We start from the raw sequence: 65,163 nt of genomic DNA on the forward strand, positions 1-65,163 counted from the left end.
GTTACCCCCTGTGCCCCCCACCAGAAAATTATCTGGACCCGCCCCTGACACTTGCACCCACACCTGGCTCACCATTGCTGGATAGGTTGGTGGAAAAAGAGAGACAAATAATTACACTTAGGAAATAAAAGGTTTTGTAAAAAAGGTTTTTGCAAACATATCCAAACACACAATTCCAACGCATGATAATGATTTGCTAGCAACTACAGCTACTAGCTACTGAAAGTAGCTAGCTGGTTGATCATTTCTCATTTGATTGGATTTAATTTAGAATTACACCCCATGTGTATTATAATAAATAAAAAATACTGTAACATTTCATGAAAAAGTTCATTTGGCCCTCTGCTTCAAAATATGACACTATATATAATATATATAATATTGCGGTATCTTTCTCTTAGTTCTTATGCCTATTTTAACAGAACTATGTGCAACCGTTTCACAACATTAACCACACAAGCTTTATTTTGGTCTAACCCAACATTAACTTGACTGCGATGGCCTGCATGTCCTTTTTTTTAAGCAAATTAGAATGCCAAGTGTCTTCACAATCTCTGCATGGACATTTTCATCTTCTTGGGAGATAAAGGGCTTCCTCCTGATTGTGTGGTTATGGTACCTTGTGCCTTTGACTCTTCACTGAAGGGGCAACTTCAGAACAGTCCAGGCTCTGGCTACGCTACCTGCATCCACTAGCTCCCTCTATTCAGTTATAGCTCTCTTTATTCTAGTCTCACTCCATTGGTTTAGTTTCTTCCTTCTTCTTTCTTTTCCCCCTCTCTTTCTTCCTCACTGTTTCTGACATTAAAAAGATATCATGTTTCTGGCCACTCGGTGGATTTAAGTCCAGTGTTTTCTCTATCTTATTTTCTTCCAAGGAAACTATCTGGGTTTTTAACAGCTACATCTTTGACTCTTTGTTAGCTAAAACCTGGAAATGAGGTTGCTCAAAGCAGAGTTTGCTAAAAAACCAAGACAAAGCGGTAATTGAGGCTTAAAAGCTCCATAGAGCTGGCAGCTTTTTGTGGGACAAAACTGCAAGCAACACCTTTCACATCAGTGCAGCCTTTGAGGCAATTAACAGGACAAGATAGGCAGCATAGCTGTAACTACACTTCCACAGTTAGATTGAGGGGTTCAAATCTTTCTACTCCATTATCTCAAATATTTTATTCAGGGCTGGCCTGAAATCTGATGATTTGAGGAAAAAAAGCTTGCCTCTTATCCAGTTTGCACGTCACGCCTGAATAGAACTTGGCAGAGTTGATTGAGGGACACATTTGCATTTGGCCGACCAAATCACTATTTTTATAGACCCCTTTCGCAATTACATATTCTCTGTGTTAATGTTACTTTCAGATGGAATTAGTTCTTTATGTGCTCCGATGCTTGTAGTCCATTAATTTAGTTTTATTGCCGCTAAATTAGATTCACTTACCCCCTCTGGCAAGGAAGCATAATGTGCATAAAAATAACTTATACCCCTAAACATTTGTTCTCAAAATATTCAGCTCAAGAACACTGTAGGTAGGCCACATGAATGTCAATAACCTTCAAAGCTCCTTCATGTTTCAGACGTTTATTGTGATACGAACTGAATTACTCTGGCTTCTTCTTTTCTTCTTTTTATTCCAGTTCTTCCAAAAGTCACAGGCAGCCTCTGCCAGACTAGGACATGTCTCACCGCCTACTTTAAGTTTCTGAGGGAATGTTTTCTCTAAGGATCTGGCATTGAGATGATGATAATATTGTCACCTTCACCCACCACATTCTGTGCAGACACCGCTCTTTCACTTTCATCCTTTAACATTATGTTTTAGTGCCACTATTAAGGCATTATGAGCTTGCATGAGTGTTTTCTTTCTGCTGGAGAAAGGGTTGTGACTCTCTGGGTCACTTTGGGAATTGTGTCTGATTGCAGCTTGTGTGGTGAACTATGAAGTACATTTTCAAAGAGCCGTACGGATTGCTCTGTGGGGAACTGCAACTAGGACTGAGCTGAGGAGAAACAGCACAATGCTGAACATTAAAAACAAAGCAGCTCATGCTGATTGTGGAAATATTTTGACTCTCAAATCATAGAATATCTATCTCCTGAGGAGGGAAGTGTTACTTGAGAGCCGTAAGCCCATCGTTTATAGAAAAAGAAAATTAAACAAAAGATGGTTAGTTTCTCTAAGTTGTTGATAGGAGTAACTAATAATGTCAGTTATATTCAGTGTAAATTCTACTTTAAGGCCAAAATAGATTTGCTTTGATCAATGTACAACTTTCAAATCCTAGATATCGCACATTGGAATTCAATTTGTTGTTAGATTTTCATTGTTTGAATTTAACTTCCCTCACATGTCTATTTGTTTTATACTAAACTTTGAGCATGTATTTGTTTGCTCAATGTTACTTGCATTGGTTACTGTATGTGCTGGGGTTAATGTTTCCCTTTCATGTGATATCAAATGTTATATGCAGAGGGCCACATTAGATTGTGAAATTGAATGTTCGGTAGTTGTCTGGCCCTGAATTTCTGAATATGAAAAGTAATATTGATTTATTTTGTGGAATACACTTTATCTTCTGTAACAATGTAACACATTGACAAGAAGTGTCTTTACCGCTATTAATTCAATAAAATAAAAAATAAAAACAAGAACACTGTGCACCATCTGATTTATGATTCTAAAAGAGGGTTAAAGCAGTTCTAACCAGTTTTTTGATATTACCGTTCATGGCTCACACTATATGACAAAGGTGTTGCTCGTAGATCAAAAGGGAATTTTCACACCACTCTGCTGCTCCCCTCAGCTCTATGGGCAATTTTAGTATATCTGGCTCATTTTTAAGCTGTCCAGCCTTCATCTTTACTGCTTTGGTTCAATGTCATTGCACTCATCAGCACTGATGCGATCAGGTTAAGCTGTTTTAATCAAAAGAGATTAAAAAAATATCTACAAAAATGTGTTCTATCCACAATTGTTTATACCATGGTTGCAGTCTTCCTCTTCTTCCCTGTCTTTGCTGGTGTGTTGGTGAATTACTTGGTACATTACAGGCACCTGCAGATCAGTAAAATAGTGTCAAACCAATGGCAATAAGCTGTAATAGATAAACAAAACAGACTCACTTATAGATAAACTGCTCAATAGTGCTACTTGAGGTATCAAACCATACAGGGATATACTTTAAGTTGCCAATAAGGGCCTGTTTTGTTGGTTTTTACCTACTGGGAAGAGATGCATGTAAACAGCCATTTTTTTTCTATGTAACTTGTTTTGGCCAAAAGAGTCTTGTATTCATCTTATTTTGTTCTACTCTTCCATACAAGATATTAAATGAATTGCAATTATTTTCTCTGAGGAATTCTACAAAGTAGCTTTTATTGCTCTTAAACTAGTGATTTGAATGAAACGGACAAATATGAAAACCTTGGAACATAATATGTGCTTTCACCATTCACCACAGCCTAAAACACATTTCCTAATTGAATGCCACCATAGCTTTGTAAGCCTCTCAAAGTTGAGCTGTGGTAAGGCATCAGATTTGATTGCTTTGTGGCCTGCACATGGCACATGGGAATTTCATGTGATTGAGGGATTATTTTTACTAAAGGTTATATTTGGAATGGCATAATTTTTTATGGCAGATATTATGTGTTTTTTGATTTAGTTTGACTGAGTTAATGTGAGGGCATATGTAATAATAGTGTAATTTCTTTATGAGTATGCCTTAAGTGTATGCTGTGTATATTTCTTTATAAGAAAATACTGACTGAATTACAACAAAAAAAAAAACAAATTACAGCTCTTTCAACCCGGGACCATATGTAAAAAACTATAACTCAATTAAAAATCTATTCACATTTTAAAGCTGATGAGTGTATATTGGCTGTAAAGCTAATGGTTCTGAATTCTGTTTTCATCCCAAGGCCAAGATCTAACTCCCCTCAGTGTATACTGAAACACCACATCATTTAGTCATGTCTCAAATATCATAGAGCTTCTATCAATGAGCTCCTGTGTGAGCGTCTAATGATTGGTATGAGAGGTTGGAGATAGTCCTTATCACGAAAGCAGAAGAAAACGTCAAGGAAAATCTTATCTTTTTAAATTCTTTGTGGCACAAAACACATTTGCCTTTAAAATAATTGACTCCACAGACACCGTTATGGTAGTTCCTTTGCTTTATTTACCACCGGCGTTGAACTTAATGCTCCATTAACGACCTATGTCCCATTTTTACAGTCTGTTGTCTTCAATGGTCTTGATTTCTTTATTTTTCTTCTCTGTTTTTAGGGGTGGGTTATGATGGCTGTCTAAGCATGAAGAAATTCGATTCAGGCCTGCCTCTTTGCTCCCACTTGGACCTGTTGTTTAATGAAAAATATAAAATTTTTGGTGTGAATCCACATAAAAATGTTGGCTTTCTCTGATTTACATGGAGTCATAGATCAAAACATTCCATGCAAACGTCACTTCTTATTGTTGTAATGCATGGATAATTTCAAACTAAATCACTATGCAGAAAAATAATGACAAAAGCAAAACACCAGACACTCTGGTGCATGATGGGGCTTATACTCTGTTCCATTAAATGTTGGAAGGGGAAAAATTCCCTGCTGGTATGGTGCAATTACAGTATTAGTATGCTACAGTGGTTCAGCTCAGATATGAGAAAAGTAATGAACAAAACATTGATGCTTATGAGATCTGATTTAACCTGCAAAAATGTATGTTGTCCACGTCACCATTAATGTGATAGTATGCCAGTGCTAGCTAAATAGCACAGTGTTATTCCAAAATGCAACTTCCATTCGTCCGTCCATCAATCGAACTTTATATTCCCGACTTATATATTCAGCAATTTATCATGCAGGTTTTAGTTTGATTTTACAGGAAATACAATAAAAATGAAAGTGCATTCCTGAGATGTCAAACATGTTAAAAGAAGTACAGAGTTTTTTATGTTGATTTACCACAGTATTGGAAAACGTGGTTGAGAAATCTTTCAAATTCTACTTGGAATTTCCACTTGATCTGTCCTTTCATTCCACATGAGCAAGAGGGAGCGATTTGCATTTTCCCGACATTTCTGGCAGAAAGCGTCATTACTGTCTAAATGTGTGATGGGGAATACTCTGGGCAATTTTAGTCTCTGAACCTGCATTTCTACTCTGACTGCTTTCATCATATGAAATGGTTAAACATCAGAGAGTAGGAAAAGAATGGCTGCGTGTCGGGGGTGCATACTTTACGCATATAGCACAAAGCACTTGGGGGATTTGGACTGTGATGCTTTTTTTTCACAGCTTGGAGTAAGACATAAACCCCCGCAAATTACAACAGATGACAAACCAGTGGAAGAATCACCTGAGACAACGGGCTTTGATGCTGTGTCTTCCCCACTGCCTCCAGCAGCAATCCTTCAACAAAAACCCAAAAGAGATCTAAAACCCGGAAATTATTTTCCTGTTACCGAGCATTGTATGCATTGCTGCATATCTTAAAAATCAGCCAAATGTGATCAGTTGTAGTCTAAATCAGAAACAAACACAAAAATGCTGGACATACTGTGTATCCAATGTCCTGTAAACTTAAACAGCAACTCTTAAACACATTTTGAGATCTCATGTCTTAGATTAACATCCAAAGGAATAGATTAGATGTAATAATCCAATAGCATATACAGTATTATATGTAAAACAGTCGCTTCTGAATCCTTTTTCGGTGAATCTTGTTTCACTTCAGAAATCTTTTTTGTTTTCCAGCGGTATGTGCTTTCAGAAAAGTATGCCAAAAAGTGTCATTCAACGGTGCTATTTTGTGGAATAGCTCCTAATGATATTCACCAGCCACAGATTTTAGCATTTTTTTCAGGATGAAATGAGTTTAAATGCAGCCATTTAATTTTATTTATTTTTTTCCCAATGGCACTTATCTGTGTCTGATTTGACACTTTTCTTTCTGCTTTGAACAAGTTTTCTTAGAATAGTCTTTTAATGACTTGGTTTATGTATTTAAATATCTAAGTACATGTTAAGTATGTATCAGCATCAACAGCAGGTCTTGTGGTGATGGAAAATCAACTCCAACTCATTAGTGAAACAGCCATCTGATGTATCAAACTTCCATCTAGAAATGACATTCTATTAATTTGTAAAGATGTCCTGACACTGAAGATTTCAAAATGTACAATTCGCTAAGTTTTGTTGCTAATTATCAATAGCAAAGAGCCAAATAAATAAAAAATTCAGGTACTAGCCAGTTAAAATGATAAATGTCTCCGGCAGCTGGTCATTACAGCTGTGGCTAATCAATATGTCAATAAGTTTGTTTGTTCTCTGAAAGCCAGTGTCTGCACTTGGCCAAGGATGTTTTGTGAGGGAAGAAAGTCCACACTGTTCAATTGCAAGTTCTGCATTCTTCCACTTTTAGGCTAATTTAAACTTAATGTTTTTGAACCAGAATGGTTAAAATGATTTAATCGTCAGATTAAGTAGGCTACAGCTGTTATTTCAGTGTGTGAGATGCATATTTAACCAGCTTTTATGTAAATATAAGAATCACACCTGACAATATTAAGGGACTAATTTGTTTTGCCAATTACATTTTTGCAGTCAAGGAAGTGCTACATTCCTGTTCCACACAAATGTAGCCATGAGGAGGATGGGGTAAATTCTGAACAGTGGGTGGACAAGACCATGATTCACCTTGGAGACCAAAGACCGGGATTCATCTTGGTAACCAGGGCTCATATCTAACTGAAAAAGCAATTTGCTTAGGGTTTTTCCTTATGGCACATATGGTCAATTTTCATAAAGTCAGTAGTTAATTACAGTTAACCTAAAAAACAAACTCACATCAAATCAAATCAAATTGAAGTATTGTTTTTTTTTTTTACAATCTGTAGTCTACTAAGTTTATGATTCAAAATTCATGACACAAGCATGACAAATAGGCCTTTATCACATCAGACATTATGACGTGTAGAAAAAGCACACCTGTTTCTAATAACATTAACGATGGCTCTGTTCTATCCAAGTGTCCCACAAAGCCATGAGTGACAGTGAGCCTGCATGCACAATACCAGAACCCTGAGGAGGAGGAACTAAATGGAATTCAGCCATCATTAATCTTATTATTTACACCTGTGCTTTTCCTACTAAAACATGTCAAGATGTCTTATTAAAAAGATATTTCAGTAATTATGTAATAGTTAAATGTGTTTAAGTATTTTTCAATATAATCCCCAAATCAATTTGGATTCATTTATTTTTCTTTAGTGCACCTATTTTCTTGATTTTCTATCATTCATGTGATAAGAATAACAGCATATAACAATGGATTCTCAATAGCCTATACGTTCTCATCTAAAATCATTATTACATTAACATTTACCATCCTACCTCTAAGAAAAGCATTACTTTTGCAGGTCAGGCCTTGAGAAAACGGTAATTGGACAAGTGCTCCAGACACATTTTTAGCTAGATCAACAGAAAAATCCAGGCTTGTGTGGAAGAAGACACAGAAGAGCTTTTTCACAGCAGACATGTGACGTTTCACAGCAGAAAAATCCCAGGTGTTATTAATATCCTTAATAAAGGCTGCAATCAAGGTCCAGGGCCTCAGTATTCTGCATGCTGACTCACTGTAGCACCTAAATGTAATGGAGTCTTCATTTCAAAGCTCTATTCAGTAATTGCATCACATGAATAAAAAGTACACCATCTATAGACCACACATAAAAATGTATTTTATTTAGTGTATTAACAAATTGTATTATACATTTTATAGACAGTGTTTTTGTAACTTTTGTTTCACAAACAACAGCATTATAAAAATAAAAGCACATGTAACATATATTGTGATGGTGGTGTCATTTTTTTTTTCAGCGAGTAATACGGCATCTATTTATTTATTTTGTTTATTCATTTATTTTTTTTCCTTTTCTTACAAAAATGTGTAGTAGAGTTTAAAAACAGGAGTGAGTTTATTGTTGTATGGAAAGCTAAAAACAATGAGGTGCCCATCATGTATGTCCCAGTTTAAAAGGATAGTAAAACAAGTATTTTATGTTTATTTTTGCACCCGGAAAATAAATGTGATGAGAAAAGTACAAACAAAAAGACATGCTGGTGTTGAAATGTTTATATTTGTGAGATGATTACATTGCTTGGGTAATACTTCATCAGCAAAAGCTTTCGTTTACGTATGTGAGAGACGCAAATTTGTGCAACCTACAAACGTCAGCACATTGGCAACATATCAGTGGTGGTAGAGTTTTAAATTTATCTTATTAACCGTCAAAGTTATTATTTTCATCAGGAGAGAAAAAAAGCTATGAGGCAAGTTTGGTGAAATCCTCCTTAATTCTACAATGTTGTACAAATTTATACGAAAAGCTGACATGAGAATCTCAAATGCACTCTTGAGATCATGACGACAATGAAAATGTCCCCCAAATGTCCCTTGCACGGCTCCAGAATTGCTCTTAACCATCATCAGGCCTGTGTGATAACTGCTTTGCCATCTGTGCACCTGGCTGCCTGCCCACTTATTAGCTACATAATTTGGTTGTTTCGTATTCCATCGAGTTGGGCTGCTTGGCACTGAAAGTCTGCAGGGCTGCCTGGATCCTGGCAACGTCTGTGGTGGACAGTTTGAGCCGGTGCCGCAGCAGACAGGAGAAGAGGTCCAGAGGCTGAGCTCCGGGCGGGGAAAGCCTGTTGACCCGATCCCGGATCTCCAGCAGCTGCAGCAGGGCCGAGTCCTGCGATCCCTGAGTATATGGGTAGTCTAGCTGTAAAATCAAGTCCTGGATCGCTTCCGGGTCAAAGTGCATACTGTAGCCATACACCTGGATACTGTTGATCTTCATGTAGCCTAGATTTCGTCCCGGTTCCAGGTACTCCAAGGGTTCATAATATACAGTTCCATTCCCGTTACTTGAGGGCCCTCTGATCCGGCTCCTTAGGTAAAAGTGGACCGTCTCAAAAAATGTTTTCCACTTGTTGCCCAAAGTCAAAGTCCAGTTATAACAGTCATAGGGAAGGTCTAATTTAGTCCTCTCCCAGTCTGGGTAGTTATTCTGGTCTATGGGCATGATCCAACTCTCTGAGTGGCTCCCCCCAAAAGGATTGATATACACAGACAGCATGGGGTCCAGAGTGCTGTTCTTGGTAAGGCAGATCTGTAGAGACATCCCTAGGAGCATGTGAACATGGTTTGACTTGTACTTATTACTTTTCAGTGTCAGCAGCATCCTCTTCCTCCACGACGGGTCAAACCAGTTATTCAGCCTGACGTCGTTGCTGACAAAGATCCCGTGGATGCTGATGCGGTTGTCACGTTTCTGCAGAAGGTAGCGTAGCTCCAGGTCCTGCAGGTCCGTCTCAAAGCCAATGTAGTGGTCAGTGGAGTCGGGAACTTCGTTGCGGCACACCCCCTGGCTCAGCATGTATCCCTGGTTGCAGGTGGCACAGCGGGAGCGGTTCTCATAGGAGCAGGAGGCACAGGACGTACCCTCGCCCACTGTGCAGGGGATCACACCCTGGCAGGGGGGATGTTCGTAGGGGCAGGAGCAGCTCCTGGTTTCCTCCAGGTACGAGCCGATGTGGTTGTTTTCACTGCAGTACATGATTGAGAGGATGTAGTTCAGCCAGTAGCTGATGGGCCTGCAACAGAGACAGAGCAGTATGTAAGATTTACTGTAGATATCAAAACAAAATTACAAATATTTACTTAAAATGTTCCACCTTTCTTAGTACACAGAAGTAATTTCTTTACATTTTCCAACTTTTTATGCTGTGTCCCAGTGTTAATTGTTCATTTTTCTACATCTGTCAAGTATAATCAGTACAATCCCTTTTTTCTTTCCCTGTGAAAAATATTTTTGATGACACATCACAGCGTATACATAAATATATCCAATGCTATTCAGGGCGACCAACTAAACCCTTGCATTATATAAAACAGCGGGTTGTAGTGGTGAGCAAAAGGGATATCATGAGGTTGCTGTTTTAATGTCAATGGCAAAAATAACCCAAAAAACATGACTAAGGTCTAATATCTACCTCGTTCACTTCCTGATCCAGCAACAACTGCTTCATATTCTCCAACATTGCATTCAAATCCCTGAACCATTTGATCAGACAGAGATCTACATATTTGATTTCAGTCCATAATACGTCAGTTTACAGAAGATAGAGAGTTAGTACATTTAGGTTTTTTCTCTCTAAGTTTAAGCTTAGCACTGAAAAGCTTGAGGTGATTTATCTCCCCTGGCATGATGAGTTAACAGTAGAGCAACTGTAAGAAGATTCTGATTGTTATGTTGTTTAATTATGATCAGTGCTGGAAATGTGTGCTAACATCACCTTTTTTCCAACAGCACATTGTCCACTTTAAACCAATAAGAAGAGCACAGACAAAAACACAAACACACAGATTTCTCATAATGACTATTATTGCTCTGACTTTGGCAAAACTTATATGAAAAGGGTATTTGAGAGTACATGATTCAGTCCAGAATAATCATTTTGAGTCAGTACAAGTAACAATTGTAAAATGGTAAATGGTAAATGGACCTGTACTTGTATAGCGCCTTTCCAGTCTTCCGACCACTCAAAGCGCTTTTACGCTATCGTGCCACATTCAACCCTTTCACACACATTCACTCAGTGATTGGCAAAGTCCATCGATAAGAGAAACTAATCATTCATTCACATTCACACACCAATGCTGTGGCATCGGGAGCAATTTGGCGGTTCACGTATCCTTGTTCAAGGATACTTCGACGATGTGGCACGGGGGGATCGAACCAACAACCTTCCGATTGGGGGACGACCCGCTCTGCCTCTAAGCCACAGACCCGCTCTGCCTCTGAGCCAAGCAGTTGTTTGAATAAATGTTTCATTTATTCTAAGACACAATCTCTAATGGTAAATCACAATTCCTGAGATTGTTGGTGAAAAAAGGAGCAGCTGGACTGCATGGCAAGAATATAATGTCATAAATCAGTCTTTCACTTTCTTTGTTCCACATCTGTCCCACTTCTGAATCCACTTTTGTTCTCTAGCAGAGTTAGCAGTTTTGTTTTTGTGTTCGTGTGCAGCTGCTAAATTAATTTAGGGGAAACAATGGTGCATGTATGTAATTTCATATTCAAAAGCATATTTTTGAAGCAAAAAATAACATTTGTCCAAGCAGTTGTTCGACTAAATAATAGCTGGGCTGCACAGTGTGTGTGGGGCACTGGGAATTTTACCTTTAATGATGAATATTAGATCAAAGCCATTAAAAGTCTGCCAAGTTTCTTTCCACAACTTCACAAACCAGGTTTAGAGCAAATATATGAGGCATATTTCAGCATTTCAAAATAAGTGTCTACCTCAGTACATTTTCCTGAAGGCCATTTCCCATTTCTACACAGAAACAAATACTATGGAGGTGTTTGATGAGACACTATGATAAATGTTGAATGCGTGTGATTGTACATGGCACTGGCGCCAGAGGAGAACAGATGAAAGTAATTTGCAATAAATTTTAAACAAAACCCTTTTTCTCTCACTCAGCTAAAGAAGACTTTCTTACTTTAGATATGAAACTTAAAAACTGCATATCCGGTGCAGGAAAGATAAAGCAAGCTGAGTGTATTTTTGATCAGTCATCTAATAGATATATGTTCATCCTTGTAAAATCTGGTGACATTTTGTCAAAAGACAGCTGATATAATGTGTTAACAGACTTAACAGTACACAGCTTCTCAGAAACTCATCAGAGTCAGTTGTGCATATCTCACCTCCAGAGTGGAGGCTGTGCACAGCAAGAGAGAGGAAGCTGTCCCGCCTTCACAAAGCTCATTGTGTCAGCAGGACATGTAAACTGTCATAGCGACGCGGTGTGCAGTACGGGCCAAAGAGAAGCTGGGTGTTCACTCTGCAATCTGTTCATTGTCTGTCAGCTCATTTCACACAGATCAATGCCACACAAACTTTCTCCAATTTTTACTAGTGAGCAAAACTTTTTTCTCTGCGGAAGATGCACTACATTTCTTTTCCATTAAAAGGCATATATATTTACTTGCTGAGCCACAAAAAAACATATTCTCAGACAGCTCATAACTGAGAAACCATACAATCCTTATCTTCAAAGACTGTAATAGAAAGTTAGAATAGAAACTCCAAAATTGATTTGCAGTGTTAACCTCCAAAGCATATGACATTTTTCAGTTTGCTTTTTCTTCATCTAACAAAGACCATGATGCTTCAGTACATGAATAATGGCTGTAGAGGTGAATTAATATTTCTTTTATAAAAAAAACCCAAAACAAATCTTCCATGAACTAGGTCATTACATACAAGGCAATATGGAAAGATGCTGTGGACATTATTGTATTTTTCAGTGTTAAACAAGACAACTGTGCATTTTTACGCAGCTATTCAAATTCTTTTTGGGCAGATTTTTGAAATACAAAATGTTTAAATTATATCCCACATTTAAAAGATTTTGAAAGGAACTGTAATATATCAACTGATGTGGGGATTGGGCCTTTTAATCTAACTGCTTGGCTTTCAACTCCATCAATATAAAGTGACAGACTCTTGCCTAGATCTTTTGAGAGCACCAGGTTATATCACAGCAGGATCCAAAATATCCAGTTTAAGTATTTACTTTCATCATTTCCACATATCTCATTACCGTATTTACAACCCTCCGTGAATTTGCCCTAGATACTGTCCAACTGAAGTGTTAATATTGAATATTAGAGTGCATATAGTGCTGCACAAGTGGATGTGCCTTGTTTATGGACTCATCTCCACATATCCTAGAAGTCACCTATTATTCCATCATCTAATTTTATTGTCAGTTTTTGATAGTTTGGTTTTTATACTTTCTGAGCTCTTAGACACAAAGGGGGATATTTACTAAGCCTGTTGCAAATTGCCGTCAGGGCTGCAAATGTTGCATGACCGCAATTTCTAAAATTTAGACTACACACACTTCACCGGATTAAAGTGCGGCACAGAAGGATCTAATGCTGGACTGTTTTAATGAGCATTGTGCATGTTTGAATAGCTGCTGCTGAACAAATGATTGTTCACAGAACCTTGATTGATGCCATGAGCCCACTGTGATCACACTATAAACATACTAGAAAGAAAAACAAACCCAACATATCACCTTCTTCTTTTAACACTCTAATAGAATATAGATCTTGTATTATCCTTAGAAAATGCATTAGTTGTTATTTCTACATGGCCAAAAACAACCACACTTTTAACTTTACAATCTCTCAAAGCATATTTAACTTACAAATGAAAATCACATATATATGAAACAAGAGTAAAACACATATGAAATGCAGCTTTAATTTACCTCAGTCAAGCATGCCTCAATATTATAAACTGCAATAAAACACACTTTAATAACACTGTATTTCTTCAGACTAGTAAGCATAATGTGACAAAGGAATGTATTACCATTCCCTCCTCCAAAATGTTTCACCTCTAAACAGGAACACCTTAAAATACATATTGCATGAGACCAAACTTTCAATTTCCAGCAGTGCAGCTTTTCTGCCTTTTTACTGGTAAGATCTCTGTGCAGTCTATTAGCAGTTAGTTAGTAAGTGTTGGCAAATGTAATTTGGGCTGTTAAGCACCTAAAAGAGGCTGCAGAACCTTACACAATATCCCAACAGTGTCCAACAACTCTGTAGTTCACTGGCTATTGTGCAGTAAGTTAAACTTTATCATCTGTTAGGTTAAGCAGACACAAAATTACAACTTGTAGCAGCTCTGTTAAGAATACGTCTTATGCATGTGGCTGTCTGTTAAGATTTTGCAGGCAATTGGTAAAATGCCGGTATAAAGAATAATGTACAGTTTATATGAACAGGGATTATATTCCCTTATTAAATAGGAAATGATGGTGGTGGGCGATGGGAGACTGTAGCTGCAGCTAAAAATCACACTGCAGAGGATGAATATTTGGTTTCTCACCTGAAATAGCTCCTAAAATAAACCTGGCTGTGTCAGCTGTACTGACTTAATCACATTTCTTTTTCATAAGCTCAGAGTCTGCAGACTATATGACTGACTTTTTTGAGAAAAACACAAAAATAGATGGCAATGACGATGATGATCTACTGAGGAGACGAGGAGAACTTTTTTGTCTATGACTTCATCACAGACAAGTTAACCAACAGAGAAATCTCCCAAACTTAGCATATTCTTTTAAAACACTGCACCGTTTAATTTCACAGGAGGATAGCTTTGATTCCCTGGATGTAAAGGAGACCTAAGCTGGGAGTGCAGCCAAGTCATCAGGTGTGACACTATTGCTCACTTGAGTAGGACCTCAGTTGAATATCAAAGCCCTAATATATTGTGTGTATTATTAGCATAATGTCTAGTTGGGGGGGATAACAAAGCGCTGCGCACAGAGTGGGCTGAAGAAAATAAATGAGCACTGCTGTTCACAGCTTGCTTGAAAGGACTTGTGATGTAGCTGCAGGCTTTGGAATTTTTGCTTATTTTTACACATGCGCTACCACACACAGACATGAACACACACACACACACACTTCCACATCCGTATCAACAGAAAGGTCAGCAGGAATAGTTATCAGCTTCTCACCTCTCCCTCAGCATAATAATTGTGGGCTGGGTTCGACACCTCTTGCTGAGGGTGAAGAGCTTGTTGACGATGCGTCGCGCTTTGCTCAGGAGCTGCTGGGTGCTGAGCTCCAGCTGTTTGTAGCGTTGATGAACGGTCGGCTCCATCTTCCAGAAGTACTGAATTGCGGACGTGTTCAGGGCGTAGAATGTGGGAAGTCTTCGAACAAAGTTCTGAAACTCATCTGGAAGGCAGGGAGAGATGAAGGATGAGAGCTAATCACTTCTTTTCTTCTCCAACACATGCAGGCCAAACTAACTCCTCTCATTCCTTCCAACTATATTTGGCTAATTTAGTCAGAACAAATGAGAGAATCACTTCACAGAAGCCACATGGGCTCAGGAGCCGCAGGGCAAACTGGAAGTGATATTGTTTGACACATATGCTAAGGGAGAAAGGCAGAGCTAAATACGGGGTTGGGGTACGATTTTGTTCTTCCATTAATGAACAGCCAACAGCTTTTCCAGGGCTAATACTTTGGGTCTGTCTGTAAGAAATAGTATAGACAACGAACACAGAGGATAATATCTTCAGAGCTGCTGTCCACAATGCACAGCAAAAAAGAATACATTTCCAAGGCATTCAGTAACAATATCATCATCACTGTAATCCCAGTTGGTTGTATGGAAAATCGATGCGAAGTGCAACCCTGATGAGAAAATGACTGCACTATTATTTATTTATTTATTTATTAGTTAACGTTATCTTGATAATACAGCATCTGATTAGAAAACCAATTAAGTGTCAATGGCTTCCCTGGTGATTATGGAAGGTGTATTACATGTTCCTATGAAATTAATAAGTTGATTAAACAGCTTGTAATAAAGTATATTAAAAGAGTATTTGGGGGTGCTTTCCATGACCTACATTTTTAAATGAGAGATGTTCTCTTGAGGAGAAGAGAAACCACATGGTGCAGCTTCTGTGTTTGTTCATTTGAATCCACATGTTCAATAAAGATGTTGCCTTTTGACATATTCATTTGTATTACATTTTATAGGGAGTATAAAGGATGCATCTGTTGTTATATTTTTCCTTTCATCAACAAATTCCATGAAAAATTCAAAACCAAAAACACATTATGGTGCATTGTGTGTCTCCCCATTACATACCTGTCAACCTCCCAAAACTCAATTTTAAGTAAACTTACCTCATTACCTAATACAAACTGGGATATTAATGGCTATCTTTCTTTATGAATCTTTATAGGTTTGCACAATTGAAACATCATCCACCCTACAAAAACAAAGTTAATCAAAACTATCTAACACAAAGAAAACAAAAGCAAAAACTGCTTCAAAGAAACTTATAAAAAGGAAATTACTATTGAAAACAAATGATAGGATAAAGAAAATATCACTAGACATTTATAAAAATGTTGTTTGCCGTGTTAAAAGTATTATGTAAGATTTTTTGTAAATTGACTGTATTTCCATGCCCGCTATTTCATGCTCAGGAAAAGATACTGATTAAATACAGTACATGAAACAGTAACTAAACATGTTCATGCTGTCAAGTTTCCTAGGGAAGATGGAAACTGCAAGTTGCTGCTGAACTAGACCATTATTTTATCACCAAGACAACGATACCTCATCCCTGGAAACCCACTCTCTACCCACCATTATTATCTTGTCATCCACTGAACCCAGGACGGTAACAGCGCTTTAAAAATAGAAGACACTGTCACATTTGGAGGAAAATAACAAGGGGGGAGGGGGGATTTGATGTCTAAGTTGAGAGGCTTATTTGGCAGATTCTTCTTAAATTGCTAAATTATGAGGTCACAATTACTAAATTATGTGTCTTAGTAGCTGGGTTAATTCTGAGCAAATATCTTATTATTTGTTTACAATAAATGCAAAATATTGAAATACATTTTGACCAAGAGCTCTTGGACCAGTACCTACTGTCCCCCCTGACATGGTACATATTTTACCCTCTTGTCAATGGGTCTTAGTTCTATGTCTATTTCAATACAGTATTATGAATGTGACTTTTATTTGTCTCACTGAAAACTTAAGATCACCCGGCAACTAAAGCAGTGAGGAACTACACAATTTAAGAATTACTGATCCAGCTATATAATATATATTCTCCTAATTAAAGCATATCACACTCAGTGGAAGGTCTTAGCAAATCATGTCTGCCATCAGCTGACTGTGGAAACCTCATTTAACAATCAGAGTTGTGATTATTAATCTCTCTGCTCTGCTACTGATGTTAGTTGTTCTCTATTAGATGAAATATCCAAGTGGAACCCCAAGGGTTTCAAGGGAACTTACTTATTTTTCTTTAATACAGCGCTGCAACTGCGTTTCTCCGGGCACCTTGCTGTTTAAGTTATTGCCAGCTGTGTGCTAATCAAGTTGCCCTTAGTACAGAAGTATGTAACCAGTAATACACTCAGCCAGCAAGGTGCACAAGGTACAGCTTAAGGCAGGGCTGCAAAAGACTGAAAGAGCTAGATGCCCTCTGTGCCTGTAGATGCAGCTCACATTTTCAATAATGATGGGGACACCGAAACAGAGCTTTGTTAGAACTCAGTAGAATAGGTGATACACTGTGAGGGCGCAACGTTTCAGTGTGCACCAGACAGTGTGCCTATTATTCATAAACCCACCTTGCAAAAAGCTTCTTTGAAAGCTTGTGTGAATTCTTTTCTCACACTCATCCCAAGTGAACACCGATGGTTACCCAATGGTTAGTTGTTAGCTGATGTGCCTGTGTTTGCTATGCTACCTAGCTCACATTAAATAAGGTTAACTGTTAAAATGGCTACAACTGTGATTACATTACAGGTCATAGGCTGCTAACAGATTAGATCAACTATACTTTGTTTCTGGGGTGTGACAGCTCCTCCTACGGTACTGAAAAACCTTCATTTGACTGAATCTCTGTTGACCTCGTCACATTAGTGTAAAAGCTGCCCTTTCATTTCCTGGACATTGAGATTTGCACCATGCAATTTCTGTACACAGACAGGATCAAATGTCAGCAAAAAGTAGTGGTTTGAATGCAGAAGAAGAGGGTTTTGACAACATACACTGTGTGATGACAGATTTGTCAACTGCTAGAGATTTTTCAGTGCTGTTTCTACTGAGTCAGCTATGTCTTTAATATCTCTTGCTGTATTAGGCCACTGAGGGACATGTTGGCAATCAATAAGCAGGGTTTCTTTATGGCAGTATTCGATTTACAGGGTTTTTTCATCAATGTGAGGCACAATAATTTGTCAAACATTTAATTTAGCAGATTGTCCAACAAACATTTTATGTATAAACTGTTTCTCAAATTAATTTGTGGAAATGTTACAATATCACAATATATACTGATATTGTAAAGTAACATAATAGATTTAATCCATATTGTTCACCCTTCCTGAGGTGTTGTGTACCATAACAGCTACAGCATAGTTAATTTTACCATATTGTTTTGTGATGATAGGCTATGACCACACCCAACACTGGGAATTTGGGAAAATCTATCACATTGAAGCCATTTCAGTTAATAGGCATGGGAGGCTCTTCTCTGTTGTTTTCGTATAATTGCAAGATGCTGCTTTAAAAATTGCTCCTCTGTGTACTGATGAATTCCCATTACATGGATTGGATTGCAATTGTCCCTTGTTTTCTTTGCCCATCAGCTCCTCTAACAATAGGGTCTAATTTGTTGTCAGTGGGAGGGTCACAGCCATTGAATGAGCGTAGAAAGGAAAACACTAACCTGACTCCTCAAAGTCTTGGTTGGCCATGTTCCAGGAATCTCGGATTTTCAGCAAACTGGCTTCCATAGCCCTAAGATCCACCTCAGGGCAATTACACTGTGGGTAGTCCACGGCGCACTGGCACCAGCAGTCATTGTCTCGGCAAACAAACTGGCCCTCCTCATTACAACCAATGTAGCTGAGAGCCGCCTCCACAAACCTGACCCTCAGGTACTCTGGCAGTATGGCCTGCAGACCTGTGGCAAGGACAAAAACAGGACAAAACCATGCAAAAGTCACATGGATGAATGAACAGGAAGCTGTAAATACTTTAGTTATTGCCGAAAATGTGTTTGAATGGATGTTATATGCTAGGTCTGTAACTCACTGAAGGCCAGCGCTCATTTCCTCTGTTTTTTTTTGCCATGCTTGACATATGCTTGGCGTCACATACAATATGCTGAGATTCACTTTAAGTTGTATTTTTTACCGCACATTTCTGCTACTTTTGTTCTGAATCATTACTGTCTGGGATTCACTTCAGAACTCTGTAAGCATGCATGGGAAAAAAAGCCAAAGAGTGATTGAAGCTAAATTCGTTCTGACACTCTCACGCTGCAGTTATAAGCTTGCCAGAGAACAGACACTGTGACAATTCCATCAGAAATTGGGGGAGTTCAATTATGGATGGCCAACCTTGCAAATGAATCTTGTTTTCAGGGCTCTGAACCAAAACGGAGCTGACAGAGTCGAGGTTGTCATAGTTACTGCATCCGAGAGGGCCTGTCCTTGTTTCGGTCACCTAAAGGGAAGAAAACAGAGGCACATGACAATAATCCATACTGAGAAAGAAGCCCACTAATGGCATTAAATATACAAAGAGAGAGAGAGAGAGATAGAGAGAGAGAGAGAGAGAGAGAGATAAAAAAAAGAAGACAGAAAGGCCGAGCACATGACTGAATGTCATGCAGAATAAGATTAACAACACCCGATCCCTTCTTCTGAGAAACACAAAATATATTATGCGTTATTTAGACCTCTCCATTGTGCAAATCAGATTAAGGGGAATGTCTTTGTGAGCTAGTGGGCTGGTAATTGAGTTGTGATAAGGATCCCTGGAGTAAAGCGTAATGAGTAAGTTCTGGTGTCATCTGTCAAATTTATCTCTGCACTGTGTTTACTCATTATAGTGCCCACTGACACCCATAACATGCTAAAATCCATTGTGATGTTAGTGTAAGCATGTCCTATTCAATTATCCATGCACCTGAGGAGTCATGTAATTGCTTGGTGCAAACTTTTACATGAAGTATGCAATATTATTACAGTACTACACAGGCTACAAAACAAAATCACTGCTGCCAAGTGCGGGCCCGTTCTTTAAATGTGGCTTAAAAGAGTAATCCACTGATTTAGCATTGCACTCATATAACATTGTCAGACTCAAAATGGACAGTTATAAAATTGATTAAGCCACCAGTTATATTGTCATTTTTATTTATTTCATGCTTTCTTTCCCCTTGTTAAATCCCAGTGCCTATATTACCCACAATGCAACTCAAACTGCTAAGACTTTGGTCAGAGTTTTTAGTGCGTTAGTAACGGTAAAGTACACTAGATAAGCTAAGCTAAAATCACCTCTTTCTAACTACACCCCCCCAGATTTGTTTAATTTTCAAACTTGTATTTGGCATGTTTAGCCAACCTGTGAGGTGTACCCCACCTCTCACCCAATTTCACCTGAGACACCTCCAAAGAACAGCTAATGGATGGATGGATGTAAACTCGTAGACTTTAGCTGCAAACAATCTAATTTACCAGATTTCACCCTGAACCCTCTGGAGCAACAAAAAACTTCATACAACTTTTTTCACAATATAGTAGTACTCCTCAATCAAATCTTTGATGTGTGAAATCAGCAAAGTTGTGTTGCATGTAACATGGTGATAGCCATGTATTGCCCTGCAGCCACTCATTGTAAAACAGTGAGGCATGTTAACCATGATTAAGAATAAGTGTGAATAACTTTGAATATACTAGTACTTTGAGCTCTAAGATCTATTGATCTGACATTGCACATTTAAGTCAGCTTCATTAAGAACTACATCAACAACAACCTAATCAAACTTCAAAATCAATACAGAATTATTGCTTATGATATATCTACAGCCATTTTCAGAAGCTCAATAATCCATCTTTATTCCTTTTTGGTACACAAATTAGAATGTCTTTTCATGCCAAACATCCCTTGTTGTTGTCTATTGTAGGTTATTTGAGTGTTAATATGGTTGTAACTTCCTCATGTAAAATTTAACTAAATGGTGGCTAAAAGGCTGCTCGAGCATTGTTATGGAACATCATAATTTCTAAAACTATTTTTTTACTTTTTTATGGCTTTTTTAAAAATCAGTGGCACTCAACAAAAAGCTACACAAAGGTGATGTGAGCATATATGGTGTGAGAATAGATTTTATGTCATTTTGGTACACTTGTGGTGGAGTCGAAAACAGAACTACAATGGGATTATATTGTGAGACGGTGTGATTACCTCAATCATGACCAATCAAGTCAACCCTTTTCATTTCCTTTATAAAAGTGCAGTTTTCACAATGGTAGTCTGAAAATTTGGTGACGGAGAGAACAGTGTTGAGTGGGTTTTGACAAATTTTTTTCCCAGAGGAAAAGCGTGGGAGATGTATAGTCTCCATGAGAGGATACATGACGCCTCAAGTAAAGCTATTGAGGGTTGGAGGATATTAAATTACTGCAGCTTGAGAGGAGAAAACACATTTGGTTAGCATGAGTTTCACTTGTCCCAGGAGAACTCTTGTACAAATCTAGGAAATGGTTCAGTGACATGAAGTGAGGCGCCAAACAAGTTGGCAGAAGTTGTTGGCTTAGCGCTGAGAGAGGGTCATCTACCAGCCAGTCTATAGAAGATATGGTCACCTTATTTATCCACACTCCATGTGTCATTACATCATTTTTGTATATCTCACAATCTGTCACACAAAAGCTGTGTGTGTGTGCTGTGACTATATAATTAGCAATGAAACATTTTCCTGGTTTGAGGATTTATTTCCATGATTAGACAGCTTTATTCCACAGAAAAAACTAGAAGGAAGAAGCTTTTCATAAGTGCTAGGTCATGAGTGGGCGTGTTGGAAGCAGCGGCTGGAGGTGGTGAGGGAACTTGGTTTTACATACCTATTCGAAGTCAGGTTAATTGACTCAGAACAGGTTAAACCATGTAGGAGTAGGAAAAGAAAAAAATCACAGCAATAGACACATATACAGACAGCCTTTTCCCAGCTCATATTTGGGAAGTGAAGAAATGTGTGTATATGCAGAGGCCTGTGGACAGTTAAGCAGTCAGTTGTGTGTGCAAGGATTGTCCTGATTGTCAAAAAGCCATTGTTTGTCTGAATAAACAGTCTGTGCAGTAAACATCACTGTGTCCTTGCATCTGTGTAGCCCTGTGAAATAACTTTGCAATTCACTTGCTAAATTTATGAAAACAGCACCTGTGATTTGTACTAAATGTGTTTTTCACCTTGCCTGTGACAAAAGCCAAGGTCACTATAACTTTTAAAACGTAATAGCAAAAGGTAATAGCAAAGCTGTTTTTGAAACAGTTTTTTAGGATCTAAGCATTTAGTGTCCACTCCTAATATAATATACCATTACTAAATGACAACAAACCTAACAGAGTGTAGAGGACTAGATAATGATTTATCTATAGCATTTGTTCCTTGCTTGTATTTCCTTATGAACAAGTGGAATGAACCTGTCTTTTTCCTCTTTTTTAATGAAAGTATCTCCTGTGTGCCAGGAGGAAATGACTGTCTGGGACAAATGAAGCTTTTGAAGCTGTTCAGGCAGATAACTGATCCACAGCTCCACTCAAGCTGAATGTGTTTATTTCTATTACCAGTTGGGTGATCTGTTAAAACTCACTGCTTATTCTCTGCTGGCTTAACTCCAAAACAAATTCCATATTTAGGCTACATTAACTCAGAATTTAAATGTTATGATCCAATATGTGGGTTGACTGAAAAGAATAACACAAAGAAAGCAACAATTTCTATGGAGACTGCTTCAATTTCCTGCAGCCATTAGGCTATACTCTGCTGTCTAAATTAATCAGCGATTGATGCATTAAGGTACATTGTAGACAAAGGGCTTTTAACACACAGTAACTTTGTGCAAGCACGTGTAGGAGACGTATTATGCCTATCATATTTCTCTTGAACATTGAATAAGGTGAGCAGGGAGCCAAACTCCGTCTGTGTAGTCTTTTGAAACACAGTCACTTAGTTATTTTCGATAAAATGGCAGGCTATTTTCACGTCATGTTCATTTGAAAGGGCCCTGTGGTTTTAAAATGTGCTTTGCATTGGAAAAGTGCTCTGGGTTGGGCTTAAAAATTATTGTCTGGGCTCCTTGTCATGCAAATTTAGGTGATTGCTCTCACAGCACCATTCCACTCCAAAGTTGGTTATTGGCTTATTTTTTTTTTGCAGTACTCAGTATGTGTGTGTGTGGCGGTTTTCATGCATGCTTACCCACTCCCAATATAGTATACACCTGAAATCATACGACTTAAAAACATTTTTAGGTTAAAACTTCTGTGTGTATCATTTCAGAGGATCTATTTACATAAATTGAATATAATATTTATAGGTTTTCATTTAAGTATAATAATCTGAAAACAAGAGTCGTTGTTCCCTTTACCTTAGAATTAACCATTTTTATTGTGAGTTGTGTTAAAAATGGATGAAAACAAAACTGCCAAAAAAAAAAATAGCATGTATAGTTAGCTAAATTAAGCATAAAATAGACTTAATAGACCTTAAGTAAATGTAAAAGTCATAGAGACTTTTATCTTTGTTTATCTCTGTTTTCACAGATTACACTCTCATTGCATGAATACAATGAAAAAAAAAGAGTGCAACTCTCGAAGTTGGGAAAAAACTTGGAAGCGAGAAACAAAATAAATAATAATAATAAGTCAGCACAGAATACCTTCTGAGACAGGAATAAAAAGATCTCCCAACTTCTGCCGCAAGTCTTGAAAGACTCTACGATATCCAAGACTCAGAGACATAACACCAGATTTGTGCTGACAATACACACACAAAACAACACTGTAGAATCTCTCTTCTCCTTTGAGCTCATGGTTAGATTGTTCACAATCTCAGCTCAATCATCCTTGACAAAAGCCTGATTTAGAGCACGCGTATATCCAGGCTCCATGGGCAGCAAAGATAAACTGCCAACCTGAAGGGAAATCCATCTCCTTCGCTGTCACTTGCGAATTATTGCCAAACACCATGACGGTGTCTTCTTTTAATATTTTCCCAAAGGTCCAATAAAAGTAACAACATCTCCTTGCTAGATTAATGACAGCAACCGTTGTATCCAGCCAGGAGGAAAAGGAAGACTTTTGCCGCTGTGGGCAGAAAAGTTATTTTTCTTTGACATCTACTTTTGACAACTACAAGGTCAATGAGGAAACTAAATACAGAAAGACATGAGGATGAATAAAAGCTGGAGGCTCTGTGTGTACGATATAAATTTAGTCTCTCTTTCAGTCTCCTACTTAAAAAATACTTAACTGAGCTGTTTTTCAAATTACATTGGCTTAAATACAGTTTTATGAATAAGATATCATCATTTTAGTCAGGACAGTCAGCCGGAGCCAGAGAGAGCCTGGGACAGGGAGAGCAAGCGACTTCCATTCTTCTCTTTTATTATTGACGCGTTAACACAATTAATTAAAATCCAAGCAGGCTCCGTAGGGATCCGCAGATTAATTTCTAACATAGACAGATGTCCAACTTAAAGGGTAAAATTGACCAAATGCAAATCTAAAGATGGCTTTTCTATGCATAGCAATGAGACCATCTGCAAAGAGAACCCAGCGGAGCAGAGCATGTGTGCACAGTCAGCCTTCTCTATTAGAAATCGACCCCAAAAAGAAAAATCCCTTTTTGTATATCTTACTACTTTCAAGACTTCATGGGGCAATCTTTGTCAAAAGTGATAAAAAAAAAGTGATATGTAAATGACATGGATCGGTCGGTAGGGGAATTATTAATGTGCCATAATTGAGTACAAGATAATTGTGCTGACTGTGATGGAATAACTAACAGCTGCATTTAATGGAACATTTAATTGCACTTAAAGGCTTTCCTAGAATAAGCAGTTTGTGATGCACATGCTGTGGACGTGACTTGTATATCTTATCATGAATTTCACTTTGCCCTCCAGGCTTGCCTTTTGATGTATTCTTACTGTCTGAATACTTTTCTCGAATTAATTACACCTGAACATATTCCTTGTGTAGAGTCCCACAATCTTTATTTTGAAAAAAAGGTTTGTACAATGTCTTTAGGGCTGACTGCAGAAAATTAATATCCCCATAGTAATGACAGTATGTTTCTTGACGAATCAAAATCACATGGCTGAGTCCTTACTGCAGAGGCACAGGTTCAACTGTGACCTTTGAAACATGTCATTCCCCGCCTCTCTCCCCCAGTTCCTGTCTATCTAAAAAAGGCCCTCAAAAAATTATAAAAATCAAAATCATAAGTGATCATATTGATGTATAGTGCAATGCACTGTATTCTACTGTTATGCAAAAACTTTTTTGGCTAAACTGCAGGAGTTTCTAAAAAAAAAAAGAAAATTATGCATTTTTCTAAACTGATGCTAAAAAGTTCAATCATAAAAAAGATAATGCCTTTTTCAGTTTTCCATTAAGCTGTAATTTTTGTCCCTTTTTATGTATTTTTTTCCTGTGCTGTATCTGTCTGTCTTCAGCCAATCACCATTATGCAGAATCCTTAAACCGGCAAGCTTTTAAGCTGGCAAGCGTTACCATCAGATCAGTGCTAAGCTTCACAAGTATGAATCTACATATACTTCTATAAAATATTGCACAACAGCAAAGAAAAAAAGGAGACAAAATGACCAGCAACGACAGATGGCTGCCAAATTACTGGAAAAATTAACAGTGTCTTACCGTATTTGTTTTCCACCCAAAATTAGTATCTATATGCAGTTTTCTAAACGTAGCACTAAATCCACTTAAAATACATGATTGACTCCTTTCCCACTGTCAATGGATGGGTTTGCCTTTCTGTTTCTATTCTGATGTTTCAAATTTGATGCCACGGACATGAACAGGGTTAATAAACAGTAGAAAGTAGCACGGAGGCCAGTATCCTTCGCCACTGACCTGACAAAAGCCAGATGTTAGTGCGTTTTAATAGCTTCGGTGCTCATATAGATTCTCCAGATCTCTGGAATGCTCTTATTGTGTGTTTTGATAAAGGAAAGCACTGTTTAACACATGCATCTAAAGCCTTCCAACACCTGAGTTGAGATCATGCCATAACATACTACATGCTTCACATAATTTTCATCAAGCCATTCACAGAGCTCTTGTGCCCTGAAAGGAAGCATCAGCATTTGTTATGTTTCTCCACTCATTTATTCAGGTTTCTTCTTTCGTCACCAGTCTGTATATTCAAGCAGCGAGCAAACATTCCCAAGTGAGCCCTCTAGGCATCCTATTTAGTTTCCTATTACACTCTGCCGGTGAAAATGTAGCTCTGCCTGCTGCCAGACGCATCGTTCAGGAAAACACTGCTGCTTGGAAAGTTGACATAGTTCCACTCCCAGCGGCCCAGTGCACAAGTGCGGAGGTTCAGGATGTGTCGTTTCAACTTTTGGAGCAGGTGAGAGCCAGAGCCAGCATTTGGCATCGTAACTGGATTGAACACTGCACAGCTGCTGGTTTTACTCAGTTTCTACAGCAGAGGGGAGGATTTTGTCAGGTCCGGTGTTCCCACTAGAGAGGTATATGCACACACACGGAGACACACACCTCTCAGTTTTTCTCAAGTTCAAACATGCTTTATCTGCTACAAGGATGGGAAATAATAGTGTTGTTGCAAAAGCAAGCAGATGACCCAGCATACAAAGAAATCAAGATAATGAAAACACACAAACACATAAAAAAATGTTCATTAATCAATCAAGAAATATATTATATTAATATAATCTAGTTGATTAATGAAACAAATTTTATCTAATACAATAATAAAATCAATTATTCCTTTCCCTTTCGAATTTACCTAAGCAGGAAGTCACCATTAAATAATATCTGAATTCATTGAAGAGAGCTGGAACTGAATATTGAGAGCTAATAAATTTAATTAAGTGAATATGATAAAAGGAAATGATGCTACAAGTTGGCTATTAAAATACCTGTGTTATCTAAATCAGATTATGCCTTGTCTTGCACAGTATTTAGATAGATGATGGCCTCTGTGTTATTGGTGTGGGGCCTCTGCAGGGCAACGCAGCACTTAGCCTGTTAACATCCACTGATACAGATGGCTCTGAGGCACATCCATTATTTAAAAATGTAAGGCTTTAATATTATTATAAGACCAGTTAGGTGAAAGCATTTTACTGATGAAGATTCATCACTGCTGCGAATCCCTCATATGAATAATTCCACAAAAACAGCATAAAATGTCACTTAGCGAGCTGGTGTTGTCAGATTGAGCAACAATGGACTTTAAATGGGTGCACTTTCTGCTTGCTGGAAAAAAAGTACACGATAGCATTAATGTTTTATGAAAATTATCTCTCATTTTAAAATTGCCTCATTCCGCTGCATCTTCAAGAATTGTCACTCGCTTAATCACCATGGCATAGTTGATGTGTAAATCCACATTTGCATCTGAGATACGTTTACGGCTGTTTATTCAGGCTTTGAGGATTTCAGTGCATGTTTTAAGACCACTTTGTTGCACTGGCTTACACTCTAATGTCAACCAGCGAGGGATAAGCTTCTAAACTATAAGCAAGAAAAAGGGGAAAAGGAAGAAAATAGCATCAGAATGAGATTATTGTGTGCCATCAGAAAGAGTGTCTCGAAGCGACAGGGGAGCAGAGGGGAACCTTTGGTGGAAGAAAGTGGAAAATAATACTGTATGTGGTGTTATGTTCACTGAGTCTCTTTAAGAGAAACTAGTACCAGTCACTTGAAAGGGGCCAAGAGAGCAAATTTTATCCTGTGTATTTATTTTTGCTCTCCAGGCTTCACTTCTTTTAACCAACTGAAGATCAAAGAGAAATAGCTGGAAGAAGTGAAATTCTTTAAAATCCTGACATCGGAAGTCAAATATGAGACTAAAGCCAGGAGCTATCCCACATTTATTTATACACTTATCTGTCTGAGGCTGTCACCTATAGCATATCAAGGAAAGAAACCTATAGATCTAGTTAAAGGTTAAAAGGGTTATGAGACGTGATGAAAAGACAAAACGAACGTTTGTGTTCCTTTCTGAATAATGAAGATCCTAAAAAAAAATTCCCATGATGAATTATTCATCCACGCTTGTGATAACAAAGGACGAAGTGCTTTGTTTTTGTTTTTTTGTTTATCCTGCCATCAAAACTGCCCCCATACTCAGGAAGTGGTGTTCTCGGCAACCGTTCCTCAGCAGCCATTATCTGATTTCCGAAGCTCGAGTCTCACTTGTGTTCTCTTCTACTCCGACAAATGAAGCGTAACGCCGCATGACTGACTGAACACTCAAGGCTCGCACAGCAAATTGGGTCAAACATTCCTTATCACTTCTCCTCCCTGTCAATGATATTCTCCTCCCAGCCTTCAGTCTAATGAATCTTCAATACGGAGGAGCCTGGGCTGCAAATCAAAGGTAAGCACATTGATTGATGCAGCATTTCCTGTGTACCTGCTGCACCTTGATCCTGGGCTAAAAGGCCTGCTAAATAAGGCCTGTTTGTGCTCGTCTCATCTCCTCTGCTCGGTCGCATATGACACCTTAACTCATACAACAAAATGTCTGACAAATGACAGAGGCTCTCAAAGGAAATTACTGAAATGGAAGGGCTGATTCATCACACTATGTAACAGCAGAGCCATTTTTTCCACACTCCTATCTAATTTTTCCCGTCTTTGATTATTTTCCAGTGCTGCTGTGCTCAGTCCTCCAGGCCTCCAGGCCAGGCATTTCTTCCATTTAAAATATGTTATCTCTTAAAACCAGGGGACCAGTGCTCTTCTTAAAGGCAGCTTTGTTTTGGCATTCATCTTCATTGGGGTGAGGTAACAACCTATGTTCAGAATTAAAGGCTGCTGACGCTGTGAATATGTTACATCAGTCACCTGAAAATGCCTCACAAACAAATGTACCCCAGAGGGCTCTTTCTCTATTCATCTCAATCAGAGGGGTTTTTAGCAGCACTTTGGTTCAGTGGCGGCTGCCAAATCAGCTCAACGTCCTATTGCCAATTCACTTTCGAGAATGTACAGTTTTATCTCTGATGGACTGTATAGTGGGGCATCACTAAGGACAAGTCAATGAAAAATGGGCTGTGGCTCAGGAAAAGGCAAGCGATTTAGTTTTTTAGCTGCAGCTACACAGTCAGAATGAGGGAAATCAACTCTGATGTTTCTACTGGAATTCTCTCCTAAGACAGAGATACCTCTTAATGTTTGCTTTCTTCCGGGTATAAGAAGTGACCTTGGCTTCCCAACTCCACCAATCACTGGAATCTAGGAATGTAAATGATTAGCAAACTGTGAGTTTACATCACAGATCATCACAGGATATTATGTACTGGTGAAAGACTTGATCTGTGTTGCTCAAACCCCAAATGCAATATATAGAAGGGTTTTTGAAAACATGTACAAACAGTTTGTCTTACATGCTGACAAACAGTATTTTCACTTTTCATTTACGAAATGAAATCAAAGAGACCATGTTAAAAATCTAATTGCATCAAAATGTAGTTGATGCAATAGCTCACATGCAGTATTTACAACTCTTCATTTCAAAAGACCATAAGATCTTAGCAACATGGGTGTAAAACCAGAACATTTCAGAGTTGGAAGAAGCAAGAAATCCTGCATACTTTTCAACACCAGTACTTACTTTATTTTATCAAGATCTTACTGGTAGGTAGACCTTCATTACGTCACACATAATATCATAATAAGTCTACCAATTGATTAGTCTTTTGACAAACATAAATAAATAAATATATATATATAAATCAAACAAAAATGGGAAACCTCTGGGAAAACCAGTTTCCAGTTTTTCCAGTTTTTCCAACGTGAGGATTGGCTGTTTTTTTCTGTTTTTCTATAAATGTAATATGGTCTGTTGGTCAGAGAAAACAAGCAATTTCAATACACCACTCTGGGATCTGTGGAATTATAGACATTTTCCCTTATTTTCTGGCTTTCAACAGATCAAATGGTTGATAGATAAAATTGCTTGTAGCTTTAGTCCCACATAATGCACAGTATTATTGTCACTGAAAAACCATGTATCTCCAATTCCATTTTGTTTCACATAAGAATTCATTCATGGGTTGAAAAATGTCTATTTTCTTAAGCAAAATAAACAGTTTAAAAACCATCTAAAAAGAAATGCATGGTCAATAAGCCAATCTTTGGGAGATACATGGCTTTTACATGACAATAATTAGACCATAAATTGAAATTTGTACCTTAATATTTGTGTCCTAAAGCTTGGCTTTGCTGATGAAAACTGTGATACACACTATTACAAAGGCAACTTTCATGATAAAAAGATATTTTGTTGTCATTGTGGCCTCCACCTGTATTCTGTCATAATCTATGACATCTCATCTCAGCACTACATGTTGTGTATGCAGTACACATCCCCAACTACATAAACACTTTAAGAAATAAGATTTTTTTAATTCTGACAAATGATCCTGCAGTAAAAATAAATGTTCCCACCATAGATCTTAACACAGTTCATTCATCATCAAAGCAAAAAAAGGATCTAATTGTCAGATCAGATGTGTTTGGTCACAGAACTACCACTATAGAGACAGGTGTAATCACAGCATACAGCACATGACAAACAGTGTGAAGAAGCTGACAGTGTCTCAGATGGTGTGTTTTTGCAGGTTGCTGATATTACCCACATTGCGTGACGTTAATCTGTTGTTTACCACAAGAGAGAGTAAACACATTAAAGCCACGTGAGGGAACAGGTCCCAAAGAAAGCATTGAGAATTCAGTCTGCGGTGCGAAGGGCAAACTCAGCCGATTCAATTCATTTTTCTTGATAAGAACAGAGTGATGAATGAACACACCCCGAAGGTATTAAGCAGTAAAAAATGCAAGGTGATATTTACATCATAAGCATATCTTGATATGCATAGCATGCTCTTCCATATAAGAGCATGTGCATACACACATGAAAGAGCAAGGAGGGAAGTAGACAATACTGCATGCTTCATCTCTTCTCTTGGTCAACTCATTTGATCACTGAGCATGCACGTGTTTAAATAATGCTTCACCACATATTTTCACGTACAATTTTAAAAAGTAGCAAAATGCAAATACAACCAAACATTAAGTGACAGTATTTGTATATTTTAATACATTACAAATGTTGGTAAATACTCTGCAATTATAGTGCCGCTGTTGGCGATGAGCTCACTCAAGGTTGTCAAAAACAGCCACTTTCAGAAAAAAAACAAAAAGAAAATTGTCACTGTAAATAGAGGTAAAACCATGCTGATACATATCAGGGCTCAACACAGTCTAAGGTGACCGGAGCTAACAAAAAAAGCTAAAATCAGACCTGGGGCAGATCTAGAGAAATATTTCTTCACTGCAAACAATGAAGATAGATATTTGAAATCAATACATGGTTTTATTTAGAAATCTTAATTTCTTTATACATGTCTTTTTTCATTGAATTTACAGAATTTAGTGGCAGTTAGCTGGCAGTTAAGTTGCAGATTGCAAGTGTGTTCATTTCAGAAATTCATTTATGTCTCTGTTAAGTGAATCTAAGTTAATATATTTATTATTAATATATATTATTAATATTAATAATGGCATCCCTTTAGATCCACTCTAAATCAGACTGTACAGTGTAAACTATTTAGTTTTCTTAGACAGGCAAAGCTAGTTGTACCACACCAGAATGCCCCAAACAGGTAAGCGATGCTCCAAACTGACTGTAAATGAATGTTTACATTTGACTGACAAAGCCCCCAAGCACCACAGGATTATGACACAGTAATTAGATGGAGAAAATCAGGGAGGATCAATGGGTCAACAAAACACTATTTTAACGCGAGAGACCTCTTTTTGTTTCCTGTTTCTGACACTCAACAGTCAGACTGACAGTCAACGCTGGTTTCTTTCGACCACAATAGCAGTCATTCGATAACCTTTACCAAGCAATTGTCATATTCATAATGATGAAGGTCCCCCTAAACTTCATCTATTATTTATTTAACCCAAATTGTGATATTTCCCTAAATCTAAATAGTAGTAGCTTCGTGTCTAAACCCAACCAGACCATAACAATATCGTCAGATAAGAAACAGTGAGGGCAATGAAAAACAATACCAATCCGTTGTTACTGAACAGAAACACTTGTAAGTATATGTATTTATGGAGGGCACGGATAATTCCTTTTGTTTAATTTGGAGGACTTTTTGGCAGGGAAACACTGTCAAATGTGGTGCCAAGTAAGCTATAGAGACATCTTGCAACAAAATCCCCTATAACCGACAAAGATATGAGTACTTCAAATAAACTAAGAGAGGTAAATAAAAAAAAACAGAATCAGTGCCTGATGTCATGTGCTTTAACTTTGGAATAGAAATAAATACATTTAATACATTCTGACAAATGATGATACATATTTAATCTATAATTTAGTTTACAGTAGTTTGCTTTATTTCTGAGAGTTAAACAGGAAGCTTGACACCCTTGTCATGTCTATAGGATACATATGAAGCTGCCAGCAGTTGGCTAATTAGCTTAGCTTAGCATAAAGAGTGGAAACAAGGAGGAAAAGCAGTTTCTTGGTTTAAGAAAAAGTTTGGGAACTACTGTAGGACACATTTTTCCCAACAGTTTTAAGATCTAATATTAAGTAAAGCTATCAAATAATAAAAAGGCATTATCTCCCACTGGGTTTTTGGCTTAAGCATCAGGTGAGGTTTTGCAGTACATTCAGTATGAAGGGTTCAATAATTAAAAATGGTAAGAAAAATAGCTGAAGCATATCAGTCCATGTTAAGGGGAAATGAAGTTCTAATTTTGTCAACCAAGGACTTAAGTTGCCTTATGTCCTTTAAAATATCCTTTAATAATCTGAAGCATAATGGTATTCTGCATTTCAAGCAGGCCATAGTAGCTCACTGAGGGCCTATTGATGGGTCGTAAACTGCGTACAGTAATTGGTAGTAAGTGGTAAGTACTTGGCAAGTACTGACCACTGTAGAGTGTCTTAATTTGTTCCAACACTTATGCCCAGAGGGAAGCAAAAGCACCATTAAAAATCCAAAAAAGAAGTTTTGTATTTACTGTACAAAAGCTTTTTCCAGCTTCTGAACTGCACAAAAACTAAAAGAAAATCTTGTTCTCCAAAACCCAGTTACACACAGTTAACCATTATGAGCCCATATTTTATGGTAAAGAGCCTGTATTATTCTGTTATTATATTATTTTTATATATAATATGGCATCATGTAGGTTAGTTAAGTGAAAAACTCAATATCTGTAATTTCTGCAAGAAAAAATATAGTGGTTAAAAGGGAATACACTGAATTCATTAGGAGACCAAAAAATAGACCCTGATTTGCTGGCAATAACAGCTCTTCTCATTAAAATGAGCTTAACCTGCTGATTGTAGGGTTTCCATTCGAATGCTTCATACAACCCATGATTTCATTAATTCTTTAGTGAGCGAGCTAATCAAGACCACTTGCCATGTTTTGAAAAATACAATAATTACGTTTACTCATTGAAACAAAATCAAATTTGAGCAATGTCTTCATGAAATTGCTGTAATCATACATGAAAAAAGCAAGAATGGGGGCAATTTGAACCTTTGGGAACTGAGTATCAGATTTTTTTATTGTCATTGTGTTTGACAAAAGCCCAGTGAGCAGCAAGCATTTACCTTGATGGCAGTGGAGGCGATCTGGATGTGGTGCAGCTTGTGCAGAGTGCTCTCCCTGTCAATAAAGTAGGAGGCAGCCAGCTGGTGCAGAGCTTCCAGAGTCACAGCTGTGCCATTGGATTCAGTCACTTCAGACGTCCGACTCAACTTCCGCTTGTCCACAAAGATCATTAATGACTCTTCCCCTGTGAATACACACACACAGACACACTTCATTAATGACTCAGGCCCTGTGAACATACACAGATAATGTTCTAACTGGTGTAGGGGTAAATATTAACCCATGAACACCTGCCAACGTCTATTATATAATCACATAGGCAGAAAAACAGTGCTTCTGAAGGTGAAAAGCTAATAAGAAACCTAACTCCCTCTGCTAATTTTATACTGTGGTCTACATTGTATAAAATGTGGTGATAAGTCTGCAACTACAGTGCAGTCCACAAATTGAGATGCTTTATGAGGCAAGTCTTTAATACAAATAGAGCCGTAGCTTTCAAAGAATAGTGTATTGACAAACAGTAGAAAGAGTGAGAGATCGATGGAAAAATCCTTTCTAACAGCATTGGGTTTTATGGGGAATGCAGTTTTAATTTGGAGACATTAGAACTAACAGTACAATAAAGTACATTACCACTGGGAATAGATGGTTAACAAATGTCTCCACCACAGTGTGAAAAAAAATAATTTAAATTTAAATTTTAACAACTCACTTTATATTAGTAAGATCAGAGAAAAAAAATCTGATGAGATAATTTAATGTGACTCCAATACAAATGAAGTTACAGGAGTCATTTTTTAAATTCTGTTGCAAAAAGCACCTTTATTAGGCCTTCTTTCAAGATACTAATTTTTTTTTCCCTTAACATGGAAGGCAGGTTATATTAGGCAATGCTTTAGCTTTTTTACTTCTTCCTTTTTGTCTTTAACACATAATGTACAGGACTGTCTTTCCAATCTATTTTAAATACGGCTGGTATTCACCACGGCTTTGAGAGTTTATACACAAGAGATACAAGATGAAAAGAGCCAGCAGAGAAGCTGGAAGGAGATTGTGCTGCAGATAGCCATGGGAGCTCTGCTGCACATTACAGTACTCTAACTAACTAGCTAACTTTTACATCTATTGTTATGAAAAAAGAGGATCCACTCACATTTTTGTCAGTCAACTCCGAACACAGACTTTACATGTTGAATCAGAGAATTTAGCTCAAACAACCACAAACAATCCCACAGTCACAGCTGAGACAATATTTTATTCAATGCTTAGTTTCATGAGTACACAAAGCTTTTTGATCTTTACTCTTTTATGGCAGTTCACCTTCATTTGACAGCTGATGGTCTACGCAGCAACAAGGATGGACGGGCAGAGAAAGGAGGGGAAGGCAAGATCCCAATTTAGGACACTGCGGTTGTATTTATAAATCGGCTCTTTTCAGCCAAATAGTTCCAGGAATAGGAGGTGCAGGAACAAAAATCAAAACAGGAAATAAAAGTCCTTTTAGCACTTTTCTAATTTGAGGTTTCCACCACATGGGAAGAAATAATTAGATTGATTATAGAAAGTACTAATTGTTTGATACAGATTCTTCAGTAGTTCTTTGTAATTTACTTCTGATTGACTGTGATGTTTCTATGGATATTGGAAAAGAGACATTCAGAAGTCTCCAGTGTAGTAAAGATCTGATCGTGCTAAAGTTCCTAAGGTCATAAAATGGTTCCTGGAAGATCGCTGTTGTGGAAAAGGGCCACATGTTCATCCTGGATCTGGGCCACCTGGAAACCCAAAACTTCACCTTCTAACATTTTCTGTCTCCCATGTGTTCAGGTAGGTTAATACAATTAAAGAGAACCCAGCACATTTACTTTATTTACCTCCCAGTGTAGCAGAGAGCAGGAAGTGGGTTCCGTATTTCCTGATAATGTTGTCAGTGATGGCGCCGAGACTGGGCCTCCTGCCCAGCTGCCTAATGGTCTGGAGGAACTCGGGGTCCAGCGGCATGGAAAAGCCATTGTTCTCTTGTCTCTCCAGGGCCAAGCTGTTCACCTTCCAGCGGCCAAACTCCCTGCAATGTCACACAAACACACGTTCAATGGAAGCAAAGGACACACAACACATGAATGCAACATGCAGGCATATTTTAGAAAAGACACAGAAGCCATGTTATTTGAAGTCACACACAATATGGTCCCTGTTTGGAGAGCCTTTCCATCATTGTCAAAGATTGACAGGGATCTGGGAGCTGTTTTGAGACGTTTCCATTAGAGACACAATGCAAAGAATGAATTCACCAAGTTGGTCTGAACAGTTGTTTTGAACGGTGTTGTGATTTTAAAGTGGACAGGACACAGCTTGCCCCTCACGAGGAGGCTCGTACTCAGATCTGTTCCTTGCCAGGCGTAAAATATGATGTCTGCATGACCTCTAAGTGAATCTTTTGTGCCAGTCTTTAAATGATGAATGGTCTCATGCTGTTTCTACCTCCGGCTCGGAGAATTGCTTTGCGCCATAGTGAAAAACATTGTGTTTCTCCACCGATTTTAAATAATAGAGCAATCTTTTCACATCTCAAGTCACTTTTTGAGGCGCTGGACGGGCTGTAATCATGGTTGGAGTCTTGCTGCTTTCAGGGCCTCTTTTGGAAGGAACAGGCTTCATCTAAAGTCGTTTGATATTCAGCCTGGCCTTGGAGCATGCCAGCTGCCTTTATCTACCAAGTGCAGACTGAGTGCTGCTGCTTGATGCATAGATTAGTGCTATTCAAATACAGCTGGTAAAAAGCGTGGTTCCTAGTAGGGGAGAAATTGAAGACCTTTCAGTCACTGTTGAGTAGGTGGTTCACTTGTCTATTGGGAAAAGGAACACAATAAGATGAAAGAGTGGCTACAACACAAAACATACCTCTTCTGATAACCATATGTATCCTCATTGCTGGGAGATATTATATAAGAATGTTACTAATATTAAAAGTAAAAATTAGAACCATCCAGCCACTAAGACAAAGACATCCAAACCACTTTAGAAATTATGATTTTTATTTCAAAAATATAATTGAATGTCTGTTATTGGCTCTTAAAAGTCATAGTAGTTTCCTGGATGCTTAATCAGTATGGTGAAGAATGAACACCTATGACACAAACAAACCCTGAGACCCCCTGATGATAAAAAACAAGTAACTTTGTTTTGACTTGATTACAGCTATTTTGGAGGGAACAAATAATTAAAACCAACACTATAGGTTTTTATCATCTTGAATTGGTTATACAACTGCAGTCAAATTTGACCCAAAAAGATACCTAAAAAATAAGGCTAGGACAGTGTCTCTGCTCTATTCGATAGGGTTGGTCAATATGACAATAGCTATAAACCATAAGACATGTAAAAAGCTAAAAAGCTCTAATGAGTTGCAGGTGAATAATAATTGTAGTGGATGATCGATGAAGATTAAAAAGGCTATCTGTTGTTACACAAGGTTGTTTTTCTGTAAGTAACTTGCCTTCATTCATTATATTCATTGGGTTTACCCAAAACAGACATGCCCATCTGCAAATATTGAGACTACATACATAAAATATCCATGACCATTTAATCTATGTCGAGTCTTAATGGATTTTTAAGAAAATGTGCAGTATGTCAATCACTATGTTCATTTACATCACTATTATTATATCATATCACCAACCCCAAGTAGCATCCTTTTGCTCTGGTGACAGGCTGATAGACACAGTCTAATGTGAATTCAAGCTGGCTTTTAAGAGCACAGAACTGCACAAAGAGATACTGTAGCGTCTGCACTGTTTTGCAGCAGTCTACAGACAAACACTGCATGCCTGGAATACCAGTTTATATTGTTTCTAGGAAGTAAAATCCCTAAAAATTTCCACAAACCCTGTTGGAAAAATTCTTTACAAAGTGGCAGAAGGGAACTTTGGGGTTTGTCATGTGTCTTTCTCTCTCTAACATATATATAACCCCTAACACCCCATAGACACACACCCGCTCCCTCATGCAAAGACACACGCATTCACACACCCCGCAGCTGCAAACATCTCAACAAAGCTGCCCTTGCTGAAGCAACTTTGCTATCGCCTAGAATATCGCTGAGACCCCGTGGGTGCGGGCCTGCTGCCAATCAATTTCCCACAAATAACAATGCCCCCCAGAGAAAAATACAAAACAGAAAACAGCTCATTAAGACCTGTTTCATGTCAGTGTTTGCCTATAACGAGCGGCCATTAGTGTTTCTCTCCGTCCACTGGGGCCGGCTGAAGAAGGGAGCAACAGAGAGAGAAAGAGGGAGAGCTTAACTGTGATCGACACAGTACTTTGCTATGCTGCTCGCTGATGGACATTTATGAATGGTGCCACAGCTAAACTGGAGAATACAACACACACACACACACACAAACACACAAACACACATACAGATCTGCCGTCAAACACTCAATTCAACCTCACCTGCACACCAAGCACATACACACACAAAAAGATTTTGGGTATCATGGAAGACTGCAGGTTTATTTTACCCTTAACTGTTTTCACTGGGATGTTGAGTGGAATAGCCTATCATAGACACACGCACACACAGACGCACAGTCACACACACACACACAAACACAAACAGGCGGCAGGTTTATTTCACCCGCAGATCTGTGCAGCAGGGGGCTCGCTTCACATCTACCTGTCAGCCCTCCCTCTGAGCGAGCCAGAGCGCTGTGCACCAGGAGGTTAAGAAAGCTGCAAGAGCTACAGGGGCCGTGATCAGACCAGGGGAGTCATACCCTGCTACCTGTCCATCACAGCCCAGGTGTCTCAGATCCATCACAGCGTACAGGCAGCCTGAGGGCACCACTTGGTGCCCAACATAACAAATCAGGGAATCAACCCAGCGAATAACCTGCTGATGCAGTTGAAACACGCTACTGAGCATAGCAATGCAGATTGTGTCAGTTCAGTACAGTATGTGACTGAGCAAGCTCAGTGAGTGTCTACTACTGCTGATGATATCTCCTGAGGCATGTTAACGGGGAAATGATTGTTTGAAAATGTTTTCAAATATACACAACACAGTGTATTTTAAAACCAAAAGTGATAGCGGAATTAATTTAACAGCAATCCAAATCTAAAACTGCCTTTTAGCTCAAAGGAGCCTTTTGTTAGATAAAACCTTTTGGATTACTTAAAAAGGCAAATATTTTCATGTGTTTATTTTTTGCCTGTATTGTCTTTATTTTGTTTTATTTGCTTTATTAAGCACTAAGCAGAATTCTATTAACATTTCATGCAGTAACTGTATTATGTGTGATATTGTAGCGTGGACAATTACAGTGGCACCGGCCCACATAAACTATTGTTTAGATCAGCCTCAATGTCATTATTCTTTGTGAAAAATACCTATGGGACTATCTATTTAAAGGCCTGCTGCAGGGTGAAATCATGACCCTCTGGTTAATAAAAAGCCCACAAGCTATGTTATGACTGCTTGATAATTCTGTTAAATGACTGGAAACCACACAAGCCATGTCTTTCAAACTTAGGCAAAAACCATGTTAAATTAGGTTATACTAATGCCGGGTCAATTAAAATCCTTTCAGAGGGATTTGCACATTTATTCAGTTGTTTGTTCCTATTAGCCTGAACAACTCTGTGGCCAATTCATGAACTGTTCACACAAAGTCACGTGTGACTGGCAATGTATTTGATGCACAAACCAAACCTCTGTTTAATGAAATGAATCTGCACAAAATAATTAACTTTGCGAGGCAGCGGGACTGGTGGGATTACAAAATCACAGGATCACGCAAGAATCCATCTCGCCAATGACCAATCAGCATCCGTTGAGGAAGTACTGGCTGCAGAAGTCTGACACCCACGGGGGTGAGTGCTAGACCTGGCGCAGCGAGAAGATGAGAAGTAAAAGTTTGCCTATGTTCTAGTTCTTTGATCTGATTGGTTGAAGTTTTTCTTGTGACAGACAACGATAGATGGTTCATCCAAGCACCAAACAGTTTCCAGATGGTTCTGTGTAACAAACCATCTAGTGCAGTCAGGTCACAAAACAATAACACTTACTGAAATTACTGGTGTCTCTGATGAAATTGTATCAGTTCAAAATTGTACAATTTGTCCTCTAAGGCTTATTTTGCACACGTTGCTTAAACTGTAATTTATGGTTAAAATCACTCAATGTATGCAAGACAATTAGCATGTATAAGCCTAACAGCTACAATTCTTCTGTTGCTGGTGTCTCGATCATGCAAATTGTAATGTGGTGAGCTACAGTGCATTCTCATTTCAACTCATCATAAGAACATTTGAATGTCACAAAGAAAGAAAAAGAAGAAAAAGGGAACGTAAAAATAACTTGACTTGTCTTTGCAGGTGTTCTGAATATTTGCATTTATACACCGTTTCCGACAGTGAGCTGATTACCGCTAAAGACAGTCTTCTTCCATCTCTCATTTCCTCGCTGTTTTACTCAGATACTGTATAATGGCTTTACAACAGTTAGGTCCAGATCATTGCTCTACATATCGACACTCTGAGGTTAAAATTGAATTTACGGCACAGTATGTACACAATGGAAAAACTGTGGAATACAGGCATATTTTCTTCTATTATGTAGTAATTAATGCATATTTTGAAAAGTGGTATAAAGGGGACAAGGTTAATAAAATAATTCCTTTATTTGATGGATTGACTCAGAAAGGTCTTCATATTTGACTTCATGCATTATTAAGCCTGTATTCATATTATATATTTGTCTTTCATTGCACAAAATAATTCTGTTACATAAAGTGTGCCTTGAAAAAAAATCTCTGAGATATTATGTATATACGTCTAACTAATTTGTTTTGCCAGTTACATTTTAATGGGAAACCTAATTGCTGATTAGATCATGTTCACTGGCATTGTTTTTTTTCCGATGAATGTTATGTTTTGGTAGGGCTTTAACACTCGAGATCAGGGTTTCCATCTTTAGTCCCACATATGATTACAGTTAAGCAATGAATCTTTGGTTAAAGGTCCAGTGTGTAGGTTACCTTTAGAAAGCTAAATAAACTAAATAAAAAAAAATATATGTATTGTATTTGTTGTTAATGGTTTGGTAATATCTCTAGGTGGATTAAAAAATTAATGTGAAGATAAAAAGAGGGAAAGAAAACCACACAGGCTAGCCTGACATTTACATTACCACGATAGACAAACATTTGCTTATGATTAAAAAAGGCCTGAGCAAGAACACGTTGTTGTGTTTGGTAGCTGGGTTACCCCAGATACCAAAATAACCTACTGTGCAAAACACTTGGTTGATGGAGACTCAAAGTTATTTCAAGGACCTCCCCAAAGAGAATTGAGCAAAATGGGGGAAAAGTCCTTCATGCTTCATTCAGTAAGATAAACCAAATTACATTTATTTTAAAGACCTTGCAAGCAAACCGCAACCACTCTGTTGTTTTCAATGTTGCAGATTTTTTATTTTCTGCAGTTTTCTTCTTCCTTCTCCCTGTTTAATCTGATGTGACATTGATCCTTCTCAATATGCAAGCACTATTAGCAACAGAGAAATAATTTTTGACATTAAGAATTACAAACAAAGAGGCTTTTCAAAAACAACGGATATTCTCCACGTACCAGATGCATAGCGAGCATTTTCCTGAAAGGCACCTTCGTAGTGGCACACATCAAATTAATTGAGCTACTGATGATCCAGTCTTAACAAGAGTAGAGTTGGAGAGTTGAATTAGAGTGGGAGGAAGATGGAGGGAGAAAAAAATGGAAAGACTTCCGTGGAGACAAATGGAACGAAAGCGAGATCAAGACAGAGGAAGAGAGTGTAATGATGTGGTTAATAGCTGCTGGTTGTGAACGCTTCATGAAACTGCCACCAACAGTTTTTCCAACATCAAACAAAGATCAGACCATTAATTTGTGAAAATCCTATTAAACCTGCTGAGGGGTCCTATAAACAAGACAACATACTGTTTCCTGCTCATTTTGCTTTTTCATGCTTTTGAAATACTTGAGTAACACCTAATAGCATCAAAGGTAGATTACCATATAAGGCTGAGGTCACTGCCACAGACACTTGAAAAGTGGTGCTAAAGAAAGCAACCTAGCCCTTATTTGAGGGTCGAAGCAGATTCCACCCCACTGGTCATCTCATTCACTTACAGAATAGCTCTCTGACTTTATACAGACACTCTCACATGGATCTGGCCAAGTAGATTTTTCTTCTTTTCTGGCTTTAGTGTCATAGATAAACTCAAAATTTTACTGCACCAAAATAATACTCAACAGATGGACTAAAGGAGGAGGGAAGTCAAATTAAAAAAGACTAAAGTCACTACTAATTACTCAGGAGTCTCCCCTGGGTTCCTGGCAACCTCATGATGGCACCAAGGCTCTGTTCTCCTGGCCAGGAAATCGTCCAGTAAATAACCAACAATAAAATTGCAACTTTTTTACACTTTTGATAATAATTAAACACATGAGAATCTATCACATTAATTAGTGAGCCATAGAGGTGCTGGGTTAGGATTTTTCTTTACCTTTAGACAGAGCCATCCAAGATGTTTCCCTCTGCTTTCAATCTCTATGCCAACTTAAGCTTATTGTTTGCTGGCTGGATCAATATAATTAGTGTACAGGTGTGAGTGGTGCCGATCTTATATTTCTTATCTAACAACATATTTCCTAAGTATTCTTTTTTAAAAGATAGGGTTTACTATAGGAGACAGGATGCAAACCACATTCTCCAGTCAGATAATTGATTGATGCTCAATCATCCACCATGACTTCCTCCCAAACAGATGGTACTTCAGCCTTCGGCAGAGACAGCAGTCGTTCCTTCTCAGACAAATAATCAATTGCTGTAATTTTTATAGTCTCATTTAGTGGAATTGAACAAAAAAAGATGGTGTTTGTTAAAACTTTGTTTAAAGGTGATTATATAGGTAAATCAAAAACATTTTTGTGTTTTGCAGTGTAAAGTTACTGTTTTTTACAGTAGCTAAGACAGAGCACTGAAGTCACACTTGAATTAGCTGATTGGCATCAGCTGCCTCATTGATGCTTTGCCATTAGTAGCTCATTCCTCAGCTGTCTGGCTACCAGATAACTAGTAAAACCCAATCATATCTGTACAGGTGTACACATGGCCTTTATAACCTGACACTTCTCTCTAATTATTCAGCTGATATACTCATGCTCCCTCCACCACCACCAACACATTATGCTTTTGGTTTAGTTGACTTTACTAAGATGTATGTCTGTTTGTGTGTGTCAGTGTTGAGAGGAATCATTCTTGTTGCTCAAATTATTTGAGAACTCCCGTAAAGAGCAGAGCCTTTTCCGCCAAATCAGTATACGGTATAGGTATTTGCTATAGACATAGGTGTCTCTGACTGAACGGATTACTTGCTTTTATTTCCCAACTAAAACCATTTTACTGCTTTTCAGCCTTTATAAATAGTGGCTATCTCCTTTTGCCTTTTAGCAAAGCTTTAACATTAATATTTATCTTGGAGGAAAAGAAAAACAACATGCAATATTGACATTTTATCTTATTTTTCCTACTGAGGCAATTCAAACCCAAATTTGTGAAACTGAAAATTTGTGGTGCAAATACTGCACAGTAAGAAATAAAAGAGCTAAAATGTTGTAGGAGGGTGCGTTTTGTTACAAAAGCAATTGCATTAATGATTTGTAGCTCCCATGAATATCACTACACCTCTGACAACAGAAAGCAAGGGCAAATCAGAGAGAGAGAGAGAGAACATGATTTGCAGGAGGGTTAGCTGACAAGAAGACTACCAATCCCTTTTGTACTGCAATTTGGCATAACACTGTTGACAAAAAGACTTCTCTGCACACACAAAACAAGGGATGCCTGGAATCACATTGTGTATATAATGAGGCATGTGAATACTGTTAATACACACTGTGCAAACACACACAAGCTCACAAACACGCATACACACACAAACAAATGGAACAAATGGAACAGAAGACAGAAGAGCCACCAGCTACACTAAATCCTGCTCCTCATGACACAGTCGCTTTCTGTCAATGACATGCCTGCATGGGCTTCTTAAAATTATAATCACATACTGTAGCTGCATACAATGTATCACCACATACTTGCATTTGCACACCGCTCATCCATATTTACAATGCCCAATCATTCAATCTGAGTTCTGTTTTTGAGGTCATCATTCCTATGGAAAAAAAACTGCAGTGTTTCTTTTTATGTATATTTTTTTAGCCTTTAATTGCCTTTATTACATAGTAACAGCTTAAGATTTACAGGAAAGTGGGTAGAGAGATGTGGGGGATGACATGGGCTGAAGGTCAGAATCGAACCTGCGGCACTATGGTATATTTGACAAACTGTAAATAAAAATAAAAAAAACAGCTTCTGCTCTGAACATTGACAGTAATCAAAGACATTCTAGATGCAAAAGTACAGCTGATGACATAAAATAAAATATCAGTGTAGGTGCACCTGTGTAGCTCTGGCTCTGCTCCAGTCCTCACTAGGAATGTCACTAGAACTGGTACTTTGGTACCAAGTTGATGCCAAAATGTTTTGACTGAACTTGTTTTCCTACATTACCATGGGTACTGGGGATGCAATTATTTCTGACTTGACAGGGCAGCATATACAGTATGCCTACAAGTATTCTAGTCTGCCGAAGGAAGAAGAAAAACGGTTACTAGCATGGAAGAAAAACAACATGTTGAATACAGCGAAGCTTTTGCACAGCGCAGCCGGCGTCGCCTCTTTCCGCTGTCTGTCTTTCCTCCACTCTGAGCTGTGTGAGCAGGAGCTTAACAACTGTCAATTATTTGCTTTCCATCTTGCATTAGTCCAGAGTAACTAAACCTTGACTGAGAGACTAGATAATCATTGTCTTGGTTTAAAATTATGTGTGCCTATGAGGAGTACCATCACGTCCATATATTGGCCGGACTGATTCCCACAGAGGTTGCAGTTGCTGGAAAATGCGAGTTTCATTTTGTGCATTTGCATATTAATGCATGTTCACGTGCAATGCCATTATCTTTACTGAGCTGCAGTTTACAAACACAATTGCCTGTCGACGTCTATCAAACATAATAAATTGTTGTATTTCATACCTTTTGTCAGGCACAAAGTCTGCCCTGGAAGTAGCTGGCAAGCAAGGAAGAAACAAGACAGACCCAAGACCCAAGACACAGACAGACCAACAGATGCACTGCCCAGCTGTTAACAAGACAGACAGGCTAGAAAGAGATGCACTGCAAGCTATCACATGAACTTAGCATGACTGTTATTTGCTCATATCTAACTTGGATAAAGAGAAAACAAGTTTACCTGATTGCTGTTTCTGCAATTCACACTCATGGTGTTATTTTTTTCTATTTTCGTGACCAGAAGGATAGTTCCGCTCCATCTCACAAGTTGTAAACACTAACACCTGCTTTGAAATGAGGGAGAGGCGGGGCCCTTGTGTAATTTGAGGGGCCCTATGCTCTGTCCGCCTATGTGGTCTTATGCCTGTTTAACCCCTTACCAGGTGAGCTACCAGGGCCCCTGACATTTTGCAGTGTAATCATTGGTAATTCTGTTCAGGGTTAAAGAAATGAACTGTAGTGGCTCAAAACAGTGATAATAAATAAATCTTCTGATTCTTTATTTATTTATTTATAGAACTTTGTTGTCAAGACATCATGAAACATGCCCATGATAAACACTGGCTGTGAAGAGATATTATTGGTGCTGCTTGCTCTTAGTTTTGACAGTGCTCTACTTCACTTAACATTTTGATTTCTTATTTCCGGGGCACTAAGTAGATATTCTAGGACTTATGACACTAGTTTTAAATTTGGGAAATTCTCACTCTTTAATTTAAGAGTAGATGAGATGTTTTTCTTAGCTTCAGGCCCCATCTACAATGTAAGATAATATTGCAGACGCATTTTGATACCCAAATCTTGCCAAACCATAAGTTAAACCTTAGGGGACAAAACGATGCCTACTAAAACTAGTCAAACACTCATGCAGAGTCTCTCTTTCAGAAAATATGCTTCCATGGACCTCTGGCCCTGATAACACCCCCATCACACACTTGTCAGAAGCCATAAGCTCTGCGCTGGATGAAGTCCTCGTCACTGCCATCGCTGCTGGTGATCAAGAGGAGGAGGGTGCTCGGCTTCTGTCCTGGAGATACATTCACCCTCTGATGGGAGGACGACAGACTTGCCTCCACAACTCATCTACTCCACTCACTGAACAAGCCGCTCAGGCATTCAAGCTTGAGAGAAAACTGTAGTTTGATGAAAACCGTATCGCCGCATATGCGCCTGCTCTCTCTGGGTCTTTTCTGTCAAAAGTGATCTCTACCATAATGATTTCCAAAGACTAATGTATTGACTATAAACAATACCATTGAAGCAATGATCAACACCCTCTACCTGCACCTGCATTCTACATTGTGTACAAGGTCAAATGTGATTTAGGTATGTCAGGAAAGTGGAGAGGCAAAGAGGAAGTGCTGGAATGTGTTCTGGATTTAAAGAAACATATCACCAACAATAAATGAACCAATGTTTCCAATCGTCCAAATGTTTATTGTAATTATACCACAGCAAATTAGTCGAGTTTTTATTTTATTTGCATTTTTTTCACTTAGATATCTCACTATCCTTAGATTGCTTCTATATATTTGTGGTTTCATTATAAGGAACATATCATAGACATGCTACTATTGTTTGTCCTTTTTTAGTAGCAAAGGTGAAAGTGTTACAACATTGTTATACCACTGCATATACTCTTACAAAGTAATTCTGTGTCACTAGTTTGGTGTAAACGTATGTTACACTGAACCCAGAGATTACTATTCATGTCCCATTCCCTCTTAACACAAACTACAATGGCAATCTTCCCAACAAGTCCTAAACTAAACTAAATAGGTCATTTATCATTGCCTTCCAAAGTGTTTTATTGATCTGGTGTCCCCAATTGCAGGATAACATTGTTTGTCAGTGCCTTCCAAAACTGTTACAAAATAATTACTGTAAAAGTTTGCTTTGCATTGGCACAAACATTAACCAGACTGAGCCAGATGGTTTGTTACATACTGTCTGGAAAAGGGCAGGCACGATCAAAGAATACTTGGCAGGTGATCAGGCAAACTAAAACCAGATCAATGAACCATATGACTTAATCAAACTCTTACTGATGCCAATCAGGAGAAGAGCAAAATGTGAAAACTGATGCTAACAGGATCTACACTAACCTTCAGCAGCCATCATTGTTGTCAAACCACGCCCATAGCTAATGCCATGCTGAAAGTAGTTCCTCATTGGACACTGATTGGTCTGACCCACAGTGGTTCAGTTTAGCTTGATGTCTGACAAGATAAATTCTTGCGTGATCTCCTGATTTCGTGATCTCGAGCCCATCTGCCTAGCAAGGTTCCACAAAACACTACTTAGTTCAATTTAGAGAAAATCATGGTGATGGTTCAAAACAACATACAAATATTGAAGGGGAAGATCACAGTCTCGCATGTAAAAGTCACATACTTTGTTGACCCATTCGTCCACCCTGACCTCCTAAGAAGAGATTTTGGTGCTATAACAACATTCCACCCTGCATTTGAGAGACAATAGTCAATATTCATATTGACACTCTAAGTGTATGGCAATGCAAAACAAAGGCGGTTTTAAGCATTTGAACAAGTGACCAGTGATGTTATTTCATTTGGTGAAGACAGCCTCAACTATAAGTGAAAAGTGTTGTTCACATTCAATACATTGAGGTCTAACAAATGTGTTTCTCATTTAACATTTGTAAGGCAATTTTATTATTATTATTTTTTAAATTATTATTTTAAATCCAGCATTTATGTTCCAGTAGGCAATGGGGTTTCATCATAATTTTGGTTGAAATAATACAAAATAAATAAATTTTACCATTGCATGACAATATTAAACTAAACTAAACTAAACTAAAAAGGGTTCCTTTTTCAAGAAATGTGTCTTATTATAGTCATATTATATAAGCAATCAGGGGTCGCTAGCACATAACTAGCCAATCAACGTGTTTCTGTACAAACAAGGGTCTTCTGGGTTCTGTCTTTCTTACCTCTGAGTCAGACATAACTAGCTCAGTAGAACAGACATTAGTTCGCTAGCTATTTACAGTCATTGACAACCTTGATTCCCAGCATAATGCATGTGCATGTTTAGTGCGCCATTTGGTCGGAGGGGCTTAACAGAGTAATATGAGGCAGCAGAGATATAAACAAAAATCAATCAATGAAGTCACCCCACTCAAGGTCTATTTTTCACAGCAGACATAAAATAGTAATAATAATAAACTAAACTAATAAACAAAGGTGTTATCAATGACACTAATTCCAAAAGGTTCCATAACATTCAGTGTAGCAGTTCCTTTCTTGTTATAGCACATCCCTGACTCTGTTTGAACTGAATAGAACAGACCTTAATTATCACATAGGCTATACCTGTATTTACCCTAGTATTTATGTGAAAAATATCTATATAGTATCTATGTTAAATAATTATTTCCTGTACACCTACTGTATTGCCTATGGCATGTTTTACTACAGCATTGTGTTTCATTGCAGTGCATTGTGACATCATTCTTTATTCATAATTCTTAAATTGGATCCCCATTATCTTCCACAAAGTATCTAGTCTTCCTTAATGCTATCCATTCTTTTTTTCTTCTTCATTGCTTCATATGCTCCATGTAGCTGTATACTCATTTATTCCGCCCCATTATATGATCTCTTTTAAATGTGCTGTCTCATCCAAAGCATTCAACAAACAATGGCAAAATCATAAACAGAGACAGATAAAGCACAATAGGCTATACACAGTGCAGGTATTGTAACGTCATGCCTCTGCATTCTGCTCTCTCTACAAACATGTTTGCATATAATTGAAACACTAATCACTCCATAATTACAAGAGACAACTCCTTACATCAAATGAAGTCAATGTAAAAGCCCCTAGGCTGACAGGAGAAAAGAGAGGAGAAAGCACGAGAGATGAGGCGTGATATAAAAGTTATGGCCCATGAAGAAGACGAAAGGAGGAGCTGACATTTTGACTAATATGCTACTGTCTGTGGATATGGCTCGACTACACACGAGAAATTATGGAGCAAGACCTTCTCACATTCACAGAAATAATTTCACAACACCACAAGCTTCTAAATAATTAAATGAAACATGCTTTTGTTCATTTTACAACCATTTCCACTTCTGATGCGCTCGTAACAGCAGCAGCTGCACACAAATATATCCAATTTGAAGTCATGCTATCAGTGTGAACAAGAAGAGGAGTACGTAGGAGAATGCCGTTAATTGATTTATTTGCGTCTTTAACAAATACGCCTAGGTATACTGCAAGCAGACATGCAACCAGCTTTCACTATTAAATTAAAGCAACAAAGCTGGCATGAGATTTGCGACACTGGCTTGGAGAAGAGAGAGACTGGAAGAATGAATAGGTGTTTAAAAACCTCCATTATGCCTGACATAACAGGTGCATTTTTTTGTAATCACAGCGGAAGTAATATTGTTAAGTGCCACTATGCCTGTTTTTCACTGCTTTTGAATCTGCTGAATCCATTAATTCATCACTCCCATTATTGCATTTGATCAGACCTTGAGAAGAGAAAACCTTTTTCACTCGGAGGATTTGCAGTTCAAAAATCACATTTTACATTACACCGGTGTGACAGAAAGCTGCAATTCTCAGGCTTTTTAAGCCGGCCTTTTAATGCCAGACAAAAGACAAACGGTTGTTGGTGTAAAAATTAAACGCTTATAACTTCTACTCTGAATAATAGTCCATTAAATAGTCAATTTTTATTATAATAAGACATGACTACAAGCTGTTCTGGTGCAGTGACCGGCCAGCAGGGGGGGATAAAGCTCTTGTCCCTCTATGTATTCCTCCGCTCCTCCCCCTCATCCCCAACTCCCTCTTCCCTGCCCCCTGATGGGAAAGGCCAACTGAGCTCTGGAGAATATTTATGAGCGAGGGAGAGCAATTGGTTTGAGATCATTCGACAAGGGAGGGAGGGAAGGAGAGAGAGCGAGGGGGAGATTGCGAGGGGGAGGGAGAGAAAAGAGAGAAAATGTGAGATGCACGTGGAGATGAAGGCAGAGACAAAGGCTGGATTTTAATGTTTTTATTTAAACTTTGTTTAACCTGTTGGTTAATTAAAAGTAATTACTCATTGCTATTCCTCTGTTTCTATCTCTGTATGCGTATGTGCTTGCATACATGTGTCTGTGCTTTTTTATAGTTACAAGGAACAAAAATTAGCCAAGAACACGCACTGAGGAAAACCAAGGGACATTTTGGCTGCTCCTCAGTTTGAACTCGGATTTAGGATTCCAACACACAGCAGTGAGGATTCAAGGGGCAATAAGAAGACTTTTACTGACCCATAAAGGACCGTAATGTGTCTGCAAGAAGCAGAACAGTGTTGTTGATCAATAGCAATGACTCAAAGATTAATTTGCCTGGCTTTCAAAATTCATGAGTCTGTTTGGAACGAAAAAAAACGCACAGCCCATTGCATTTTGAAGGCACTTCTGATCTCTTCAGTTCTCAGCTAACTGCCATCCTCAACTGCTCAACGATGGATGGCAGTGCTCCGGGTGCAAGATATTTAAAGCCTAAAAAGACTTGTTTTCAAGCCAAGGAAACCAAAATGAAAATGCAGGAACATTTTTCCACTTTTTAACATAGTGAAATTCTATTCAGTTTCTATTGGATTTTTGCTCTAATTAGTCAGCTAACTTTTATCCTTCAGAGGAACTGAAAAGGCCACCAAAGCTCAAGAGGAAAGGAGGGTTATGGACTTGTCAAGTTTGTATTTCTGGATATTTGCTGATAGAGGTCAATAGAAGTCATGCTGTAGGTTACAGAATGCTTAAAAAATGTTTAATGCTCTATCCTTGGAAATGAAAGTGGTCAGACAATGTCTGTGTGACTTTTAGTACATGTAAAACTGTGAATCTGTGTGTATGCAAATATCTGTGAATTTTTTTATGGAAAGGTTTGGATAGCAAGACAAAAAAACAAGAAAGGAGGTATAGAAACATCCTGAGAGACAGAAAGAAGAGGCGAGCAGAGAGGCAGCGGGGGAGGACGTGATGGATGTGGGGAAGCCAACAGCGCTACATTCCCTATCTTTTCCTGGCATTGTCACCCCTGTCAGCTGCTAAATGCCAGTGTCAGTCAAACCTCTGTTCAGCTGGCATCAGCCCCTCCACTGCAGGGCTGTGGACAGCATTGCTCTCATCAACGAGTATCAAAACACTTACCTGGCACACACACAGCCACAAATACAGACACTCAAGTATGCACACCCGATCACGGCCAGACATACAGTATCCTGTGGAGAAGCTTATTGTTGTTGTGGTTGCCTGAAAACAGTATGTCAACTTTTAATTAGAAAAGCAGCATTATTTTTGGCTACTCTGGATGAAAAAGAAAGCATTTTGAAAAGGCTTCACAAGATCAGAGTAATTTCTTAACCTCTAGAGGAACACGACACCCTGAAGTCAAAAAAGGAAAGTACGTAAAAAATCCACTTACCATGGCAATTTGTAAAATAAACATGTGTATATAAGATGATATATCCATCACAGAAACACATACAAACAGAAGATGTTACCCCTACGGCTACAAGCTGTGTGTGGGTCATGCTGCCTTAAACAGATGAACCACTGCCTCAAAGAATTCTACCAGACTGAGTTCAATGTGTCGAGTTTAAATGCTTCAGAGGTGTTTTTTATTGAAAAAAAAACTCAGGGGGAAAAAACTGCACAAACACACACCCACACTTGCATACACACAGAATATTAACAAATGAAGAAAGCCTGCTAGGTTCAGTTGAGGTCTACAGCTGGTACAGTATGGTTTTCTCGTGTACTTAGTCCAAATCAGTCACTTTATATGACTAGTGAACTTTGGTGGAACATGTGAAATGACAACATCATCATCTTTTCTTTTAAGATGCAAGATTCAGAATCCAGCGTTATTTAAAAAAAAATACTACTTTGAAAAAGCATGGAACGTATGTTGCATACTATTTCATGCCATATTTATAACAAAATCCTCAACCACCTAATATCATGTGAATTCATACGTGGGAGTTTGCATCATAAAATATTCAGGTTTCCCTTTAATTCCACTCGCTTGTCTCAAAAAAGTGAAGAAAAATGTCCTCCTGTAGCAAGCTTTCAAACAATACCCTGCTGCTTCTAAGTACACACCCACCACACACTTCTGAAACCATCCTGTCTACCCACTGTCACACATCAACTGGCTCAGTCAGATATCTGTTACGTCCCGCTGCTTTGCCCAAACCCTCCTGCGGTATCTCCACTTTGAGTTTCCACTGATATGCAGCATTCTGACGGTTTGTATCGTACTCAAACCATATGTCTCTGCTGCCCACAAAAAGGAGAAGCAGGCAGTCGCACCCAAAGAAGCTTGCATCTATACAGAACGCATGCAGAGCTTTCATTTGTATGCAAAACTCCACTAAGTAATCGTCTCAATGCTTCATCCCACAGTTTGCCACCTACTAAAGCTGCATCTTTTATAGTATAAAGTATTATGTGATCTCTCGCTTATACTTTTCTAAAGATCTTGCAAAAATGACTCTTTTTTTCAAAGCAACGCCACAAGAATCAGAGTTGACATTATATCAGGCTTTACATGCAGCATCTCTACATTTAATTCATTTTGGATTTAGATGTGACAAACAACATTCCTCTCGGGCATCTTAGCTTTGCAGACCATGCAGAGAGTCATCTCTGACCCTGCTGTTCAGCAGTTCTCACCTGTATATCTTGTACTTGGTGGTGAATCCTTGCTGGTAGCGCTCTGTGAAATCAACAAACTCCTGCGAGTGGTGAAAAGGACCCTTGTCCGACAGGAGCCAGCCCAGGGGCCCAGTGGAGCCACTGAAGCCAGCCCCGGCAGGGTCCGCCGCCCAGGCCCCTACTGACACCCAGCTCTGGAGCAGGCTTAGTGTTAACCACTTCCATAGAAACATGAGGGCCGTCAGTCTAATGGAGATGCACGGGCCACTCATGCTGCTTCCCCCGGCCCCGGTGACTCTTCATTCTCCCTGTACTGTGGATGAGTCCTGCTGGAAGGAGGAAGGAGAGGGAGAGGAGTTGAAGCAGGGTAGACACAGAGAACCATAATATTGTAATTTTGGTTTGGGTGTGAGTGGGATAAAGATGACCTAGGAGAACTGCATTTGTCCAGTATTTATGGGTCAGAAATTATGGCAAAGGGGCACTATTTTTAGAGGTTAGAATATCTAGAGTGCACTATATCATATCATAAAAATAGAAATATTCTGAAAGAATGTATTTTAAATGTAATTTAGATCTTATAAAAGCTTCAATATGTCAAAGTCCATTGCTTTGCTTGCTTGTTTTACCTTATTCTGTAAGTATTGTGGTCCGTGACTGGTCGGAATTAGTCTCCGCAAAATCCTCTGATAGGACTGTGAAGTTGGGTTCGGCACAGCGCATAGACAGGGCGGCATTGGAAAAGGACTTTGGGGAGGATTATCGCCACAAATGCAAACGGACGCACAATTAGGGGCAGCGCAACTTGAGCGAAACAGAAAATGACATCCAACCTCCTCAGAGCGCGCTCCTCTCGTCCTTTTCACAGTGGCATATTTCCAGCGGAGAGCCTCAGACGATGCGCAGTAGGTACTATAGGTCCAATCCAACGGAATGAGTCGCAGCAGACACGGTGTTTCAAGAGCGCACAGGGTCAAACCTTCCAGGTAGATTAATTATCTAAACACGCCGGTGTGTTTTGAATTCGGTAAAGGTGCAGAGACCAAAGTGACCACCCGCATAGCTGCTGTCCTCTTAACTCATTTCTGCTCTTTATTGGAGTGACGCGCTCGGGGCGCATGCAGGGCGCACAGAGCTGCTGATGCTGCTGACAGTGCCTGGACTCCCAGCGCACGGAATGTGTGAATGGCATTCGCGGTGCTCTTTCCCTCCCCCTGTACCATACCGCCGCAATTTAATTTATTCCAGCAGCGAGTACCCTCCCGGTTGGCTGAGACGTAACTGGAGGAAGTGAGAGTAGGAGGTGTTCAGGGGGAGGGGGGGGAGGGGACTGGCAGGTTGGATGAGGCATGGTCATAGGATGTTGATGTGCTGGAGTCAGATGGCTCATTTTAAAAAACAGTAATACAAATTGATAAAAGGATAGAGAGAAAAGAGGGAACAGTAGGAAATCAGCATAAAAAGAACATGTCAACATTAACAAGTCGACTAACATTTACAGTCTTACCTTTCTTTAGAAAAGTGTGTCATTCTGCTAATAGATTTAAAATGGAAAATCCATGTATTGATAATGGACAAAGTAAAAGAAAAAATATAAATTATGATTTAATTTACATTATTTGTCAAGAAAATTAAACTTTCAAAAGATATTTGGGGAAAGTTAAGTTTATAAAGAACCTGATAAATAGTCATCACAAGGGAAATTGATTTAATTAATTAATATACCAGGACTCTACCAGATGTAGTCAATCTGCTATATGTAGATTGTCATAATGGATGTTATCTTAGTTCAACTGAATCCATTTTTATTTTTTAATTATTTGAATAATGACTTTAATGATGGTGTGGTGGTGATGATGACGATCATAAGGAGGAGGATAGGGTGCATTCAGCCCCCTACAGTTATTCTCGTTATCTTCTTTGCCCTCTTCCTCCCTCTCCCTTCTTCCTGCAGAATAATCATCACTTTCACCATCAGCAAACTTAATTAGATCTGCTCTATCCCCGCTCTATCCGAGTGCTTGTGCGTCGGACACCGAGCGTGGATCAGAGAGGCAGAGAGCAGGCAAACGGAGGGAGGGATGTGTGCTGCCTTTCAGCTTTTCTGTAGACGTTCAAAGGGAGGTTTTATAGAGGGATTGGATTAGAGAAATGAACACCATTGAGTCGTGAGATTCTCTGGTTCCCAAACTCAAAGAGAAGCTGAAATCCCGTGGCATAGCGACTTGCAGATTCTGGAGTGAAAGAATGAGTTGATTTGTCACGGTTTCATCATCATGTCTTGGGATTGGGTGGCTTTTCTTCTGACCCTGCCTTGCAGCCAAGATGACTTGTGAAGGACAACTACCTAATAGGAACATACATTCTTTGGTCTATAGGACTTTTCTACTTGGCTGTTTTTAATCTGCATTGTAGTTGACCATTTTAAGTTTGTCTGCAAGCACAGGTTAAACTTTTTTAAGCTTTGAATAAAAGATGATTTTCAGTGGAGAGAGTGTCATGGCTCATTACTTTCATGGATTCATATTGCATTTTAGTCGGTTTTTAGAACATTGTTTTCAGGTTGCAGAGCCCCAAAACTCATATGAGCAGAGTGCAAGAAAGTCCCTGCAGCTCATATTTAGTGTTTCAAATAAATCATTCATCAATCCGTGTGTTTGTCTGTGCAAGAGTAGATACGTTTACATGTGTACTGCTGTGTACACAAGCATATAACACACTCAGGCCAGTGCGCTTGTTTATTTCTTTTTAGTAGAGACAGGCAAGGCAATGGAATTGATTACCAATTGATGGAACATGAGCATGTTCATGTGAGACCAGATGAAAACCAACGTTGCACAAGGAATCAAATCAAAGAGAATGTCACAGCAAAGTGCTCATTATAGCTCGCAAAAGGTGCAGGAAATGTGTAGGCCACAGTGGCAGAGCAGTGACCTATAATAAGGAGTCATCCTTTTGCCCTTTGAGGCCGCAGTAACCAAAGATTACAAAAGCTGAACCTTGGCAACAGCATTCCACCTCCTGCAGAGTTTTTGGACTTTGCAAACCATGAAGAAATGTTATTTGGAATTCTGTAATATTACTGCTAGTACTATGCAGCAATGGCACCAACATTTAATTTAGATTCAATTTTGGAGATATCATTCATTCCATTCTTACCATCTTGCTCCTATCCATGCTTTCTCCTAACATGTCCAGGGTTATGACTGGCTTCAACTGATTTGGGAAACAAGCTGTCAATACAACACTGACATATCATCATCTTTTAAGTTGATATAGCAATCTTGTGAACAAACAATTGCTTATTTAGACATCCAGATACGGAACAACATTTCCATTCATTTGGAGTTGGAGTTGGAGCCAACTGATGGATGTACTGCAATATTCACACTCTTTAAGCTCTGTTTCTGGTCTCTACTAATTCCTGAGGGAAATATCTGACTCTTTAGCTGCTAAATGCTCCATTATGTTCACCAGCCTCTAACTGTGTCTGTCTGCTGGCTGCTGCTGAGCGTGTACAGTGAGTTTTAAGTATTGAGCGGTGAGACTAAACCAAAACTGTGAAGTTGTAGGCCGGATAGCTAAAAAAGTAGCTGAAACCCACTATAAAGCTACATACAGCTGAGGAAAGCTGCAGTACGTAGGATTTAGTGGCATCCAGCGTTGTCGTTGCAGATTACAGAAACCTTGCCTCACCATTCTGTTCCAAGCATGTAGGAGAAACTACAGTGGCTGCTTAACTCATAAAAACTGTGATAAACGTGAAAGGCCAGGTTTTGGTTTGTGTGTTCTGGGCTACTGATGCTGGTTCACATCCGATAATGTACCACTTTGATTCGGTCTATGCACACCTCAGACAAAGCAGCCAGGTGAGTTTAGTGAAAGTGCATTTACTTTCAACATAATATAGTTTTTCAGTAAGAACATGTGAATGATGTGATTAGAGCTTGCTGCACTGCCCCCAAGTGGCCAAAAAAGAAAGAGAAGAAAATAGTATAAGTACAATTTTGAGGTACTTAAGTATTCCCATTGTGAGCTTTACATTTCAGGAAAATATTTATATTTTACTCCACTACACTTATTTGTCAGCTGTGTTACTACTTTGCAAGTTAGAGTCTAACGTTTTGTACCTCAAATTAACCAGGAATAGCTGCAATATGATGTAATCTTGCAGTGTTCTGCATAACCTTAATTTTGTATGTATGCAAAATTAAAGTTAAGTCAGACAGTTCAAGTTGGTTTTAATTGTAATGGGTTGTTTTTAATCTTTGGTACTGCCAGTTTTAGTTACATAAAAGATGTGAATACTTCTTCCACCATGCCTAACTTCTCATAAAATACAATGTAACATAATCTAACCTCATCATCAAAGGCTCATCGGTAACCCACCATTTCTTTATTTTTTTTTATTTTAGGGCTTAACCTATCCCAGCATGCATTGGGACAGCAATCAAAAAGACCTGAGTAGGTCATCGTTCTATCACAGGGCGAACACAGATAAAGACACATTCTCATTCACATTCACACATGCCGACAGATTCTTCCATCTACCTGACTTGAATTTTTTAAAGAAGCAGAAATAACTGGAATGTAGCTCCAGGCAGACAGAATGGGATGTGGAATGAGTCTACCATTCCTCTTATTGTTAAGCAACGCTGTACACCACGGAGCCACCGCGCTGTCCAGCAATCATTACGCACAGCAAAATAATAACAACCTGCAAATGGTCTTGTGTCGACAAACAGCTGGTACACAGACCTCAGGCTGAGGTCCCGTCTCTGCGTGAGTGTGTGTAACCTGAGTGGCGGAGAGGACCGAGGCAGTTGCATTTACTCAGCACTGAGACAGATAGTCATTAGGGGAGGTAAACATTCACTTAAGCTTGAGCGTGCTCATTGATGCCACTCAAGGGTCTTTGTGAGGAGTGATCAGGGAACGGAGTGAAGCTGAGGTTTTAATTAGCCTGAAAACCTGACAGCCTTTGTCAGTGCTTTGTCACAGCAGTGTTGGCTTTACTTGCTTTCTCCTCCTGATGTACGGGATGGGAAAAATCTGGTGTTTGACACTTCCAGATGCTAGATGAAATACACATCTCAATGTACCATGCAGATGTGTTAATGCGCAAAAATAAATTTTCAAAGTTATCTCGGCCTATGAACTTTGATGATAAAGACATTGCATCTTCTTTGTTTGGATAAGTAGCACTAAGTGATGCAGGATGCCAGTTAACTGCCTCTATGTCTATAAATTATAAATTGCTACCAGTCAATTGTGAAAAAAAAATCCAGAATCATCCTCACTTAATGTTGTCCACAGTACATATTTCAAAAGGGTCTGAGGCATACATAATGTGGTGATTAAAAGAGCCAATAGCCTGGCAAGGCTTTAATCAGAATCTGCATTACGTATTGCTCATTTGGGTCACCAAACTCACCATTAATCAACTTAAGAAAATGCTGAGCCTGTTGTCCACTCCTCTGGCTGTATCATCATTACACTTTTAGTATTCAAGTTTTTTTTTTGTTCAAGTACAATAAATACCCTGTTTCTAATTAACTGTCTGGTTCACTGTGAGGTCTTGTGTTGTTCTCTGCACAATACAATGATGTGTCTCAAGCAGCCACACAGAGGAGAGTCAATAGGAGATAGATCAGTGCTGCAAGGCTGGGTTTAGCAGTATGTGCTGGCCATGGCTTCAGTGCATGTTTTTTTCTCTCTCATGCGATCCATGCCTTTTTAAGTGTTGATTGTTTTAATATTTTAGGAATTCGGCATTGACCTTTGAATTATTGTTTTTTTTTTCTACTATTCCTTGAAATGTGCAGTCTCCTCCCTGTCTCTTCGCACAGTACTGCAGGTTAGTGCATGTGAGTACTTTTCTGTAGTAGTTCATTATTTATAAGTGTGGATATTCATAAAAAAATCATATAATTTAAGTTGTGAACAGCAAGTCTGCATGCTGGTGTATGAAAATACTAAAACACGAATATCTGCAAATTCCATCTTCACCTGCCATCAGCTCAGAGAGAAAACAGATGTTATATGAGACCCTGTAAACCAATTGTGCTGTATTCAAATGTATATGTGTGAATGTGACTGTATTCACAATATGTCTATAAGCGTAAGGTTGTTTTTATATAAACATATGAATCTATGTGTGATCCATCCAGTAAGTTATTTCTGTTGTTAGGTATTATCATAGGTTATTTAACATTTCTTTCATTTATAGTGTTGTTTCACAATGTCAATTTTGTTTCCAACCCTTTCTCCTACAAAATACCCATACATTTTGGAGGACATGTAATTGGATAATGTTAACTGTTGTTTTGGTGATGTGTCACATTCCTGTATTGCTGATAAGTCATACAGAGGAGGTCAGGGTGGGTACAAAATGTGCAGTCCTCCTGTTCAGCTTGGCCTAGCAGAGGAAAAGATTGCGATTCCAGCACTAACTTTTTCAGTGTTTACCCAAGGCTATGAATATTTTCCTAATCTTAAAGTGTTTTGAGTTGCCAAAACCTAACCATAAAGAAATAACCGTGCTTTCGTTGCCAGGAGTGAAAGTTAGACTTTAATGTACTATTTCCTGCCAAAAAAAGGTAACAATTTACTTAATACACCCATTTTTAGCATTTATAAGCACTATAAAAACGTAATAAATTGTTTACAATACACTACAGTATTATCTATGGGACCAGTGTGTAGGATTTAGTGGCACCTAGCAGTGTGGTTACAGATTGCAACTCACTTGCCTCACCCTGGTGGTGGAGAAACTACGATGGCTGCAAACAGCTCTATTTAAAGCTATTGTTTGCTTTGTCCATTCTGGGCTATTCTAGAAACATGGCAGTTCTACATGGTGGCCACAGCGACGTCCGACAGTATAAAAGGCATACTAAGGTGACAAAAACATAATGATTCTTATTCTTATATGTATGTTCCTCATATTCATATTAATTTATATATATGTTGTGTTTTGACATGTTTGCTTTACTGCAGTTACCCATTCATGAAAATACGGTATATTTGAAGCAAAAGAGAGAGATAAATAATAAAATGTGTCATTCTATCCACAGGGGGAGAAGCTCATAGTTCTCCTAACAGCCTCCCCAGATGCCCAGCCTCTCCCTGTTGTTGTCTCTCTTATTGAATGATTCTGACATTCACATATTCAGTCAAGAATGCCATGACAGCAGGTGTGTTTGTGCACGCTCGTGCATGCGTGTGTGTTTACGATATGATAAGGAGCCCGTGTGAAATCATTCCCCACTGTTAAGGCTGGTAGACTTTTCACCTCATCAGGGAGTTGAGTTCATTTGCAGGAGCAAAATTGTTATTTGCAAATGTGGCCACTCCAGTTGAAAAACCATTAACTTCAGAGATTGAAATATATACTGTGTTGCATAGTAAAGAGTAAACATTATTTCACTTTTATTGAGTGGGAAAACACTGGGCTAACAAACAGATGGCAAACTCCAGAATGTCTGGCTTTCAAGATGTTGTGCTTATAGCAATTATATTATATTCTTGCTTTCTTGTCAGTGATTCTAGGTATAATGAAGCAGGTACTGACACAATCATCCAAATTGTTGAAATGATGTTGCTTCACTCTCAACAATGTGCACAGAGAGCATGTAAGGAGCTGAGAATACAGGCATTGCTGATGCTGCTCTATGCATAACATAGCCATTATTATTGAACAAAAACACACAAAATACATACAGTAAAACATCAAAATACATAACCTAATAGAATGAGTCAGCAAACATGCATATTACATAAAAAGCCATAGAGATGTAAGGTGTGCAGCTGATGACTAATGCTGCTTTGCAGGAATAGAAAAGTCTGAAAGTCCTTCTTTACAGAATGTTTATCCTGCCATGGACTGCAGCATTAGTTAACAGCTGACTCATAAGGCGTTCTTATGTAATCTGTTGGTTGTTAATGCCCCTATATCGAACTGTTATGTTTGATTTTTAAAGTCTGAGATGAAGCTCCGCCTTCGACAACAGGTGCTCATCATGGAGCTATGGATTTGATCACAACATATTCCTTCTGGTTAATGATTGTGGAGCATTTAAACTGAAAGTTTAGTTTAGTTTATAAATTATGTAATAATTGTAATGGGAACTGAGTTATTCTTTCAAATTATTAATCATTCAGAAAGAAAAAAATATAACTAAGCCACAGTCTATCCTCAAGATGACCACAATGACTTAACTGATATACCAAAGTCACCTGATTGAAGAAGGATCTGAAACAGTTTAACACATCTTTATTGGCTGAATGATCCTTTTAATGTGGTGTATATATGTAAATAAATAAAAAAAGATAGATACAAATGGTTACTTATTTACTTATCTCCCTGACTAATACAATAGCTAATTTTTTTAGCTTAGCAACCAACTTCATTTTTGTCCACCCGGGCTGAATGTAGTTAAGGGTCTCATAAAACATGGTAAGAATGCTTATCTGACCAAGCAGATTGCTTGGCTGGCACTACCCATTGTATAAACCTTGTTAGCATTATGTTTTCCTTTCTCGTCTGTTTTTACCTTTGCAGAGTTATTCCCCCATTGATGCTAGTATGCATTTGCAGGGGGGCCAAGGACGATTCATTCCCTCCAGGGAAAGAAAAGCAAACAATTCACCAGTGATAGAGAGACTTTTTTTCCAGAAAAAAGCCCAGTGTTAGTAGGACATTGTCTGGTTTTATAGAGAACATAGGTCAGGGATAGAAAGTGCCCATGCCTCTGCCTGTGGCGGGTGGCTGCTGATAAATGACCTCAGCAAACAGCCTCCAGTCTTGTGCAGTGTCCAGCTGAAACACCCAAGAGCTCTGCTCCAATCCTCTCCATGCGGTGCACATATTGTATACAAGCCTGATTGGATTGCTATTGCTCACCCATTGTAAGTGTAACTGTCATAAGAGTATGCAAATTGCCCAAATGGCTGAGTACAATCAGTCTGTCTTGCACTCTTGTGACAGTCGGCGCTGCATGCAAGACACACTTCTTTCCCATTTTTCCTATTAAAGGAGTAGTACACAAGATAATCACATATTTTCAATATTTACTTTTTATCATGCTTGCTTATTATATTATATTATATATAAATATAATTTAATTAAAACACTAAATGTATTTTTTTTCCCCCTGTCAGATGTATAGACATTGAGAAAAGGCCAAAACTCACAAACAGCTCCCAAAGAGATGTATGCCTCTGCTGTGTCTTTGGCTGAACTGTACGTATTGCAGTTGCAATTGCAAAATAAATTTAAAAAAAATTCTGTCAATCCAGTTATTTCAGCACTACAAATAACACATGAAATATATTAAGGCAGCACTAATTGTTTTTTTTATATTAATAATTAACCAAATGACAATGGCAAGAAAAAAAAATTCCTTCCACTCTGCAAAGCATTGTAGCCACTTTCAGTTTATTCTTTTGGTTTTATAGCTCCAAACCTTAAGGTTCAGTCTCACAGTCCTCATCATCCTTATTTCTAGCTGCAGCAGGCGGTTATTTTAAGTGAAAAAGCTGCCTGGCCCAGATATTTTTTTCAGGAGTTTGTGAAGACCAAGACATTGCTAGGAGAGTGAATACTGGAGTTACCTTCATCAGATTTCCATGAACACAACTCCAAATGAATTATATTGTTTCTCTGTATTGTACATTACAGATTTGTCATGACAAAAGTCATGGCTGTTAATTCTACAAGTGAAGTACCAAGCAGCTTTGCCGCACTTGGTAAATAAATAAATAAATAAATGCGAAAGGAGCTACTATTGTCTCAGGATTTGAAATATCTGACTAATAAGTACTGCATATTATTACTGTCTATAGCTTTAAAATTGTGAAGATTGTGCTTATAAAGAGGGCATGAAGACAGCAGCAGCACTTTTACACATGCAGCAAGGCCACAAGAGCATTGTGAGTGGGGAAAAACTAGGAGATAATGAGGTAAATATTGGACTTTTGAATACTTCAATTGTGCTGCACAAGATGTTTGCAGTAATTTTAAGGTCATTGTTTGCTCACATTAGATCTCAAATGACCTTGCTGTGGGTCACCACTGTTTTGAAGGAGAAGCTGCACCAGCTAACTCATTAATAATGACATGCAAACTTCATCAGTGCAGAGAGGAGGATTTTGATTTTTGGGTGAACTAATAACTGTCGTTGATAGCATTGAATTTCTCTTCACTACTCTGCTCATACTAATTCTGTACTGTAGTCATCCCAGATAAATTAAATAATAATTTTAAAATTCCTGTGACTATTACCTTAACAAATTGTGGGTATTGCTCAGTCTTTTGCTGCAGGCTATATTTGAGATAATACAGTGGCTGAGGTTGAAAATGTATCAGAATCTTAATACAATGGAGACATGGACTTATTGAGTTTTTTTCTTATGGTACTACATCTAAAAGCTGTGAATACTGCAAAAAATATTATCACATCTCTTGTGTTCTGCTCCAACTCGTCTCATAAAATGTTCATCATTTATAGATTTGTATATTTTGCTATTTTCATGTTGGGTGCTTCAGTTTAGTAAGATAAATTCCTCCTCCAGTGATATTTAGGAATTGATTTTGATTGTGCTTCTCATATGGAAAGACATAATATCATCATGTTATCAGAGACCATATGTCCCTGCAATACTGAAATTATACAGCAGTGAGATTTTAAACAGCAGACAACAGACTGCAGTGAGATTTAATGGACTGACTGCAGATGGACAAATGGTTAGAGCTAATGCAGCAGTGAGACGGACTGAACTGGTTAAATATAGTATATTGAGTGTGTGTGTGGCAGTTTGTATGACAGACTTTGTGTGTGTGTGTGTGTGTGTGTGTGTTTGGCTGTAAGGCATGGCCAGATGCTGTTTTGGGACATGCTCTCAGGAGAATAAAAGGCTTGGCTCTCTAAGACCTCATCAGCTGCCATCAACACTGGGACAGTGGGGAGAAAACCAAATTACATGTGATCACAAACACTTACCGAATAAATGGAATGTTGTGATCCGAGGGTGTTGCTGGAAAATGACTGACGCGGGGGGAGACTGCAGGGACCTGAGCTGTCACAACTCAGGCCAGGGAGACGTAAAAAAGAAAGAAAATCATAAGAAGTGTGAGAAGATAAATGGATTTATATAGCCCTCTTCTACCTTAACGGAGAAAGTGCCTTACAGTTGTGCCTCTCATTCACACATTCACACACACGCAAGGTGCTGGCCTGCCCATCGAGGGTCTTACTAATGGAGCAACATGGACATGAACATTGGTATCGAACCGGCAACCCTACAACTAATGCATAACCCATTTTCTGGGCTTGGACCACCTTCATTGTAATGCAGTGTATGAGTATGAATGCATTTTGGGTACTATAATCTAAATTAAGGTTGATTTAAAGTATTCATCATTGCAAATGGTATTGTGTTGATGTACATTATAAGTGCAAAGGCCATTTTAAGAAGAAAAGCAAATGCTTCTCTAAAAGTAGAATTGATTTCTTTTTTCTTACTGGTGGTTGTTTACCTAGGGATATTCACTGACTGAAGGTCATATTTTCCACACCATTTTAATTTACGCTGCATCATTACCCACAGAGCGCACAATGGCCGTATTTTTACTCAGGGTGATTAGTCGTATTTAAAACTGCAGAAAAAATTGCACTTTGAACATTTTGATTTTAACCACAGTCGCCTTACTGCTATTAGGCTGTATTTATAAGACCCTGTGGGGTTTGCAGGAGGTGAGAAGAAATGTTATTTCTGAAGACCTAAAAGTGCCCATATCTTTCTTTTATGACTATTTTGTTAATATATATTTTTTTCACTTTGGCTTTCATGCGAATGTCTGAAGGAAAAAAAATGTTTTTGCCACAGTGTTGCCAAATAAACTGATAAACAGTACAAAATGCAACACTACAACTGAGAGCCTATAAAGTAACATTTTCTGTGCTTTTTGATTGTGAATGGATGCGGCTCTGCAGTGCTACCAGCAGATGTTTTGACACCCTTCCAGCTCCTTCCCCTGTCTTAATATTCTCACAAGGGTCCTCTCCTGGTTTTATTTTTAACTGGCATGAATAAATTAATTACTTGAGAAGGAGCAACAAATGAAGCTCCTTTGTGAAAATAATGGTATCACACAGAATACTGCTTTGCACGAGGGCAGTAGTTTCAAGATCACACACACATACACACGCATACAAATATGCACACAAAAACATGCACCTGCTCATAAATCTCTCCCCCAGAGGGACCCACTGTAGCTAATTGCGGTCATGTAACTTGTGTGTAGCTATGTTGTTTAGCCTGAAAACGATCAGTGCGTAGCATGCAACAATGTCAATGACATCACTTCCACATTTATATCCAAAGACATAAACTACTTTAAAGCTTACGAGCTAGTTTAAGGGACCAAAGCTTCTGATACAGTTGAATACATCTCCTTGGTTAAGACACTAGAGAGAGTATTGGATTACCTATGCAAGTTATAAACTGGTTTACCAACTCAGCTCAAACTCAGTGCATCCAGTTTGCTGGTTTTCTCTCCCTGTATCCCTGCATTAAAGGGAATGCCTCAGGGTGCTGGGACTATTATTTTTTTTTCCATTTATGTAAATAATCTTTGTGCAATGTATCAAATGCATTGTTTCATTCCATTTTTATGCTGATGATACCATTATCTATCCCCTGTTAAAGGCATGCTGAGAGTTACCAGCTATCCTTTCAAGGCCCTGCCAAAGAAGTTGAAATTGAAATAGTCGGAAATTACAAGTATTTAGGTGTTGCTATTAACCCTTTAAGCGCCAAAGTCGCAAAATTGCGACACGACGCGGTACTGAATCAAACAGCTGTTTTCTCCGTATAGAGTGTTATATCTCGTTCATAC

The 65,163-nt window shown here is 38.5% G+C and overlaps 1 protein-coding gene across 1 annotated transcript; it reads right to left on the reverse strand.

Annotated features, from left to right (window-relative positions):
* Nucleotides 1-7,786: 7,786 nt before the first annotated feature.
* brinp3a.1 (bone morphogenetic protein/retinoic acid inducible neural-specific 3a, tandem duplicate 1) lies at nt 7,787-53,454 on the reverse strand. The gene is made up of 8 exons (XM_035654055.1): nt 52,892-53,454; nt 52,281-52,591; nt 35,268-35,458; nt 33,393-33,577; nt 19,072-19,177; nt 18,396-18,632; nt 14,634-14,856; nt 7,787-9,667 (listed from the first exon to the last, which is right to left on the reverse strand). Exons 2-8 carry the CDS (start codon nt 52,532-52,534, stop codon nt 8,551-8,553), a joined length of 2,313 nt encoding a protein of 770 aa, XP_035509948.1. The 5' UTR covers nt 52,535-52,591; nt 52,892-53,454; the 3' UTR covers nt 7,787-8,550.
* Between the last annotated feature and the right edge of the window lie 11,709 nt (nt 53,455-65,163).

This window comes from Morone saxatilis, unplaced genomic scaffold, assembly GCF_004916995.1.
Source record: "Morone saxatilis isolate NCDOM2014 unplaced genomic scaffold, NCSU_SB_2.0 Contig12, whole genome shotgun sequence".
NCBI classification, from domain to species: domain Eukaryota; kingdom Metazoa; phylum Chordata; class Actinopteri; family Moronidae; genus Morone; species Morone saxatilis.

Excerpts from the sequence above, each read along its gene's own strand:
- brinp3a.1 (XM_035654055.1), bottom strand. The coding sequence starts at position 52,534 with ATGAGTGGCCCGTGCATCTCCATTAGACTGACGGCCCTCATGTTTCTA. Across the intron at positions 14,857-18,395 it reads CCAAGACTTTGAGGAGTCAG|ATGAGTTTCAGAACTTTGTT; the intron begins GTTAGTGTTTTC and ends CCTGCCTTCCAG. Across the intron at positions 9,668-14,633 it reads ATTATTATGCTGAGGGAGAG|GCCCATCAGCTACTGGCTGA; the intron begins GTGAGAAGCTGA and ends TCTCTGTTGCAG.